Raw genomic sequence first — 70,018 nt, 5'->3', positions numbered from 1 at the left:
TCAGACATCCTGACAGGTCCTATCAGTCACGGGATGTGCCAGCTCTACAAGATCCCTCCTGGATACTCATCTGCATTGCCCTGCTGCCAGAGACTTACCATGTCGAGGGCTGTGAAGATTTCTCCATGAGCAAGCTGAGAACTGTCCTCCCACCCCACACTGCCTTTAACCTCTCTCTGCCTGGCTCCTCTCCCCTCGCTGCCTGCAGGCAGTGCCCTCAGCCCTGCTGCGCTCTGCACAGGAGCTGCTCCTGGGCACAGCTGTCTCTCTGCAGCGCTGCCCGCTTGCTATGAGCTCCCTCCATCCCAGGAGCCCAGCCCAGCTCAGCAGCAGAGGGACCAGCCCAAGATGTCTCTTCCTCTGTCCCCTCTGGGCTCCCTCCAGGTGTCCCTGGGGCTCCAGGGGAACCTGCTGTGAAACAGACTGATGTCATCACTTATGTTCCCTCCCTCAGCTGGAGAGAGACACTACTTTCCAGCTATGTCTAAAAACGCCCTTTATTTTTTTGTCCTATTTTTAGACAGGACACCTAGGCAATGACAGGCAGGGATCTCCTTTGCCACTGCTGAGGGAAGGGAGTCAGCTGAGTCAATTGAAGTATCTCATCCTGCACCTCCATTGTTAGCACTGGAAGGGGACTCAGCTCTCTGCCATGCCTACCACAAAGCCCCAGGAGGTGGGATTCCTCTTGCCTCAGTTCAGGTGGGCATTAAAGAGGCACCTGCATGTAAATTCCTTGTCTCAGCTCCCATGGTAATTAATGAGGACGTAGGTCAGGAGTGAGCTGTTCAGATGAAATACCTGATGACATTTGAGGTGCCAGAGGTTGTCCAAGCTTGTTCAAGACAACTGCACCTCTCCTTATTTATTGTTTTCTTGGCAGCCGACACTGCCATCTGACCAAATGGTGTCCTATATCACAGGGACAGCTAAGTGTCTGTGTTTTCTGTCAGCTAGGTTGACTAGATCTCCATTGACTATGATGATGATTTTCCTCCACACACTGCCTGTTATAGAAGCTCGTGATAAATCGGGAAAGCCAATTTATATTAATCATAAGAAAGTTTATTAACATGAATTTAGCAAGCGATAAATGAGCAAAAACAGCGCTGGGCGGCCGGGGAGTCACCGCTCCACCAACGGCGCGCGCCGAATCACACGGAAGACACCAATTTATTGGATAAAAACATACATATTCATTAAGATGAGTAAGGGTTGTTATAATTAGTTTCTGGGAATGGGTGTAGTTATGTTAATTATTTCCAGGAACCCTCATTATTCGTAAATTTCCTTCTGTTTGTGTTCTGATAGTTCCTCTTGTCGGTGTTTGCCGTTAGTCGGTTGTGTCGACAACTCCTTGTCTAGTTACAAGCTCAGCATATGTTATTTAAACCTACTATCTCTACCTAACAGGATGGTCATCTAGGACCACATTTTTCTTATTACACGAATCATCCCATTTATGCCCCCCCAGTCCTTTGTTCCTGCATACGTGGCCTCCAGAATCCTCTGCGTTGTTGTTAGGTGGTCGTTATCGGTCTCCTGGTGGTCGTTGGAATGAAGGTCGAAGTCTTCCTTACGTGTCCTGGAGTGGACTTAGTAATTTAGTTAGTTTGCGCAAACCAACCCCCTCCCTTGAGTTGCTTAGTCATAGGGATTCCAACAAGCATATGACAGTTTCCTTGATTAAACAGTTTTTAGGACTGCTTAGCAAGCGTATAGATAAGGCAGCAGTTGTTTCTGTATATGGCATTAGTCAGCAAGCAAGTGAGCAGATGTTTACTTATCAGGATGTTTGCGGAGCAGATGTTTACTTATCAGTATGTTTGTGGTTTCTCTTAGCTAAGTTACAGTGAAGCCCTCTACACTCACATACGATTTTATGAACAAAGTTAACCCGTTTATTACACTGCCTAAGCAAATTCCGGGCAGTTACTCTATTTGGTGTCCAGCTGGAGGCCTGTAGTGTTACGTGAGATGCCAAGGCTCTCCCACAGAGCTACACGCAGCTGGCAGGTACAGCACAGGAAAGCCATCCCCATTCAGAGCAAGTGTGTGACAGACACCCCAGACAGCATTGCAGACAGATTTGGTGCCTTTGTGCAAGAAACTGATTGCCATCACTGCAGTGTGGTAATGTCTATCTCTTCTCTATCCAGTAGATGTAGGGCAGGCCAGGAACACGAGGCACATCTCACCAGGGTCTCCGCTTATTTGTCTGAATTATCAAACTGATGGTTTTTCTCTCCACCAGCCTTTACTCACCCCCTTGATAACACAGTCAAGGAAGAGAGAAACTTTTTTCACAGTGGGACTGTCAGTAGCACCTTGTCATTCCTGGAGATCAGCTTCACCTCTGCCAAAGGCCTTCAGAGGCAGCAGAGACACCACTGAAGTAAACTGGTTTCTTTCCAGGGCTGCCTTTCCCAGCCCTGTTTCTCTCTGGCCATGGGGACAGCAGGGTTTGCTCACTCTCTTGGCATCCAATTTCAGCTTTATGTTTCCATCTGCCAACCACTCTGGCATGTCCCTGCTCTAAAGCCAAGCCTTTGAACACACGGTGGCTTGGATGCTTGGTAAAATGTTTCCCTAAGCCAAGTCAGAGCTTTGCCTGGAGGCACACCTGATGTGCTACAGCCCAGGTGTGCACTGATGTCCTCAGCCTGGGGCACAGACAAGTTGACCTGGAGCCTGTGTTTTTTGACATTGATGGAGTAACTGCCATGGTGTGACGGGACATGTCACACAGTTTGGGGTGATGCAATGGATGGGTACAGGCTTCTCAGGAGAGACAGGCTGAAAAGGTTAGTAGTGGGGTTCCCTCAAAATGAGGAAGCTACTTAGAGGTATGGAGTTCCTTTGTGGGACAGGTGACAAGTTGGGTGAGCCCTTGTGGGTGAGGATCAGAGGAGAGGCCAAGAAAGTTAAAATTGTGATGGGACATAAGGAACCCACAATCAGGGTGAAAAAGTGGGCATAGACTTCTCTAAGCACCCCAAGGAAGACTCTGGCACTTTCTGGAAGGGCAACACAGCAGGACACAAACAGTCCAGGCAGTTTCTGGAGTGTCTTGGGAGAGCTTCTTAGCACAGCTGCCAGATGGGCCAGCAAGGGTAATGCAAACCTGGATCTGATACTTGCAAGCAAGAAAGAGCTGGCCAGGGAACTGAAGGTCAGTGTAAGCCTCGGCTGTTGTGACCCTGAAATAGGGGGGTCTGAACTGCCAAGTGGTTGGGACAAAGACTGCTCGTCTAGTGTGTGACATACAGGGTCTGGTCTTCCCTACATATTCAGAGTCCAATAGGAGATGCTCAGGGTCAATACCAATTAGTTTGCTGGTATCACTTAATGTGTAAGCAGAAAAAAACAGAAAGAAGTGGAAAAAGAAGAAATTGTTTCTTACTGATATTTTTGAAAACTTTTCACTTTGACTACAATCCTTAAACCTCTTAAAGAAACCAGATAAGAACTGAGGAATTAGCACAGTTATGCCCAAGACTTGGCTTGTTGGTGATTTTGCATGTTAATGAGCCGTCTAGTGCCGAGTTCCTGAACTGCAGAGCCTGAAAAAGCTTGAACGGGCCTCTAGAGAAGGAAAAGTCAGCAGTAAACCTCCAAGTTTCTGGGGGTGTTAGTGAGCCCCACTGAGGACCATCACTGAAGAGGCCATGGAGGGAATGACCAGAAAAGGGACCACCCCTGGGAGCTGGTGAAGCAGGAAGTCAGAGGCACTGGTGACAGGTGGAAAATCAAATGTGGAGGTTGCTGTGAAAGCCCTTGATGTGTTTCATCAAGCAGGATGTTCAATTGCTGACCCCCCAGCCCCTAGGAATGGGGATCCTTTCCTTCGGATGTTCAGGGCTCTTCCTGGGGGCAGTGAGATGTGAGGGTGTGCGGTGCTGAGTGCAGGGCAGGGGTAGGACTCCTCCCAGGCTCTATGGAGGGATGGTGAGGAGGCAATAAAGTGCTGGGGCTGTAAGGAACTGGCATCCTCTCAGGGGCCTCAGTAGAAGAGACAGTAGCCATAGCCGAAATGACAAGGATTTCAGTTCTGTTGTGGGATCCCAGCCCCCACAAAGGGGCCATCCCCACAACAGGCTGCCCTACAATGCCCTAACCATATGTCTCATTCTCTGCAGATTTTAAACACCCTGCTTCCTCACCTCACTCTGAGACTATGATGTCCCAAGCTTTCCTGGTGACTTTCTGTCCTCACTGACCATTTCTTCAAACACAAAGCTCTCGTTTTCTGAGATTTTTGTCAATGCCTGTGAGTTTCCCACAACCTGTTCATCTTCTTCCAAAGCCCTGCTAGTGCTCCTCAGTCACCCAAGATGTTGCAGCCCCCAGACTCACTTCAATCCTCTATTTAGCTCCATATCCCAGCACTGAATAGCACAACCTCCTTCTTCTGCTGCCTCAAAATCAATACTCAACCTTATCTTCATTTAGCCCACACCTGGGGCTAAACAATAAGCAGTTGTTCTATCACCCAGTGTCCCCTCCCTGACCGAGAAGGGGAATTGGGAAAAGGAGGGAGATTCACGGGTTAAAATTTAAACAGTTTTAATAAAATAAAGGAACCAATATCAATGCTAATACAGAACACACAAAATTACACTTAGCCCGCAGAGTGGTGGCAAGTCGCTCCAAGGATAGCAATTGTTGAGAAGAAGGGGAAAGAGGAGGGGGGAGGTAGAAGAAAGCAGAGCAGGCCTCCAACTGGACTCTGTCCCATTGACCACCTCCAAAGAGGCTTCTTTCCTTCAGCCAGTTCACAATCCACCTCACCACCCAATCATCCAGACCACACTTCCTCAGTTTAGCTGTGAGGATGCTGTGGGAGACCGTGTCAAACGCTTTACTGAAATCGAGACAGACCACATCCACAGCTTTACCATCATCTATCCACCGGGTTACGTCCTCATAAAAGGCTATCAGGTTGCTCCAAATACAAGAACCACCTGCTAGTCAGCCAGATCAAACCCCCCCTCCATCTTATATAAAACCCACACCTCCTTTTGAAACCCAGTTAAAAAACGTGTGGTTCACTGATGCATCCTCCAAGCGGGAGGGGAACATCTGGCAGTACCGAGCGGGAGCACTACATGTTGACTCGGGAGCTTGGGTGACAACAGAAGAGGAAGGAAGTGCCCAGGTGGGGGAACTGATAGCAGTGTGGAGCGTGTTTATCAGGGAGGCAGACACAGGAGAGAGGGTGTATAATTACATGGACTCTTATGCTGTGTTCAAGGGATGTACTGAATGGCTCCCTTTCTAGGAGCAGAATGAGTGGGAAGTTAATCGAGTACCAGTGTGGTAAAGAGAAAAGCGGGAAGAGATCCTGAATATCGCCAAGCAGGGATGCTTTTTAGTGGGATGGGTTGCGGCACATCAGAGGGGAAACCCCCCAGCCCATCTTTTGAACAATCAAGTAGACTCACTGACCCGATTAGCTAAAGTGACAGTGATGAGAGAAGGAGAAAAATGGGATCGACTGTTAGAATGGTTGCACGTGAAGAGAGGCCACTCCGGGAGCAAAGATCTATTTAAGGAAGCTGGCAGCAGAGGCTGGCCTGTTACTCGGGAATCATGCAATGCTATTGTTTCTGCCTGTGGTCAGTGTAGAATCCGGTTAGAACGACATCCACTACAAGAACTCCCCCTCTATCTATGGGAGGGCGGAGGCCTTTGGGAAACATGGGAGGTAAACTATGTAGGGCCTTTCAGGAAATCAGAGGGAACACAATATGTCTTGGTTGGGGTGGAGGTGATTTTGGGCCTGACCCAAGCCACTGCAGTGTCGTGAGCCACAGGAGAAAATACAGTGAAAGGACTTCAGCTGTGGTATAGTTGCCTCCCTAAACCCCATTCTATCCAGTCTGACAATGGCAGTCACTTCACTGCCGGGGTGGTCCAGGACTGGGCCACCCAAGAAGGAATTAAATGGCTTTTCCACACCCCTTACTATCCACAATCGAATGGCACAGTAGAAAGAACCAATGGCCTGATTAAACGATACCTCAGACCACATGATGTTGGATGGCTTCTGCGGCTACCCGATGCGGTAAATAAAGTAAACAGCAGATGGGGGGTAAATGGGTGCTCAAGGCTTACAGCCTTTTGCCCAGTACCACCCTCTATTCTTCCAGGAAAGCAGGAAGGAAAAGATCCAACCAAACCTTCACATTACCCAGGGCAACAGGTCCTGGTGGAACTCCCCACCACAGGGGAAGTCCCCCTAACATTGAGAACTCCATTAAACATGTATGCAGGGATGGCCACTGATGCCCATGGCAAAGAGCACAAGATCAATACTCGGTGGATTGTTCCTTCTTTTTAACAACCGGCTCTGTATTAGGCCGAGTCCTGTTCTCTTTTCTCTTTCAGGAACTACCCAGAGGAAAAGGACCAGATGACAGAATGTTAAATGAATGCTGATACTAGACCTATTAATCACTTATGTAATCATTTGTTTATGTATCTTTATAACATTCATTTATCGTTATTGCACGAGGTGTTTTGGGGAGGGAACTTATGTATCTTGTTAATCTAATTAATCACTTATGTAGATTGTGGAGAAAACAATTTTAATGCTTAATACAAGGTTTTGTCAGAATGTGTGTGTGGGGGCAAGAACAAGAACCTTAATTCAAGGCATATGTACTTGCTGGGGATACCCCTCCAAGGGCTGGAGCAACCAGGAGCCTGCCTGCAATATATCTCCTATACCTCAAATAACCATTTTAAATTTTACAGACCCTTAAGAGGCATCAATTTGTTTTGAAAAACATAACCCAGCAGGTACATGTCCTAAGCAATTGGACCAGATATGCTTTTGGAGATTTGAATCAGCAAGTACAAGTCTCTAAAATGACCCTTCAAAACATGTTAGCACTAAACATGTTATTGTTGGAGGAGAATGTTGTGTTACGATCCACAACGCCTCTGCTTCTATAGACAAAGCCTGACAAAAGATGAAGGAGATTGCGGGCCAAACGGCTGAATTATTCGAATCAATGCAACCAAAAGACTGGTTTGATGGACTGGCTCCTGGCTCCTGGACCACATCCATATTAAAATCTCTGGGACTCACAGGGTGGGGAAAATGGTTGACACAAATTGGAATCACTTTATTGATTGGGATTGTCTTGAGGATGCTAGACATGGCTGTTGTGAGATGTATGATCACTCCATCACTGTCTTCTGTCTCATCTCTTTCCTCTCCCTCTGTCCGCTATGTAAAAATCACCACTATCGATGAAGACCTGGAGCTACCAACCAACCCAGGTGACTTAGGGGACATACAAACAAGTGTTTAAGTCATAGGGTGGTGTGATGGACAGAGTTTGTATGCCTTAAACAACTTGTTTGACAACTCTGGCTGGAGGAGGGGATGGGTGCTACAGAGGCCTGCAAGGCTGGCAAGAGATAAGGGCCTTGGGAGCAGAAGAATGCCTTTGCTGTGCCTTGATCGATGTGATTTACAGCTGTGGCTGGAGGAAGAGAGGAGTCCTGCGGAGGCAGAACGGTATCCTTTCCTTGGGGCCAGCCCCCATGTGCAACAACTTTGCAACATGAAGGCACCAACCACGGTTGCGCAGAGCGGGGTCATACAGCTGACACCGCAAGTAGGGGGGATCACGACCACCAGACACCCCTTGGGGGACCACCAACTCATTTCGAGAACAATCTAAGACTACAAAGCGCAGACGTCCCAATTAGCATGAGAAGTGAGCAGAGACGGGGAGACAAGAGGGATGTTACCACCCTCTCCTATCTCGCATGCAAATGACCTAAAGTATTTAGACCTTCTCGCTTGGGATGCTGGTGCGCGCTCCTGCCCACCACCTGGGGACCGATCCTGACCTGAGGACTGATCCTGCAACCGATTTACCGGCGGAGCAACTCTGCAAGCAACTTACCAACTCTACAGACAACTTACGTCGCCGGATCCAAGGGCGCTGATCTCTCTTTTCCTCTCTCATAGTCTATGTCTTCTCTCTCTCATTTCCCTTTTCCTTTTCTCTCTTTTCTTGATGCCTTTAGAAACACAAGACACCTACAACCATGCAACTTTCCCTGTATTAATAAATTGTTCTTAATTTCATACCAGTTATTTGGTGTCGTTTCACCTTAATTTACTCCAAGGGACTTATGAACTAGTTGCGACCAGGTCTTAACAGGGTTATGCCAGACTGGGAGCACTGGTGTTACTGGGAGCCCTGCTGTTGCTGGGAGCACTGTTGTAACTGGGCGAGATGGGAGCACTGCTGTTTCTGGGCCCATTGGTGTTACTGGGTGCACTGGAGTTACTTGGCACACTGGGGTTACTGGGAGCGCTCGTGTTACGGGGTGCACTGGTGTTACTGGGAACATTGGGGTTACTGGTAGCACTGCGAGCACCGGCTTTACTGGGTCCCCTGGATTTACTCGTCTCACTGGGCTTACACGGAGCCCTAGTGTTACTGGGTGAACTCGTGTTACTGGGAGCACTGGGGTTACTGGGAGCACTGGTATTACTGGGAGAACCAGTGTTACTGGGAGTGCTGGTGTTACTGGGCGTCCTGGTGTTACTGGGAGCCATGGTGTTACTACCACACTGGGAGCACTGGCGCTGTTATGAGCGCTGGGGTTACTGGGCACATTGGTTTCAGTGGGAGCCTTGGTGTTACTGGGAGCAGTGGGGTTACTGGGCAGTCTGTGAGCACTGGTCTTACTGGGACCCCTGGTGTTACTGTGAGCACTGGTGTAACAGGGAGCACTGGTAGCACTGGTGTTACTGGTAGCCCTGGTGTTACTGGGAATGCTAAAGTTACTGGGCATGTGGGGGTTACTTGGTGCCCGGGGGTTACTTGGTGCCCTGGGGTTGCTGGGTACCCTAAGGTTACTGGGAGCACTGGGGTTACAGAGCAGCCTGGGAGTACTGGTGTTTCTGGGATCCCTGGGTTTATTGGGCACACTGGGTGCGCTGGGCTTACTGGGAGCACAGCACACTGGTGCTACTGGGAGCCCTGGTCCTTCTGGGCACCCTGGAGTTACTGGAACTCCTGGTGTTACTGGGAGGCCTGGGGTTACTGGGCGCACTGGGGTTACTGGGGGCACTGGGGTTACAAGGAGCACTGTAGTTATAAAGGATACTGGGCGCCCTGGTGTTACTGGGAGCCGTGGGGATAAGCCAGACTGGGAGCACTGAGAGCCCTGCTGTTTCTGGGAGAATTGTTGTAACAGGGCGTGCTGGGAGCACTGGTGTTGCTGGGCCCACTGGTGTTACTGGGTGCCCTGGAGTTACTTGGCGCACTGGGTTTACGGGGAGCCCTGGTGTTACTGGGCACATCAGTGTTACTGGGAGTGCCTGGGTTACAGAGTGCACAGGGGTTACTGGGCAGACTGGGGTTACTGGGAGCCCTGAAGTTACTGCTCAGACTGAGAGCACTTGTGTTACCGGGAGCCCTGGTGTAACTGGGTGCAGAGGTGTTACTGGGAACACTGGGGTTTCTGGGCATACTGGGAGAATTGGTTTTAGTGGGAGCCCTGGTGTTACCAGGTGCACTGTGGTTACTGGGTGCCATGGTGTTACTGAGATCACTGGTGTTATTGGGAGCACTTGGGTTACTGGGAGCACTGGTGTTACTGGGTGTGCTGGTGTTGCTGGGAGCACTGGCGTTACTGGGCATCCTGGTGTTACTGGTCACACTGATGTTACAGGGATGATTGGTTTTACTGGTAGCACTGGGAGCCCTGGTGTAACTGGGAACACTGTTGTAACTGGGCGAGATGGGAGCATTGTTGTTGCTGGGCTCATTGGAGTTACTGGGTGCCCTGGAGTTACTTGGCGCACTGGGTTTACTGGGAGCCCTCGTGTTACTAGGTGCTCTGGGGTTACTGGGCATATTGGTTTTACTGGGAGTACTGGTGTTACTGGGAGCACTGGGGTTATTGGGAGCGCTGGTGTTTCTGGGTGCCCTGGAGTTATTGGGAGTAGTGGTGTTACTGGGAGCACTGGGAGCACTGGCGTTACTGGGCATCCTGGTGGTATTTGGAGCGCTGGTGTTACAGGGGGGATTGGGTTTACTAGTAGCACTGGTTTACTGGTAGGGATGGTGACTCCACCACTTCCCTGGGTAGCCCATCCCAATGCCTAATAACCCTTTCAGTGAAGAAATTTTTCCTCATGCCTAACCTGAACCTCCCGTGGTGGATCTTGAGACTATGATGTCCTCTAGTCTTGTTGGTAGTTGCCTGGGAGAAGAGGCCAACCCCCACCCTGCTAAAATCTTCTTTCAGGTAGTTGTAGAAAGTGATAAGGTCTCCCCTCAGCCTCCTTTTCTCCAGGTTAAACAATCCCAGCTTCCCCAACTGCTCCTCATAGGTCAGACCCTCCAGATCCCTCACCAGCTTTGTTGCCCTCCTCTGGACTCGCTCCAGCACCTCAATGTCTTTCTTGAAGTGAGAGGCCCAGAACTGGACACGGTACTCAAGGTGCAGCCTCACCAGTGCCGAGTACAGGGAGACAATTACTTCCCTAGTCCTGCTGGCCACACTAGTCCTGATACAAGTCCAGATGCTGTTGGCCTTCTTAGCCATCTGGGCAAACTGCTGGCTCACGTTCAGCTGGCTGTCCACCAATACCCCCAAGTCCTTTTCCACCGGGCCGCTCTCCAACCACTCTTCCTTCAGCCTGTAGCGCTGTATGGCGTTATCATGGCCAAAAAGTAGGACCCGGCACTTGGCCTTGTTGAACTTCATGCCATTGGTCTTGGCCCATCTATCTAACCTGACCAGATCCCTCTGCAGAGCCTTCCTACCCTCTGGCACATCAACACTCCCACCCAACCTGGTGTCGCCCACGAATTTACTGAGGGTGCACTCAATACCCTCATCCAGATCGTTGATAAAGATGTTAAACAGGACTGGGCCCAGTACTGAGCCCTGGGGGACACCACTAGTGACCGGACGCCAACTGGATGCGGTACCGTTCACCACCACTCTCTGGGCCTGGCCATCCATCCAGTTCTTAACCCAGCAAAGAGTGCACCTGTCCAAGCCATGGGAGAATGCTGTGGGAGACAGTATCAAAGGCTTTGCTGAAGTCCAAGGATACTACATCCACAGCCTTTCCCTCATCCACTAGACAGGTCACCTGGTCATAAAAAGAGATCAGGTTGGTCAGGCAGGACCTGCCCTTCCTAAACCCATGCTGACTGGGCCTGATCCCCTGATTGTCCTCTAGGTGCTGTGTAATTGCACTCAAGATTTTCTGTTCCATGACGTTGCCAGGCACCAAGGTCAGTCTGACAGGCCTGTAGTTCCCGGGATCCTCCTTCTGGTCCTTCTCGTGGATGGGTGTCACATTGGCCAGCCTCCAGTCATCTGGGACCTCCCCGGTTAGCCAGGACTGATAATAAAGAATGGAGAGCGGCTTAGAAACCTCTTCCGCCAGGTCCCTCAGTACCCTTGGGTGGACACTGTCCGGTCCCATAGACTTGTGAGTGTCCAAGTGGCACAACAGGTCACTAATTACTTTATCCTTCATTATAGGGGGTCTATTCTGCTCCCTGTCCCTGTCTACTGGCTCAGAGGGGCAGTTGCACTGAGGATAACCAGTCTTACTGTGAAAGACTGAGGCAAAGAAAGCATTAAGCACCTCAGCCTTTTCCTCATCCCTGATCACAATGTTCCCCCTCATCCAATAAGGAATGGAGATATTCCCTTGATCTCCTTTTGTTGTTTATGTATTTATAAAAACACTTTTTATTATCTTTTACTGCACTGGCCAGATTGAGTTCTAGTCGAGCTTTCGCCTTTCTAGTTTTCCTTCTACATCCTTGTACTCTTCCTGAGTTGCCTGCCCCTTTTTCCAAAGATCATGAACCTTCTTTTTTTCCCTAAGTTCCTGAGAAAGCTCCCTGTTCAACCAGGCTGGACTTCAGAGAATCACAGAATCACAGAATGTTAGGGATTGGAAGGGACCTCGAAAGATCATCTAGTCCAATCCCCCTGCCGGAGCAGGATTGCCTAGACCATATCACACAGGAACGCGTCCAGGCGGGTTTTGAATGTCTCCAGAGAAGGAGACTCCACACCCTCTCTGGGCAGCCTGTGCCAGTGTTCAGTCACCCTCACCGTAAAGAAGTTTTTCCTCATATTTATGCGGAACCTCCTGTGTTCCAGCTTGCACCCATTGCCCCTTGTCCTGTCAAGGGATGTCACTGAGAAGAGCCTGGCTCCATCCTCATGACACTTGCCCTTTACATATTTATAAACATTAATGAGGTCACCCCTCAGTCTCCTCTTCTCTAAGCTAAAGAAACCCAGCTCCCTCAGCCTCTCCTCATAAGGGAGATGTTCCACCCCCTTAATCATCTTTGTGGCTCTGCGCTGGACTCTCTCTAGCAGTTCCCTGTCCTTCTTGAACTGAGGGGCCCAGAACTGGACACAATATTCCAGATGCGGCCTCACCAGGGCAGAGTAGAGGGGGAGGAGAACCTCTCTCGTCCTGCTAACCACACCCCTTCTAATACACCCCAGGATGCCATTGGCCTTCTTGGCCACAAGGGCACACTGCTGGCTCATGTTCATCCTGCTGTCCACTAGGACCCCCAGGTCCCTTTCCCCTACGCTGGTCTCCAACAGCTCAGCCCCCAATTTGTACTGGTACATGGGGTTGTTCTTGCCCAGATGCAGGACTCTACACTTGCCCTTGTTATATTTCATTAAATTTCTCCCCGCCCAACTCTCCAGCCTGTCCAGGTCTCTCTGAATGGCTGCGCAGCCTTCCGGCGCGTCAGCCACTCCTCCCAGTTTTGTGTCATCAGCGAACTTGCTGACAGTGCACTCTAATCCCTCATCCAAGTCATTAATGAATATATTGAATAGAACTGGTCCCAGTACCGACCCTTGAGGGACTCCGCTAGACACAGGCCACCAACTCGACTCAGTCCCATTGACCACCACTCTCTGTCTTCTTTCCTTCAGCCAGTTCACAATCCACCTCACCACCCGATCATCCAGACCACACTTCCTCAGTTTAGCTGCGAGGATGCTGTGGGAGACCGTGTCAAACGCTTTACTGAAATCAAGAGAGACCACATCCACAGCTTTACCATCATCTATCCACCGGGTTATGTCCTCATATAAGGCTATCAAGTTGGTTAAGCATGACTTCCCCTTGGTGAAGCCATGTTGACTGCCCCTAATGACTCCAGGCATTGTAGCTCACACGCAGGGCTGCTTGGCAGGTAGCCCCCAACAGCTCTGATAATTTCCTTTGCTTCACCTTTTCTTTCCTTTTTTTCCTCTTTTCCCACTCACAATTTCTTCCCATTGACCATCTTTGTACCACCCTGTGCAAACAGCCCCCCTCTCTGTCTCCTGTCCTCCCTTGCCCTTTTTTGGGTTTTTTCGTAACCTCATTTGGGGTTTTTGGAACCTTCATTTGGAGTTTTGGTACCTTCATTTGAGGTTTCTGAGCTTGTCACCATGAGAATTCCTACCTTGGTCAGTAATATCATTAAACTAGTACCTCCTTCTATTATCTCTAGTGTCCTACAGTTCCTCATGCTGTTATCTAATCAGAGGCACCACAACTTTGGTGGGCCATCTGTACAAACACATTACAAGCTGTCAAAACAGAGCTTCACTCCAGGGGCATCTTGAGAAAGTCTCAGATTTGGCAATAGAAGCCTCATGAAGTTTTACAAGGAGAAGTTGCAAGTCCTTTTTTGGAGGTAAAATAACCGCAGATGTGAAGGCAGTCTGGGACCTGAACAGCTCAGGAGTGACCCTGAGGAGAAGGGCCTGGGCGTTACGAGGGATGCCATAGCAGTGAGTGGTGTGTGCTCAGAGTTAATAAGGCCAACAGCATACAGGGCTGCATGAGGAGGAGTGTGGCCACCCAGACAACGGAATTATCATCCCTCTTGACTCAGCACTGGTGTGGTGATATCTGGAATAGTGTGTCTGGTTGTGGGGCTCCCAGGTCTGGAGGAATGGGAGGAACCGGTAGGCTCCAGTGGAGATCAGTCAGGATGGCCATTGGGGTTTGTGTGGAGAGCCTGAGGGCCCTGGGCTTCTTGAGCCTGGTGGAGGCTCAGGGCATTACAGTAGTAGCCTGCACCACCTTGAAGGGTGGTTTCAGAGATGACGGAGCTTTTCTTAGCAGTGGGAAGAGAAGGAAACCTCTACGAAGTGCATCTTGGAAGGTTCAGACTGGAGGTGAGGGAAAAGAAATCCCACTCAAAGGGTAGCCTGGTGGTGCAAGAGGTCACCCAGAGTGAGTCTGGATCAGCACATGGCTTTGTGTTTTAAGGAACAGGCAGCAAGAATGGAGAGACACCACTGAAGGTATAGAAATGCTGGGGTGAGAGCTAGGTGGGAAAGCAAGATGGGTGTCTGCAGCCTGGAGGGAAGAGGTGCAGGCATGGGACAGTGTAGGACAGCCTGCAGGAGAGATGGCCAAGGGCTCTGGCCAGACTAAAAGGCTCCGCAGGACTGAGGGCTTTGTCCCCTTGGTCATGGCTGTTGCCTTTACCATTGAGGCTTGCCAGGAGAAATTTTCTTTTGAGGCTTTGGATATTGTTTCCCCTGCTTGAGGAGGTCAGGAGGTGTCATAGATTTTTTTCCTAAGCTTCTCACTGCTCACCTTCACATCCCACTACCCCTAGGAAGAGCCCTGAGCCATGTGTGAGGGACAGGAGCTGCCTTCCCAGGACCTGGAGGGCCAGGACTTGGCCTTTCTGCTTCATCAAACAAACCAAAGCATTTTCTCAGCATTACAGCCACCTGCACAGGGCCTTTACCTACCTGCAAGCACAGCCTCCAATTATCTGCTCTAACGAGTCCTTGGGGAGGCTTTGTCAGTAATGGCCCCCAGTGGGGCCCATTAATACTTTCAGGTACTTTGAGTTTTGCTTCTGACTTCTTGAGCAGTTTCTTCAATCTTCTCTCAGTACCTGAGGTTCAGGGACTCAGCACCCAATACACCTTGGGGCTCATTAAAATACAGAAAGCCCTATCGAACTGTTTCTCTTCCTGTAATTTTCTTCAAGTCTTCAAGACTTGTACAGCTGATTAGAGAGGCTTCATAGTGTAATTAAGGAGGAAGATTTCAAAGTGCAGCTAATAAAAATGAGGTTTTTTATTTTAAAGTGTATTTTTTATTACTTTTCATTTTAAAGTAGAGGTGATAGAAGCATTCTCCAAGTGGTATTGATCCAGAGTGTCTCCTCAGGAGGTCTGGACAGCTAGGAAAAGGGTCCCTTGAGGTCTGACACTGTATGGACAAATTTGCTCCTCATCTACCCAACCCCACCATTTCTGTCATTGGCCTCCTGGGACTTAGGTCACTGTTCCTTGCATCAGACTTCTCCACTGAAGTCTGCAGCTGGATGTTACAGGTCTTTTGCATCATTTCCCACCTTCTCTCCTTGGAGAACTGGCTGCACACAGGCACAGGTGAAATTTTCCTGTTTGTAAGGAAAGAAAACTAAATCATGAAATATTTAATAAACAATATAACAGACTCTGTACCCATATGCTGAGTACAAGCAGCCTCTAATGAGGTCATCTTGCTACAAGGGATAATCTAACGAGAAGTGTTTTAGATGGGTAGATAAAAAAAAAGATAGATAGAATCATAATGAAAGAGCTGGCTTAGGAGACAATTAGACTGTTGCAAGACAGGAGAACCTTTAACTACCTGAAACTCAAAACAGCAGCAGCTGGCAAGCTGAGAGAAATATGAAGAACGAGGAACAAATCATAGAATCAAAGAATCATGGAGTATCCCAAAGTCGTTGAACAGGACTTTCCCTTTGTGAACCCATGTTGACTGTGTCTAATGATTACATTGTCCTTTAGGTGCCTTTCAATAGCACCCAGCATCATCGAATCATAGAATAGCTCAAGCTGGAAGGGACCCATTAGGATCGAGTCCAACTCCCTGCTCCTCACAGGACTACCTAAAAATAAACCATAAGACTAAGAGCGTTGTCCAGATGCTCCTTGAACTCTGACAGGCTTGGTGCCGTGACCACTTCTCTGGGGAGCCTGTTCTAGTCACCGACCACCCTCTCAGTGATCAACCTTTTCCTAATGTCCGATCTGAAGTTCCTCTGATGCAGTCTCATTCCATTTCCTCGTGTCCTGTTGCTGGTCACCAGAGAGAGGAGATCAGCACCTCCCCCTCTGCTGCCCGCCTTGAGGAAGCTGTAGAGTGCATTGAGGTCACCCCTCAGCCTTCTCTTCTCCCAGCTGAACAAACCAAATGACCTCAGCCACTCCTCTGTAAGTCTTGCTCTCGAAGTCTTTCACCATCTTCATTGCCCTCCTCTGGACACACTCTCATAGTTTGATGTCCTTCTTCTATTGAGGTGTCCAAAACTGCACAAAGTACTTGAGGTAAAGCTGCACCAGTGCAGCGAAGAGTGGGACAATCACCTGCCTTGACCGGCTAGCTGTGCTGTGCTTGATGCACCCCTGGACACAGTTGGCCCTTTTGGCTGCCATGACACACTGTTGACTCCTGTTCAACGTGCCATCAACCGAAACCCCCAGATCTCTTTCTGTGGGGATGCTCTCCAGCCGCTCCTCTGCCATTTTTTATGTATAACCAGGATTATCCCATCCCAGGTGGAGACTCTGCCTGGTGGAGAGTCCAGTGAAAGGCCACAAAGGGCATCTCTGGTATGAGCGTACCTGGAGAGAACTGGGACCTTTCAGTCTGGGGAAGGGAAAGAACATGGTGTCTCTTTCTACGCTACCGTGGGTCTATCCACAGGCCACAGTCCTTCAGAGATGTACCTACTCTGGTGTGTTTGACTCATCACGGTCCCTGCAGGGGTGTACATGTTCTCCCATGGGCTTATCGAAAGGCAACTCCCCCCTCAGTTGATGTACCTCTGGTGTCAACTTATCCACAGGTCACCGTCCATTTGACCACAATTCACACTGGAGTTTTAGCAAGTTCCCTCACTGCCCCCAAGCCTACTCGCTGGCAGAATTAGAGTGAAAAAAAGAAGAGCCAGTGAGGAGAGGTGCCCTGTGGGACTTCATATTTACAAACAAAGAAGAGCTGGTCAGGGATGTAACAGTCAGGGGTAAGGAAGTAGAGTCTCCTATCCTGAGAGAAGGGAACAAGGCCAAGAGCAGGACTTCAGGAGAGCAGGCTTTGGCCTGCTAGGCATCCTGCTTGGAAGAATTCCATTGGATACAGACCTGCAGAGAAGAGGGGTGCAGAGATTCTTGATGGCTCAGGATCTCCTCTTCAAGCTCCAGAATGGTCAATGCCCACAGGCAAAAAAGTTGAGAAAAGGTGTCAGGAGGCTGGCACGGATGAGAAAGGAGGTCCTGACAAAAACCAAGCATGAAGAGGAAGCACAAAGAAGGTGGAAGCTGGCTGCCTGCCAGCCTCAATGGTTCTGTGCTGCTGTGATAGAGAGAGCCATTTGCATGTGTGTGTTTGTCTGTGCGTGGGAGAAATGGGAGGATGAGGGGATCCTGGGACCAGCTCCAAGAGATATGGAGGGTCTAAGACCAGCTTCTGGAGGTCTCCTTTTCTGTATAGGTCTACATTTTCCACTAATACAGCCTTGCATACAAACAGCTTAAAATCTCATTTACCCTTTCTCCGCTGACCCTGCTGTTGCTTGCTTTGTCCCCTCCTTTGGTGTTTTGGAGATTGTGTTCAGGGCAATTCCTACCTGGTTCTGCTGTGCCCTGCAACTTTTCATGCTGTTATGTCCTGAGAGACACCACAATCAGGGTGAGCCATCTGCACACAGGCATTACCAGCTGACCAAATGGAGCTTCAGTCCAGGGGGACCTTGAGAAACTCCAGGATTTGACCAACAGAAACCTCTTGAACTTTTACAAGGAGAAGTGGCCAGTCCTCATTGGGGGAAAGAATAACCATGTGCATCAGGGCAGGCTGGGACCTGAAGTGCTGAGGAGTGATCCTGAGGAGAAGAGCTGAGTACTAGGTGGGACGCCACATGAGCCAGCGGTGCATGCTCACCATGAACCAGGCCAGCTGCAGACAGGGCTGCATTAGGGTGAGCATGACCCCTCGGAGCAGGGGGATCGTTATCCCACTCAACACACACTGCTAGGGATCCCTACACAAGGGTTTGTCCCAGTGGTCAGCTCCCCAGTTTGGTGGACTGAGGCAGAGTGGTCAGAGGAGGTCTGCCAAGGTGGGGTTTGGAGCCTCAAGCACATGCCCTGTGTGGAGGGGCTGAGAGACCTGGGCTTCTTAGGCCCTTTTGCCCAGTTGCGCAGAGACTCAAGGCAGTATACGATTAGCCTGAGAGTGCTTGAGGGGTAGTTTCCAAAATGGTGGAGCTGCTCTCAAAATTGGGAACCAGCATGAGAAAGAAAAAGATGCCACAAAGTGCAGACTGGGATGTTGACAGTGGTCATGAGGAGAAAGAAATGTCACTGCAAGTGCAGTGCTGTGATACAATGGGGCACACAGAAAGAGTCTGGTTTAGGCAGAGCTTTGTATTGAAACAAACAGCCTGTGAGGATGGAGAGATATCAGTAAGGGTAGTGAGCTGCTCAGGAAAGAGCAAGCTTGGTAAGCAGGGTGGGTGTCAACAGCCTCCAGGGAAACAGGCACAGGCTGGGGAAACCATAGGACATGCTGTGCTGGAGACAGCTTGGGGCTCTGGCAAGGCTGAAAGGCCTCAGCACAGCCCAGGTCTCTGTCTCCTGGTCTATGGCTGTTCTCTCTGCACCTGATGCCTGTGAGGAGATATCTTACCATTAGAGCACCAGGACCTCATTGCCTCCTCGTGCCCACCCGTGAGCCTGGGAGGCATCACATAATGGTCCTGCTCTAGGCATTGCACTACCCCACATCACCCTGCCCCAGGAAGAGCCCTGAGCAACGTGTGAGGGACAGGATCTCCCTTTGCGGGGGGCTGGGGGTGAGGGCTTGGCCCTTTGACTTCATGTAACACATCCAGGTTTCCTCAGCATCAGAGCCACCTTTCCCTTGTCTTTGCCTACCTGTCATCACTGCCTCCAGTTTTCTGCTCTAACTGACTCCCAGAGAGGCTTTGTCAGTGATGTCCCTCAGTGGGACCCATTATCAGTCCTTGAAACTTTGGAGTTTGCATCTGACTTGGACTTGTTCAGATTTCGTCAGCTTCTATTACTGTCTCAGTTCATGGACTCAGCACTAAACCCACCAGAGGGGTCATTACAATGCTTGGGCTGGTCCCTCTGCTGCTGAGCTGGGCTGGGCTCCTGGGATGGAGGGAGCTCATGGCAAGTGGGAAGCGCTGCAGAGAGACAGCTCTGCCCAGGAGCAGCTCCTCTGCAGAGCGCAGCAGGGCTGAGGGCACTGCCTGCAGGCAGCGAGGGGAGAGGAGCCAGGCAGAGAGAGGTTAAAGCTGGTCAGGATTGGAAGGATGACTGAGAGCTCACTGAAGGAGAAATCTTTGCAACTCTTGACACAGTAAGGCTCTGGGTGCAGGGCAATGAAGCCGTAATTGCTGGAAGCATCTCCTAAAGCTGGCACAGCCACAGCTTATGGAATCTGTAAGGGGGGATGGGGGGGGAGAACGAGGTGGGGGCTCTTGGTAGGCTATCTTGAATAGCTGTGAAGCCAGGCGTGCAGCCAGAGGTGCCCAGAACTGTCCTGCAGAGCAAGGTCCCTGTACCCCAGAGGCTGTGTGCTGGGGCAGGGTCTCTGTTGCCTGCCACGGTCAGCACAGCCTGCACGGGGAGCTCTGCACGGAGCTGTGGGGAGAAGACCCTCGTAGGGTAGGAAAGGTAGGTTCTGCTTTTGAGAGGGTGCTGCGTGGGCCAGGGCTGCTCACAACTCCAGATCAGCCCTGGAACATTTCACAGGGCACTTTTCAAGAAGCAAATCAAGGCAGGGGCTACCTGGGAGCAAAGGTGCTTGCCAGGGTTGGTGCTTTCAGTTCCCACCTGTGATGGTAGGTGGAAATGGTAATGGAGCTGTCAGGTGTGCAGAAGAGAGGGAGACTCCTGCACCATTACAGTGAGTGATGAAGAGGTTTTTCAAGGAACCTGATAAAGTCACTTCACCTACCTCAGCCTACAGGAAGCCTTAACATCCCCTTTGTGGTGTCTTCAGGGTTGATCTGACCTTCTCTTTAGGACTGGCCAGCACACAGGTGCCCCTGGGCAGTGTCCAGCTGCCAGGAGGTGTCTGCAGGGCAGAGCTGAGCACACAGTGGGTAAGATGGGGTCTGTGAGCAAGGACAGGGAGGAGATGTGGGGACAGAGAAAGAGCTCCCAGCAGGGACAGCTTCAGGCAGCAGAGTGATGGGCAGGGAGTGGGCAGAAAAGGCCAACAAGCACTGGGGGAAGCTGTGTTCGGGAAGCTCTCTTGTGGTCCTTCCCTGTAGAAGTCTGCTGGGCATTGTCTGCTGGGCAATGAGCTGACTCTCCATTGAAGACATCCCATCTCCAGGACCCCTGACTGTCTGCTTTGCCTGTCCTGCTGGGCTTGCCAGCTGCCCTCCAGAAAGGCACAGCTCTCGCATAGGATCCTAGGGAGTGCTGAGCCTTTCCTTGGGGGTCAGCACTCCCCTCTCAGAGTCTTTGCTTGTCTCTGAGAGGGGCCGTGTCCTGCCCTCTCCATCACAACTACACGTCTGTGTTGGAAAAAGAAGGGTTCACAGATCTGCCCTTTGAAACAGGACTCCCCTGCTTTCATCAGAGTCCAGCTGCTTTTTTTCTAAAGAGCAATTTGTGTGTGCAGTCATCCTCGAGGTAGCGGAAGTGAAAGCCCTGGGCAGCTGTGAACAAGACTGATGGACACTGCGGCTCTCCTGACTCTGCACTGAGCCACAGAGAGCTGGGCCCTTTTGCCTGTCCTGTCTTAAGACTCCTCACACTTTCAGTCATAAAAAAATAAGGATTTCAACCCCTCAAAAGAACACTCACCAGGTGTGGTGGTGGAAAAGAAAAACAAAAAAACAAAATTATTATCAGGACATGCTAAGCCTCTCTTCTGCAGCCCATGTTTTTCAGAGTTGTGAGTGCAGATATTGAACTTTTCCTTTAAAGGTGGATTACATCTGACATCTCTTGGGAACATTGGAGCTGTCGTAAACCAGCTCCCATGTACCCACTGCAGCAGAGCAAAGCTGACTCCTTGGTAGCACAGGGTCAGAGGTCCTGCTCCTCAAAGCACACTCAGCCAGCACAAACCACAGAAAGGAAATGCCTTTCAGCTGGGGGTGATTTCTATGAAAAATGGAGTGTTTTTTTTTCCCAAAGAAATCTTCTACTCCTCAAAGCAATCGATCCTAATTTTTCCCTCTTTTCCTTCTTGGACAGTGCCTCATCCCCAGAGGGACCAAATGTCCAACAGCAGCTCCATCACCCAGTTCCTTCTCCTGGCATTTGCAGACATGAGGGAGCTGCAGCTCTTGCACTTCTGGCTCTTCCTGGGCATCTACCTGGCTGCCCTCCTGGGAAACGGCTTCATCATCACTGCCGTAGCCTATGACCACCGCCTCCACACCCCCATGTACTTCTTCCTTCTCAACCTCTCCCTCTTTGACCTGGGCTCCATCTCCACCACTCTCCCCAAATCCATGGCCAATTCCCTCTGGGGCACAAGGGCCATCTCCTATGCAGGATGTGCTGCTCAGCTCTTTCTGTTTGTCTTCTTGATCGGAGGAGAGTGTTCCCTTCTCACCATCATGGCCTATGACCGCTACATTGCCATCTGCAAACCCCTGCACTATGGGACCCTCCTGGGCAGCAGAGCTTGTGTCCACATGGCAGCAGCTGCCTGGGCCAGTGCGTTTCTCAATGCTCTGCTGCACACTGCCAATACATTTTCACTACCCTTCTGCCAAGGCAATGTCCTGGACCAGTTCTTCTGTGAAATCCCCCAGATCCTCAAGCTCTCCTGCTCAGACACCTACCTCAGGGAAATTGGGGTCCTTGTGGTTAGTGTCTCTTTAGCATTTGAGTGTTTTGTTTTCATTCTTTTCTCCTACGTACAGATCTTCAGGGCTGTGCTGAGGATCCCCTCTCAGCAGGGACGCCACAAAGCCTTTTCCACGTGCCTCCCTCACCTGGCTGTGGTCTCCCTGTTTATCAGCACAGCAATATTTGCCCACCTGAAGCCCCCTTCCATCTCTTCCCCATCCCTGGACCTGGTGGTGGCAGTTCTCTACTCTGTGGTGCCTCCAGCATTGAACCCCCTCATCTACAGCTTGAGAAACCAGGAGCTCAAGGATGCCATTATGAAAGTGATTCGACAGATGTTTTTCAACAGTCTTAAAGATACCACCTCTCTCCACAAATGACTCTCAGATTATCTGATTCCATTCCTTTCTTGATTTTTTGGGGTGACGGTATTTTATTTATTTATTTAAGTATCATTATAATTGTCATTATTGCTGCTGTTATTGTAATTCATAGTTATTATGGTCCTAGAAAATATCTGCATTTACGTCACTGTATCTGAGTCTTCTACCTACTGTGTGTCACCTGGTACCCCGGTGCCTTGGTGTGTCAACACTGGCTCAGTGGGGGCTCTCTCATAGCACCTGTGCAATAATATGTCATCTCCCCAGTGCAGTGCTTTCATGCCAGGCTCTTCTTCCAAAGAGGCCTGAGGAACTGCACCCCTGAAATTCCTCTTCCTCCATCTGTTCAGGAATAAAAAGGTCAGATCATTTTAGAGACATAGGACTGGGTTTAGGAGTCACCAGTTGGTGTCTGGTGAAAGTGAAGATGGCGAGTGCAACTGAGGGATATACCCAGGGCTTTCAGACAGGTGACACTGAAGATCCTCTTTCTGGGAGGGGAAACTAGAGCTGCCTGGAAGGCATGGTGGTTCTCCAGGGTCAGTGTGTTTCTCGGGTTGTGTTGGGATGGACGAGATCAGCAAAGATGGGGTTTGGGGCCCTAAGTACAGGTCATGTGCAGACCTCCTCTGGGCACCCTTTAGTACCTCCCCACCTGTCTAGAGCAGGAATTTTGCAGAGGGACACACTAGTCCAGGTGTGATCACATCATGGCTCACTGGAGGGAGATGAAAACTCAAGATGTCTGGGGTGTCCACGCTCCTCCTAACACAGCCCCATATGCAGTTGGCCTTGTTCATGGTGAGCTTGCACCACTGGCTCACATGGCATCCCTTGTAGCACCCAGGCCTTTCTCCTCATGGTCACAACTCAGCCAGTCAGGACCCAGACTGCCCTAATAGATGGGGTTATTATTCCTGCCTGTTGCAGCACTGGCCACTTCTCCTTGTAAAACGTTACAAGTTTCTGTTGGCCAAATCCTGGAGTTTCTCAATGTCCCCCTGAACTGAAGCTCCATTTTACAAGCTGTTAATATTTGTGTGCAGATGGCTCACTATGGTTGTGGTGAGCCATCAACACAAGATCACAGCATAAGAAACTGCAGGTCACTACAGCTAATAAAAGGAGTTGCTAGTTTTGTACTGCCCAATGTAGGAATCTGCAGGACAACCCTCTTAGAAACACTATATGAGGGCACAAAGCAAGCAAAGTTAGGGGCAGTGGGGACAGAGCAGGGTTGGACTGTTTGTAGAGGAATGTATGAGGACGATGAAAGAGAAGAACTCGGGTGGGAAAAGAAGGAGAAACAAAACCACAGGTTAAGCTCAGATAAGATGAAGCCTGCTTAGATTTAGCTGCCTTGCAGCCCTGCGTCAATGACTTCAGTAGGACAAAAAAGCCCCAGTTGACCACTCCAAACATGTCTGCTTACTTCCACGCTCATGGGGAACCTGAGTGCTCTCCCTACTGTCATCAAGGGAAGACCTGTGGTGGAAGAAAATGCACAGTCACTCATCCTGCAAGGGACCTCAAGAGGGCTCTAGGCCAAGGAAAAACACTGTCAGTGGAGAAAGGGCAATGAGGGGCGGGCTGTTTGCATGCCAGGCTGTGTTAGTGTAAGATGTACACCATTAGAGACACACAGACAGGACGGATCCCTCCAGGAGCTGGTGTTAGACCCTCCATCTAGGTCAGAACTGGCCTCAGGATTCCCTTATCCCCCCAGTTCCCCCATGCACAGACAAGCACACACACATGTGCAAATGGCTCTCTCCAGCACAGCAGCACAGAACCATTGAGGCTGGAAGGCAGCCAGCTTCCACCTTCTCTGTGCTTCCTCTTCATGCTTGTTTTTTGTCACGAGCTCCTTTCTCATCCATGCCAGCCTCCTGCAATGTTGTTTGACTTCCTGCATGTCCAGGTGTACTGTTCTGGAGCTTGAAGAGGACATCCTTGACTATCAAACAGCTCTCCCTGCTTCTCTGCAGGACCATATCCCATGGGATTCTTCCAAGCAGGTTCCTCAGCAGGCCAAAGCCTGCTCTCCTGAAGTCCTGCTCTTGGCCTTGTTCCCTTTCCTCAGGATCTGACAGTGCTTTCTCATCCCTGATGAGCTCTTCCATGTTTCTAAGTATCATGTCCTGCAGGACACACCCCCTCACTGGCTCTTCAGGCACCCTTCTCGGGAAGATGTTGCCAATGAACTCCAAAAACCTCCTGGATGGCTTTCACCTTGCTATGCTGCCCCTTCAACAGATATTGGGATAGTTTAGGTCTTCCATGAGGACCAGGGCCTGCAAACATGAAGCTTCTTCCAGTTGTCTGAAGAAGGTCTCATCTACTTCTCTCCCTGACCCAGGAGTCCGTAGCAGACATCCACTGACCATAATGTTGCCCATGTTGTTCTGTCCTCTCATGCTGGCCGTTGAGTTCAGGTGACTCATTGTCTGTCCCCAGGCAGAGCTCCACGCATTCCTGCAGCTCTTTCCCAGAAAGGACACCTTCCTCTCCAGGTCCAGACCTATGGCCTTATGAGTACCAGACCCCCAAGACCACACAGTTACTCCAGGAGGGGGTATTTGTAGTGCCCTGTAATTCCTCATGCTTTTCTCTGATGAGCGACACCCCAGTCAAGATGAGCCAGCTTCACGCAAACATTAAAAGCTGAACAAAGGGTGCTTCAGTACAGGGGGACCTTGAGAAACTCTGGGATTTGGCACATGGGTATCACTTGGAGTTTTACAAGGAGAAGTGGCCACTCCTGTACTGGTGGGAGACAGGGGGCGAATAACGCCATACATCAGAACAGGCTGAGACCTAACTGGCTGAGCAGTGACCATGAGGAGAAGGGCCTGGGCACTATGAGGGATGCCCTATGAGCCAGTAGAGTATGGACACCATGAACAAGGCCAACTGCATATGGGGCCGCATTAGGAGGAGCATGGGCCACCCAAACAACCTGAGTTATCATCCGCCTCAGCTCACCACAGGTGTGGTCCCACACACGTGGGTGTGTCCCAGTGTGCAGTTCCCCATTTTGGAGGAGTGGGGAGGAACTGAAGAGTGTTGAGTGGAGGTCTTCCAAGGCAGGGTTCAGGACCTGGTGCACATGACCTTTGTAGTGTGGCTGAGGCACCTGGAGTTCTTTGGCCCAGCGGTGTGGAGGCTCCAGGCAGTATAGGAGTAGCCTGAGAGTGCTTGAAGTCTGTTTTTAGAGATGCTTGAGCTTTTCTTTGTAGTAAGAAACAGCACAAGAAAGAAATAATGGCACAACATGCATCTGAGGAGGTCCAGACTGGACATGAGGAGAAAGAAATGTCACTCGAAGGGCAGTGCTGTGGTGTAACAAGTCACCTAGGGTCAGCCCAAGGCTTTGTGTTTCAAGGACCACCGAGGGAGGACAGAGAGATATCAGTAAAAGAAGGAAGATGGTCAGGGGAGAGCAAGGTGGGGTAGCAGAGTGGATGTCCACAGCCTGCAGGGAAAGAGACCCAGCTGATGTGACACCACAGGACAGGTCATGGTGGAGATGATAGAGGAATGTGGCAAGGCTGAAGCTGTCATCACTTTCTCTGTGGCTGTTGTCTCTGCCACTGATGCCTGTGAGGAGACACCTCATCCTTCCAGCACTGGGGCCTCATTGCCTCCTTGGCCATACACAGGAGCCTGGGAGGTGTGATACCACACTGTCCTGGTTTGGACTAGGACAGACTTTTCAGTTAAGTTTCTTCTAAGTGACTGCACTTTCTGAAGATGACTGCATGTGCTTGTTGTCGTGGATACCAGGGTCCCCACTGGGTCTCTCTGTTCCACAAGTGAAAGGGTGTAAATGTGTTGCACCTGCGGGGAGGAGCAGACAGGACAGCTGACCCAAAACTGACCAATGAAGTATTCCATCCCACCCATTTGATATTCAGTTCAGAGCCGAGGAACCATGAAGGTTGTGCTCTCTTCCCCTATGGCCAACATCTGAGGAGGACTCTGCATGCGGTTCTGCCTTCAGTCCTGAATCCGGATCCTGCCTGCCGTCACGTGTTCTTTGGGACTCCCCAGTGCCTGCATTGCAGTGTCAGCGATGATGTGATTGTCATCAGGGGAAACTCAGTAGTGGTTTTTTATGTAGTTCATTGTTTATTACACTATTTTTCATTGTTGTTGTTTATTAAAACTGTTATAACTTTCCAACCCCTAAGTCTCTCTCACTTTTCTCTTTTCCTTTTCCCTTCTGGGGAAGGAAAGGGTTAATAGAGAGCATCTGTCATCATCTTAACAGCCCACCCACCCTTAAACAATTACAGATGTAGAGAGTGATAAAATCTCCCCTCAGCCTCCTTTTCTCCAGGCTAAACAACCCCAAGTCCCTCAGTCGCTCCTCATCACACTTGTGCTCCAGATCCTTCACCAGCTTCATTGCCCTTCTCTGGACTCACTCCAGCACCTCAAGGTCTTTCTTTTAGTGAGGGGCCCAAAACTGAACACAGCATTCGAGGTGCGACCTCACCAGTGCCAAGTACAGGGGGACGGTCCCTGCCCTAGTCCTGCTGGCCACACTATTTCTGATACAAGCCAGGACACTATTGGCCTTGGTCACCTGGGCATACTGCTGCCTCATATTCAGCCAGCCATCGACCAACACCCCCAGGTCCTTTTCCGCCAGGCAACTTTCCAGCCACTCTTTCCCAAGCCTGTAGCGGTGCATGGGGTTGTTGTGCCCCAAGTTCAGGACTCGGCACTTGGCCTTGTTGAACCTCAGTACAGTTGGCCTGGGCCCATCAATCCAGCCTGTCCAGATCCCTCTGCAGAGCCTTCCTACCCTCAAGCAGATCAACACTCCTGCCCAACGTGGTGTCATCTGCCAACTTACTGAGGGTGCGCTCGATCCCCTCATCCAGATCATTGACAAAGATACTAAAGAGAACTGGCCCCAATACTGAGCCCTGGGGAACACCACTTGTGACTGGACACCAACTGGATTTAACTCCGTTCACCACAACTCTTTGGGCCTGGCCATCCAGCCAGTCTTTTCCCAGCGAAGTGTACGCCCATCCAAGCCATGAGCAGCGAATTTCTCCAGGAGAATGCTGTGGGAGACGGTGTCAAAGGCTTTACTAAAGTCCAGGTAGACAACATTCACAGCCTTTGCCTCTCCATTATCTGAAGACTTAATTCTTGAGCAGAGTGCATTGAAGATTTGAAGTCCCTCCATCTCCCCTGTGTTTCAGCATTGAAGGTTACATTAGTCCAGTCGGAGATGTTGTTTTGATTCTCTGCTATTGATTCTCTACTATTTGATTCTTTCTATTGTTGTTTTGATTTGATACTTGTGTTCAGGGATCTGATCAACACATCCATCTCCATTTCTGGAATGGTGACTGAGGTTGCTCAGGTAACCCTTGAGCTGATCCCCATCCACGGCTGGTTATCCTTCTTCACAGGAGGAGAACACAGGGGGCACCCCCTCAAAACAGGGGGCACCCCCCCATACTCATCCTCCCTGCCAGTTTCTTCAGCAGAGGCTTTATTCCTCCATTGCAGAACTCCATGTGAGCAATCTGACCCACCATATCTCATTGAATCCAAAACCCTCATGGTTGTGTGACAAGCCATGGGGCTCCAGCTCCTCCTGCCTGCCATCCACCTCCTCTGGGAAGTGCACATTTGGGCCCCAGCAGCTCAGCTGTGACACCAGGGTGGAGCACAGACTTCTCATAGGAAAACCTGAGCACTGATCCTGACCAGAAGACCATTGTGCATTGAGCTGTGCTGTACTGCACTTTCAGCCTGGCCTTCACACCTGAGCTGTGCTGCACAGACCCTTTGGCTGTGGGACAACTTCAGCAGCTCATTGTCACAATGCAGCCTGCAGGCAGCTCCCACTCTGTACCAGCTCTTACACCTCCTGTGTGGTCTTGCCTGTATCTAACAGTGCAGCAAGACGTGAGAACATCATTTCTGTTTGACTGTAGAGATGATGAATAGAGTTGTTCCCTTGTAAGCAAATCCTAGAGTAGCTTGAATGACCAAAGCAGGAGACTGTCTTAAATGGATGGGGTCTACATCGTGTGCTGCATTTTCATCACAGGCCCTGGGGTTCCAGCCATTCAACGGGACCTGAGAAGATCTGTAGGATTCTCCCCTTATACTGCTAGACCTAATGAACAGCATTTTAAAAGGTACCTTACAGAGTCTGAGTGCCTTTCTTACTGGGATCACAACAGACCAGCACCTCCTGGGGAAAAACACTCTCTCAGCACCCTTGGATGCAGCCCCTCAGGTTCCCATGGACTGGTAAGGGTGTAGTTTGCTCACGTAACCCCTGGCTTGATCCCCATCCACTGCTGCTTGTTCTCCAGAGTCCTTCTTCGAAGCAGTAAGGCCCGGGAGACCTCGCTGGTGGTAACTGAGGCTGAGAGGACGTAGAGTATCTCAGAACTACGTACACCTACTTTTACTAAATTTAGCAGTGGTCCCACATTATCTCTGTTTCTTTAACTGTTCCTGAAGTAGCAACAGCTCATCTTAGTGCCCCTGAATTCCTTTTAGACTTTCAATTGGCTTTTGCTATGAACCACTGCTGTGCTTGGAGGATGCTGTCTTTGAAGACAAGCTGTGTCCAGGTAAACTGTTAAAATGATTGTTCTGTTCCTTGACTGACTCATCAAGGGAGTGAGTAAAGATCCCTGTGTGACACGCTCTGTGTTCACGCAATGCCTGCAGCTGTTGGGTAGACAAGGGACAGATCGTGCCTCTCTGATGGCATCTGATGGCTGATGCCTCTGACTGATGGCAACAGTCAATGGCACACAGGCACCAAATCACACTCTGTGCAATGCTGTTTGGGGTGTCTAATGCACGTGCCCTGAATGGGAATTGCTTTTCTTGTAGGTGCTGTGATTTCTCTGCCACCCCTGGAACCTCACGTAGCTCAGTGGGCCTGGATTTGAACATTCTTTGAGTAGGTCTGCCCTGGATTCTGTAACACAATGTGCGGATGAACATGAGATAACTGCCAATATAGTCAGTAAAGATCTAGTAAATCCAAAAGAAGGAGAACAGGAAGAGAGATACTGAGCTCTCCCTGTGGCATATGACTCCATTCCATTGCAATATCTCTATAGGCGACCCTGAACATAATGAGTAGGGACGGGGTCAGCGGCCCTTACTTTAGGCATCAGCTGTCATTTTAGGTGGCCAAAGGAAATTCCCAAGAGCTGTCAAAAAGGTGCTCCCAGATGTTTTCCTGTCTCTCCATCAGCCTGCAAGTATCTGTGATCTGTCTCTATTACCTGCACATAACTGACCACCTCTGGCTCCTCAGATGTCACCAGACATTTGCATCTGAACAGCTCACTCCTGGCCTCCATCTCCAGTAATTACTATGGGAGCTGAGACAAGGAGCTCATATGCAGATGCCTGTTCAATGAACAGCTGAACAGAAGCAAGAGGAATCCCACCTCCAGTAGGTTTGTGGTGTGCATGGGAGGGAGCTGAGTCTCCTTACAGCCCCAGGACTAAAAACCAAGGAGAATATGCCTCGACTGACTCAGCTGAACCCCTTTCCTCAGCAGGGGTAAGGGAGATCATTCCCTGTCCCTGTCTGGGTGCCCTGTCTAATGATGGGACAATAAAAGTTTATACTTAGACCTAACTCTGTCTCTCAGCAGGGAAATGTCACTGCAGGAAAGAAGTGTCTCTCCCCAGCTGAGGGAGGGAACATCAGTGATTGCATCAGCCTGATTCACAGCAGGTTCCCCTGGAGCCCCAGGGACATCTGGAGGGAGCCCAAACGGGACAGAGGAAGAGACACCTTAGGCTGGTCCCTCTGCTGCTGAGCTGGGCTGGGCTTCTGGGATGGAGGCAGCTCATGGCAAGTGGGCAGCACTGCAGAGAGACAGCTCTGCCCAGGAGCAGCTCCTGTGCAGAGCGCAGCAGGGCTGAGGGCACTGCCTGCAGGCAGCGAGGGGAGAGGAGCCAGGCAGAGAGAGGTTAAAGGCAGTGTGGGGTGGGAGGGTGCTGAGAGCTCACTGGGGGAGAAATCTTCACAGCCCTCGACATGGTAAGTCTCTGGCTGCAGGACAATGAAGGAGCGGTTGCTGGTGGGATTACCTGAGGCTGGTGCATCCCACAGTTTACAGGATCTGTCAGGATGTCTCTCACAGTATCTCTGTTGTAGAGGAGAAGAACATGCTCCAGAGCAGGGCTTCCCTGCTGCACTGCCAGAGGGACAGAGCATGACGGCTGCCTTCTGCTGGGGACAACTGCAGGGGTGTGCAGCCAGGGGTGCCCAGGGCTGTCCTTCAGAGCAGGGTCCCTGCACCACAGGGGTCTTTGTGCCAGGGCAGGGACTGTGCTGCCTGCCAGGGTCAGCACTCAGCCTGCCCAGGGAGCTCCCTCTGGTGCTGCAGGGAGAAGCTGTGGGTGGAAGGAGTGATCCCAGGCAGGGCAGGGTCCTTCTGCTGTCGAGAGGGTGCTGTGTGGGCCAGGGCTGCTCACAGCTCCAGATCAGCACTAGGAAACTTGCAAGGGGATGTTTCAAGAGGAAGGTCAAGGCAGGGTTTGCTACAAAGATAAAAAGATTTCCTGAGTCTGTGTTTTCAGTTTGCTGCTTTGAGGGCAGGGGACAGGAGGGGGAGTGGGGGGAAAGAGAAAGAGAAATAGAAAAATGTTCTCAAGTTTGAACAAGTCATTGAGACTCCTGAGCTGTATCTTTCAGTGGTCAGCAGGTCTGCTAGGAGCCTCTTAAAGTGCCTTCAGTCACTCCTCTGCCCATGGACAGCACCAGCATCACCTTTGCTGGACCCATCAGGGTGTTCTGCCCTTCTGAACCTCCAAACAGGAACATGCACGTAGCCAGTGCCCTGCAAACAGGCAGGTTTGTGTAGGTGAGTGCACAGAGGTTGCAATGGGGTCTGTGAGTGCTGACAGGGAAACACCTCCCAGGGGGGAAATCTCCAGGCAGCAGGGATGTGATCTGGGAATGAGAGGAAACTAAAAGCAGAAATGTTGTGGGAGGGAGAATTCAGAAAACTCCCTGTGACCCCCTCCAATGCAGACCCCTTCCTCTGAGCAAGCCCCCTTGCCTCCTCTCACACCCACCAAAGCCTCTGCCCTCAGGGCCGTGGGGTCCAGGACATGAACCCCCTCCTGTGCAGCCAGAGCTCCAGCAGAGCCGTGGTGCAGCTCTCCAGCCACGTGCCCAGTTCCCTCTGCAGAGCACAGGGGCTGAGAGCAGCTGCCCGGCAATGCTGGTGTGTGGGAGGTGGCGTGCACAGCTGGGTCAGGGTACCGCTGTCCTGAGGGCCCGCCTGCCTGTGCCCTGGCCTCTCCCAGCCACACCCTCACTGTGTTTTCCCTCTTTCTCCACTTGTCTCTGTTATTGCTGTGGTTATTTCATTCTTGCTGCCAGGCTCTCTGGGGAGGTGGAGTTTCAGCTGCAGAGTCACACACTGATCTTGTGGGTCTTTTCGTGCAGGTGTGTCCATGAGAACAAGTGTCCCAGCTTTCCTCTCATCTGTGGGATCTGGTCAATATAGTCTGTGTGGCTGGGATATGATCTGGCTCCTACTGAGATGCCCTTGTTAGGACACTTGGCTGTCCCCTTGAGATGTCCTTCCAAGCTGCCCTCAAGAATGTAAACCTATCTCATAGCACCTCTGTTTTACATTAAATCTCTGAGGAGAACGCAAAGCCTCTGCAACTGAGGCAATGCTGTTGGGTTGGTGAAATAAGGCATGAGTGTCGATGGCTGGACGTGGGGTGCTGAGACCTTGAGAAATGGTGAGACATTTAGTGATCTGCAGTGGATCCCTCTGCTCTCAGCAGCTTCTGGTCATTTTTCAGGGTAACATGGGATTGTGATAACCCTCCACCTCAGAAAGCTGCAAGCCCAGAGAAAATGGGAACTTGATGGAGTGACAGACCAGCTCCCCTCACTCTGCACTAAGCCACAGGCAATCCTCTTTCCTCACAGGACTCGCTCTGTTCTCCCTGAGTGCAGCAGAAATGCTGAGGTTTTCTGACATCCAAGAATACTCACCAGGGAAGATGGAGGGGGAGCTGTAAAAAAAATAGAACTCTTAAACTGCCTTCTGCCCTCCCTGTTGGAAAGCTGCCTGGCAAAAAAGGACCTCGGGGTGTTGGTCTTGGCCAGATGAATATGAGACAGAAGTGTGCCCAGGCGGCCAAGAAGGCCAACGGCATCCTGGCTTGTAGCAGAAATAGTGTGGCCAGCAGGACGAGGCAAGGAATTGTCTCCTTGTACTCGGCGCTAGTGAGGCCGTACCTGAATACTCTGTTCACTTCTGGGCCCCTCACTACAAGAAGGACACTGAGCTGCTAGAGCAAGTCCGGAGGAGTACAACAAAGCTGGTGAAAGGTCTGGAACACAAGTCTTGGGAGGAGCAGCTGAGGGAACTGGGATTTTTAGTTTGAAGAAGAGGAGGCTAAGGGGAGACCTTATCACCCTCTACAACTACCTGGTAGGAGGTTGTGGTGAGGCGGGGGTCGGTCTCTTCTCCCGGATAACCAGCGATAGGACGAGACGAATTGGCCTCAATTTATGCCACGGGAGGTTCAGGCTGGATCTTAGGAAGAGTTTCTTCACTGAAAGAGTCATTAGGCATTGGAACAGGCTGCCCAGGGAGGTGGTGGAGTCACCATCCCTGGAGGTGTTCAAAGAAACACCTAGATGTGGCGCTTCAGGACATGGTTTAGTGGGCATGGCGGCATTGGGTCAATGGTTGGACTTGATGATTTTTAGGTCTTTTGCAACATTAATGATTCTATGATTCTATGTTCCTTAGCACTGGGGGTGCAGATGCTGACAGGCCATTAACAGCAGTTTCATAGGACAAAGTTGGCCACCAGGACAGGTCCCTGCTCCTACCCACTTCTGCAGAGCAGGGCTGATGATCGAGAGCCCATGGGCAGATGCCCTGCTCTTCATCACACACGTGGCCAGCATCAACCACGACTTCTGCCACAGAGCTGAAGGAAGGTCTACTAAAAAAACAAAGGGATGTCTGTGTGTTACAGAGTGGGGACACTGTCGGAAATTGCTTTGACTTTGTTTCGAGAAGTGTCCCCTAACTTGTCACTCTCTTTTTCTTCTATGGCAGGTCCCCATGCCCAGAGGCACCAAATATCCAACAGCAGCTCCATCACCAAGTTCCTCCTCCTGGCATTTGCAGACACGCGGGAGCTGCAGCTCTTGCACTTCTGGCTCTTCCTGGGCATCTACCTGGCTGCCCTCTTGGGCAATGGCCTCATCATCACCGCTGTAGCCTGTGGCCACCACCTCCACACCCCCATGTACTTCTTCCTCCTCAACCTCTCTGTTCTTGACCTGGGCTCCATCTCAGTCACTCTCCCCAAATCCATGTCCAATTCCCTCTGGGATACCAGGGCCATCTCCTACGCAGGATGTGCTGCACAGGTCTTTTTCTTTGTGTTTTTGATGTCAACAGAGTATTCTCTTCTCACCATCATGGCCTATGACCGCTACATTGCCATCTGCAAACCCCTGCACTATGGGACCCTCCTGGGCACCAGAGCTTGTGTCCACATGGCAGCAGCTGCCTGGGGCAGTGGGTTTCTCAATGCTCTGCTGCACACGGCCAATACATTTTCACTACCACTTTGCAAGGGCAATGCTGTGGACCAGTTCTTCTGTGAAACCCCACAGATCCTCAAGCTCTCCTGCTCAGATGCCTACCTCAGGGAGGTTGGGCTTCTTGGGGTTAGTGTCTGTTTAGGATTTGGGTGTTTTGTTTTCATTGTGCTGTCCTATGTGCAGATCTTCAGGGCTGTGCTGAGGATCCCCTCTGAGCAGGGACGGCACAAAGCCTTTTCTACGTGCCTCCCTCACCTGGCCGTGGTCTCCCTGTTTCTCAGCACTATAGTGTTTGTTTACCTGAAGCCCCCCTCCATCTCCTCCCCATCCCTGGATCTGGTGATGGCAGTTGTGTACTCGGTGATGCCTCCAACCATGAACCCCCTCATCTACAGCATGAGGAACCAAGAGTTCAAGGATGCCCTGTGGAAACTGATGACTCGATGTTTTTCTGAAGCAATAAAGCATCCATCATCTTCTGCAGAGCAGTTATAATGTAACTCATTACAGGCTCAGCTTGTCTTTTTTTTTTTTTTTTTTTGGTGGTGTTATTGTTTTTTTTCCTTGTGATGGTGTTGTCATCCCCTTTCTAATTCATTGTCTGCTTTTCTTCTGTTGCTGTGGAATTGAGGAGCTGTGCTCTCTGTGTGTTTAAACAAAATAAAAGACCTTGTAGTGTATCTTTCCTGATATCCTTTTTCCGAGGCCTATTTGGAGCTGCAGGGACAGTTCCTGTGTGCATGGGTGGAGGGCAAAAGAGTTCCGGCATGGCAGCACTGATGGTGATCACCATCATTTGATCCTCCAGAGCTCTTCTCTTTCCACTTCCACACTCTCTGATCCCTTGCGTTGGTGTAAGGACTGAGTGCTGTGGCTGAGTGCTGTGACTGAGTGCTGTGTAAGGACAGTTGTGCTGTATGGTAGTCCTGTGACCACAGGCAGGGACAGGCAATGGGCACCTTTGTGACATAGCTGGCCTCCATAACAGCCTTTCCATAAAGAAAGGTGATCTCCTCAGGGCAGTGCCTGAAGGCTTAGGTCTTCTTGCAAAGATTCTCTTAAGAATCTTTAGCTTGGAGAAGAGGAGATTGAGGGGTGACCTCATTAATGTTTATAAATATGTAAAGGGCAAGTGTCATGAGGATGGAGCCAGGCTCTTCTCAGTGACATCCCTTAACAGGACAAGGGGCAATGGGTGCAAGCTGGAACACAGGAGATTCCACATAAATATGAGGAAAAACTTCTTTACAGTGAGGGTAACTGAACACTGGCACAGGCTGCCCAGAGAGGTTGTGGAGTCTCCTTCTCTGGAGACATTCAAAACCCGCCTGGTTGCGTTCCTGTGTGATATGGTCTAGGTAATCCTGCTCCGGCAGGGGGATTGGACTAGATGATCTTTCATGGTCCCTTCCAATACCTAACATTCTGTGATTCTGTGAAGAACATGCCCAAGGAAGTGGCCCACAGACGAAAACACCAGATTGCAGCTAAATAGTGTGGGTGTGCAGGGTTTGGGCATGCAGCAGTGTCCTCGCAGCCAGACCTCCTGTGAGAGACCTGAAGGACCAGCAGAGCTGTGTCTGGTCTGTGCTGATGTTCGCTGGACACTCCAGGGCAGCTGCCCCAGGGCAATTAACATGAACTAGCCTCTCACAACCACCATTCCCAACAATGGCCTCTCACTCCAGCTTGGAGAGTTTCTTTGTCCCTCCATGGAAGGACACCAAGTGAGGAGGTCAGAAGTCCATGTTTGCATTGTACAGACAAGATGTAAACATGCACATCGTGTGTGTGAGGTGAGATGAACTCAAGTGAGCACAAACAACATCAGCTATTCCTTGGGGTTCTGTAAAGGCCTGTGGGACAGACAGTGTGTCGAGGTCACTTAACTTTGGGAGTAACATCCCATGGGAAACCACCTGACTGCAGCACTGGGATGTGTTTCTTTGAACTGAGATCCCTGTGTTCATTTCTCATGATGTGGGGCATCTCAGATGAGTGTAGGGCAGGGCGATACACTGCAGGGCTGAGGTGCCTCCCGTCCTTTGGGAGTAGCAACAAGAGACTAGAGAGACACTACCCCTGCTGCAGGGCACTGTCTCTGTGTAAAAGGGAAAGACTGTCTCTGAACATCCCTGGGTGCATAAGGAGTCCATGAGGTGAGCACACATGGGACACCTGACAGAACCTTGACATTTGTGTGTGTAACTCCAGCAACAAACCCCACTGGCCCAGTGAGATTCATCTCAGCTGCCTTGGACAGGCTCATTGCAAGTGCTCCTCTCTGCTATGTCACCCTTGCCTGAGATTCTGGATTGTGCTTTCAAAAGTGCCAGAGCAATCAGAGAGTTTCTGGAGTCCTTGGAAAAGGCAGATGTCAAACCCTTCTTTAAGAAGGGCAGGAATGAGAATTGGGAGAATTACAGGTTTGTCACCCTGCCTCCATCCCTGGGAACAGGACGGGACATGTCCTCCTGCAACCGTTTCCAGGTACCTGAAGGACAAGAAAGGGATTGCTGAAGCAAATGGGTAGGGGAAAGAAAGTCATGTTGTGTGGATAATGCAAAGCTGCGCAGAATTCTTGAGCATCCTCATCTGTTTCACCCTGCCTTGAGCAGGAGAGTGAGACAAGATCATATTCAGGGCTCTCTTCAAACCTGGGTTATTCTATGGCTTAATGAATCTTTGCCTTGGAGAGGTTGTTGGAGACACAATAGGTGGAGGAAGAAGGAAAAAAAGAAGAGTCAGAAAAGGAGATATAAGAGGTTTCAACATAAATACAACAGTTCCTGTGAAGAATGTTTCTCCACTCAAATCATTAGCAGGAAATATATTGGATCAATTTGATAAAACAAGCATACCTTTACCTGGTCAGGTCCTGGGCCATAAGGAAGGTGACGGATGGGTATGGTATTATGAGGTCAATTGTGTCTCAGAAACTCATAATCCAGTAGGAAGCTGTGGGGGACCACAAAATGGCAGATGAATGTCTCAAAGTTTGCAATTGTGTACATGGGTACATGACCTTGGTGACATTTTCTGAGGCAAGAAGTTAGTCACCGACTAGGAGTGAGTGACGTCTCCGCCCTGCAACCCTCCACCCCCTCCAGAGAGACCCATCCGGGATATCGGGGGACAGCCTGGCAATGGGCCAATCCTATGGTGCAGGAACAAGACCTGTCACGCCCTCGGGATTGTGAGTGGTGCGAACTGTGACTGGCGGCTCCACGTCAGCAGGACTCTGCAAAAGTTCTTGTGGGAATATAACGGAAGATTGGCGAGGAAGATTGTAAATACGCTCAAGTGACTTGCACCTGGGGTGCCGAAAAACACATATATCATACTAGTAACTGTTGTTTAGTCTTGTGTGCTGGACAAGTAGAACATCTGCATTCAGATAACATAGGCATGTGATAAGACTCAGGGGCACCTAATTGTTCATGGCTGAGATTCCTGCCCTGCTGTGAGGAGATCAAAGCGCAGTGGAAAACTGCCGCCTGCAAGAAACCCTTGATATACAGGTGAAAGCAGCAGGCCCGGAATCTCTCACTCTCTGACTAGCAGGAACCGAGCTCCGCGGTGCCCGTGTCCCTCCTTTCGTGCCTTTGCCCCGGGTGCTGCTCCGGAGATCCCCCAGTTTGCGAGGTAACAGGAATAAATTTGCTCTTTGCATTTTATCCGTGGTCTTGTGGCTGTTCCTGCGTCCTGCCTGTGTCGGCTCACACATTTTGGCGTAGTCGGCAGGATCCAGGAACAGCCATGCCATGGCTGAAAAAGAAGTCGGGGACTGGGGAGGCCGTGACGGTGACTCCCCACATTCCGGGATGGCCCAGTACTGAGGAATGGGCCCCCGTGGCCACTCTCCTGGCTCCGCTGGCTCCGCCAGAAGCATGGCCTGAAATAGATGACGGGGTGGCGATGACCCCCCAGGCAACTGACACAGCTGTGCGCGGGTGGCCATGGAAAACGGCATCAGATTCTTCTCGCAAATTAGCGGAGAGATTGGGATGGTTGTTAGCTCCTGGTCTTAGAGCTTTTCACCGTGAAAATGTTGCATTACGGAGTAGAGTGAGAGAATTAGAGAAGGAAGTCTGGACTTTACAGGATGCAAAGGTGATTGCGCATGAAGTAACTACTGTTCAAGCAGAGCGGTGCTATGAGTTGCAAGAAAATGTAGAGCAGTTGGTAGCGCATATTGCTAATAGACGAAGGGATAAATATGGAAATATTGAGAGTGAATCCTTGGACTCTGAGACTGAGTCTGAATTTGATCTGGACTTAAAAGGCAGGGAGGTGGTGGAAGCACGACCCCTCATACAAATGATGGGGCAGCAGGAACAAGCGGACGGGGGAGTGCAGGTCACACGTACTTACACTCCGGAAGAGTTAAGGGAATTTTTAGAGATCTGTCAGCAGAAGAGCGGGGAAGGCATACTGGCATGGATTTTGCAAGCCTGGGACAGTGAGGCTGCCTCTATTCATTTATTAGCAGGTGAAAAAGATTTATTAAGCCCTATAGCCCATGATGATCAGATACAGCGGGGATATGCTCAGTTGCAAAGTGTCAGGGGCCCTGATGGGTGAGCCATTATTGCACCTACACTGTATCAGTGTTTGTGTGCAGCAGTTTTAACAGCATATGCAGAACCTGTTGAATTAGTGTCATCCCTTGTAAGCTGGTGCACACTGGAAGAAGGTATTAATTTGGTGTGGCAGATGGGGATGGCTCATGCGTTAGTTATGGGATCTAATCCAGACAGTACACCCGTAACGAGAAGTATCAAAATGCAGTTCTTGAGAGGAGCGCCTGTCTCACTAAAGCCCCTCATTATATCATCAGTGACGAATGCTACGAGTAATACAGGCGCCCTAGCAGATACCTTAAGGGAAATTGGGGCTGTAATTTCAGGGCCATCTATTTGGGTGGTGAATAAAGGAAAGCCGGCAAAAGCAAAGGGGGTTACAGCACGGGTGACAAGAAAACAAATGTGGAGTGATCTTATACAAGACGGCATCCCACGATCAGAAATAGACGGGATCACAACATCAGAAATGTTCCGCAAATGACAAAAGTTAGCGTTTACGTGAAAAAGCCAACCACCCCAGCCCCACCACCAACTCCGTGCCCACCCTCCGCCCCTCCTGCCACCGCAATGCACGACACTACTTGGCAAATGAACAATAAAGTGGCTGTCTTGGGGCAGGGGGGGTGTTTACATGTATTAGCTCTGGTGAATACTGGAGCTGCAGTTACTGTATTGCGTAGTATTGTTAATAATAAAGATGCCACATCACAGATCTGTGGACTGGGGGGACATCTGACCCCCGCCCTCCAAGCTAAGGTGACCTTAACAATAGAAAATGCTACACCGTTTACTGCGACTGTGTTGATTGCCCCAATTAAAGAATATTTCTTGAGTATTGATATGTTGACAGGACAAACAATTGAAACTTTAAATGGTCGCTTCTGCTTTGGAACTTCGCAGGCAGGATTTGCTGTTCGGTCTATAACTGTCTTGCGTGCATTCCCAAAGTGGGATCCTGTTGTGCTGCCTGTGCCTGCCAAGGTGATAACAGTAAAAACAGTATCGTATTCTAGGGGGGGAGGAGGAAATTACCCAAACCAGATGGCACTTGGAGAATGACTGTATATTACAGAGAATTGAATAAAGTCCCCCACCCCCCCACCCCATGCAGTTACTGTACCAGACACGGTTACTCCTATAAAAAAAAAAAAAATCAGCAAAAGTTTACAACCCTGGAGAGTGGTCTATCACCACTCTATCACCTTGCTAATGCTTTCTTTTCGCTAGCCATTGCTTCGGAAAGCCAAGACCAGTTTGCCTTTACCTGGCAACAAAAACAATATACTTTCCAAGTTTTTGCCTCAGGGATACAAACACAGTCCCTCCATCTGCCACCAAATGATAGCAGCTGATGTTGCCCTATGGTCAGGTACTGTCACTGTTTATCATTATATTGATAATCTATTGATTATGGCAGAGTCACAACAAGAAATCGCAGCTCTGGAGAACGGAAAAGGCGGCACAGACTCTGAGATCGAGGATGCAAGGGCCTGAAGCCGAAGGGCCTACGTTTTGTTTTGTTTTGGTTTGGTTCGGTTTGGTTTGGTTTGTTTTTTTTTAATTGTTATTCTACTACCCTATTTAACTGCTGTAATGCAGGAGCCGGACAAGGCAGTTCAAGATAACAACAACCATTCCCTGTTTTCAGATCTGTGTTCAGAACTGACCTTCAACACATGTTTACTTCTTTCAAGCCTCAAAAGGCCCTGTGAACTGGTCTCAGCTCCTCTATCTTAGAAGCAAGCAAAAACTATTCTCAATGCAGTGTTCCCAAGCAAATCTTCTGCTCCCCAAGTAAAGCACAGCTGTTTGCAGGGTGAGTGTCTTCCACAGCAGCAGCTGCTGAATCACTGAAAGTGCATTTAAAGGACCAAGGCTGGGCAATAAAGATCAAAGAAAATACAGGGCCCTAGTACCACCATACAATTTTTGAGAATAGATTGGCATGTACTTCTCCTCTTATTTTATATCTTTTGTTGATATTGGATTCTCGAGTTCTTGTATTTCAGGCATCTTTGATGACCACCTGTACTTTATCTAGAGGAGATAGCATTGGAACGGTTTTATTGCTGTCACAAACCCAACATGGAATTGAAGTTCGATCTGAAAAAAGCACATGCCCTGGATACATTTCTGCAAGGCCAACACGTAAATACTTAGATTTTGTGTAACTAACTCATCTGCTTTTTATATTAAGGGAAGATCAACAGATGCAGATCTTTTAATGATGTGTTTCATTAGCATGCCAGTAGCTGTATTATACAATTATATTATGCTAAGTGATAGTGATATTAATGTTTTTCATTTGCTATTTTTTCCAAGTAGGTAACGACTATATGCCAATGAACATTACAACATTGTTTGACAATGGGCTATTTCCTCCTCCAACACCATAAATGCAACCTCAACATCACTGATGAACCAGCCAGCACAGAGGACAACATTCAACATCTCCAGGACTTACAGCATCCAATGGAACAATCTACTGATGGTGCCTGGCTGGCTGAGGGGTTTCATTCCCAGACAGGATGACTGGGACACTTGATTTACAGTATTATTCTATAGATATATATGTTTATTCCTTTTCCTATATGTATTTATTGCGTGCCTCTGTATATTACTCTGTTCTATACCCTGCAAGACCAAATGTGCACGTCCAGCTTTGTACTCCCCAGGAGAAGCGGTCTCTTGAGCGAGGGGGTGGAATGTGGGAATATAACGGAAGATTGGCGAGGAGGATCGTAAACACGCTCAAGTGACTTGCACCTGGGGTGCCGAAAAACACATATATCATACTAGTAACTGTTGTTTAGTCTTGTGTGCTGGACAAGTAGAGCATCTGCATTCAGATAACATAGGCCTGTGATAAGACTCGGGGCACCTAATTGTTCATACCTGAGATTCCTGCCCTGCTGTGAGGAGATCAAAGCACAGTGGAAAACTGCCGCCTGCAAGAAACCCCTATATACAGGCGAAAGCAGGAGGGCCGGACTCTCTCACTCTCTTTCTAGCAGGAACCGAGCTCCGCAGTGCCTGCATCCCCGCTTGCGTGCCTTTGCCCCGGGTGCTGCTTCGGAGATCCCCCAGTTTGCGAGGTAACGGGAATAAATTTGCTCTTTGCATTTTATCCGTGGTCTTGTGGCTGTTCCTGTGTCCTGCCTGTGTCGGCTCACACAGGGGGCAATCTCTTCAGCCTGTTCCTGACTTCAGCTTTGAAAGAAGAGCCCAATTTCCAAACACCAGCACTGAGGGAATCCCTTTTATCACAGCGATGTGACATGGAGGGCCAGATGTACCATCATGCCAGACGCATACACAAATGCCTCTTGGTCAGACAGGCTGGGTTCATGCCTTTGGGGAAGTGGAGTGGATGCAGACATTGCTGGACAAACATGGTTATCACAGATACAATGCCCAAAGCACAGGAGGTTTCAGAGATGAGTTGGAAATCACTTGTGAAGAGACATGGGCAGCTTATGGCTGCTGAGAGACAAGAGGCTGAATCTGCTTCTTCAGTGCATCCTTGAGCTCCTTGTTCCTCATGCTGTAGATGAGGGGGTTCACTGCTGGAGGCAACACTGAGTACAGAACTGCCATTAACAGATCCAGCGATGGGGAGGAGATGGAGGGGGGCTTCAGGTAGGCAAAAACAGTAGTGCTGACAAACAGGGAGACCACGGCCAGGTGAGGGAGGCATGTGGAAAAGGCTTTGTGCCGTCCCTGCTCAGAGGGGATCCTCATCATGGCCTTGAAGATCTGTACATAGGACAGCACAATGAAAACAAAACACCCAAATCCTAAACAGACACTAACCCCAAGAAGCCCAACCTCCCTGAGGTAGGCATCTGAGCAGGAGAGCTTGAGGATCTGTGGGGTTTCACAGAAGAACTGGTCCACAGCATTGCCCTTGCAAAGTGGTAGTGAAAATGTATTGGCCGTGTGCAGCAGAGCATTGAGAAACCCACTGCCCCAGGCAGCTGCTGCCATGTGGACACAAGCTCTGGTGCCCAGGAGGGTCCCGTAGTGCAGGGGTTTGTAGATGGCAATGTAGCGGTCATAGGCCATGACGGTGAGAAGAGAATACTCTGCTCCAAGCAAGGAGGAAAACAGAAAGAGCTGAGCAGCACATCCCGCATAGGAAATTACCCTGGTGTCCCAGAGGGAATTGGCCATGTCTTTGGGGAGAATGGTTGAGATGGAGCTCAGGTCGAGGAGGGAGAGGTTGAGGAGGAAGAAGTACATGGGGGTGTGGAGGCGGTGGTCACAGGCTATGGCAGTGATGATGAGGCCGTTTCCCAGGAGGGCAGCCAGATAGATGCCCAGGAAGAGCCAGAAGTGCAAGAGCTGCAGCTCCCGTGTGTCTGCGAATGCCAGGAGGAGGAACTGGGTGACAGAGCTTCCGTTGGACATCTGCTTCCTCTCAGCATGGAGCACTGTTCAGAAAGAAAAAGTCAGTGACAAGTTAGGCTGGCCTTCTCGGAGCAGTCAAAGCCCTTTCTCCGAGACCTGCACCCGCTGCTACATGCCACTCCCTTTTCCTTTTCTAGGAGACTTTCCTTCAGCTTCATGGCTGGAGCTCTGGTTAGTGCTGGCCGAGTGTGCCATGGGGAGCATGGGCTCTGCCCACTGGCTGCCAAGGAATCAGCCCTGCTCTGCAGCAGTGGGTTCATGGGAACAGTGCGGGCAGGGGCCAGTCCTGGTGTTTGACTTTGTCAGACAAAAGTGCTCTTACGCAGAAGGGCTTGTCAGCATCTGCTCTCCCAGTGCTAAGGAAGGGGGATGACAGAACGCAGTTTGAGAGGGTTTTCTGCTGCGCTCAGGGAGAACGGAGTGAGTCCTGTGAGGCAAGAGGATTGGCTGTGGCTTAGTGCAGAGTGAGAGGAGCTGGTCTGTCCCTCTGTCTTGTTCCCAGCTGCCTTGGGCTTGAGCCTTTCCTAGATCAATGGCGATTACACTCCCATGTTAGCCTGAAAAGCCACCAGACACTGCTGAGAGAAGAGGGATCCACTGCAGACCATGAAATGGCTCACTCTTTCTCAAAGTCTCAGCACTCCACTTCTAGCCAAGGATGCACATGGCTCATAATGTCCCCTGGAAACAACATCCAGCTTGGATGGACACCCCAAGGAGAGAGCCAAGAGTCCTAAACGTGGCAACTTCTTAAGGGAGAGTCTGCTCATTCCCCAGCCCCACAGACTGCATTGCAGAAAGCTTCACAGCTAAGAGGAAAGCTGGGACACCTCCTTGCTGTGGACACATCTGCATAGGAGGACCCACAAAGTCTGTGCCTGACTCTGCAGCTGAAACTCCCATCCCCAGAGAGCCTATAACAATACCAAGAGCATCTGAGCAAGGCAAGGAGAGAGACAGACGGGCACTCAGGAAAGCCTTTCCCTTACCCAGCTCTGCACACCACCTCCCAGACAACAACAATGCAGGACTGTCGACCTCAGTCCCTGGTCAGTGGGAAATGGGCACATGGCAGGAAAGATGCACTTCATCTCTCCTTTGGTCTGCTGGACATGGAGGTGGCTAATGTCCTAGACCCCTGGGCAGGGAATTCTGCTGGTTGGGACAGGAGACAAGAGGTGTGCTGCTCAGGGAAGGAGTCTGCGCTGGAGGGCATGGCCAGGAGGTGCCCATATCTCCCTCCCATGCAACAGGGTTTCCCTTAGCAATTCCCTCCCTCCCTGCACCCGTCCCTGACAGGAGTTGTTTCTCTTCCCCACCAGTGCTCACAGACCCCAGCCCAGCCCCTGTGTGCACAGCTCTGCCCTGCAGCCTCTCCACGTGTACAGGGATAAAGAACAGGTCACACAAACCCTGATGAAAGTGGAAAGGTGATGCTGGTTTTATCTGTAGGCTGGTGGGGGGTGAAGGCACTTGCTGAGGTTCGTAGTAAACTTCAGTATGATGGTTTAAGTGTCTCAGCCCCTGCTGTAACCTGCACAGCTGAGTTTCCATTCCCACCAAGCTGAACCAGCGAAAAGTGGAGGCACAGATCTAGGAAAGCACAGGCTCAAGCAGGAAACCCCTGCCCTGAACATACTCACGAAAAGTCCGCTGGGAAATGACCTGAGAATCAGCTGGAGCTGTGAGCAGTCATAACCCACAGGTCACTCTCTTAACAGCAGAAGGACTCTGCCCTGTCCTACCAGGTATCGCTCCTTCCACCCACTGCTCCCTGGGCAGGCTGAGTGCTGACCCTGGCAGGTGGCAGAGTCCCTGGCCCAGCACACAGCTGCTGGGGTGCAGGGACCCTGCTCTGAAGGACAGCCCTGGGCACCTCTAGCTGCACACTCTGACTTCCCACCCCTGCAGCTGTCCCCAGGAGAAGACACCGTCATGCCCTGTCCCTCTGGCAGTGCAGCAGGGAAGCCCTGCTCTGGAGCATGTTCTTCTCCTCTACAACAGAGATACTGTGAGAGACATCCTGACAGATCCTGTAAACTGTGGGATGCACCAGCTTCAGGTAATCCCACCAGCAACTACCCCTGCATTGTCCTGCAGCCAGAGACTTACCAGGTCGAGGGCTGTGAAGATTTCTCCCCCAGTGAGCTCTCAGCACCCTCCCACCCCACACTGCCTTTAACCTCTCTCTGCCTGGCTCCTCTCCCCTCGCTGCCTGCAGGCAGTGCCCTCAGCCCTGCTGTGCTCTGCAGAGGAGCTGCTCCTGGGCAGAGCTGTCTCTCTGCAGTGCTGCCCACTTGCCATGAGCTCCCTCCACCCCAGGAGCCCAGCCCAGCTCAGCAGCAGAGGGACCAGCCCAAGGTGTCTCTTCCTCTGTCCCCTGTGGGCTCCCTCCAGGTGTCCCTGGGGCTCCAGGGGAACCTGCTGTGACACAGGCTGAAGCAATCACTGATGTTCCCTCCCTCAGCTGGGGAGCGATATTTCTTTCCAACAGTGACATTTCTCCTATCAGGAAAAGAGTTAGCTCCAAGAACCAGCTTTTCTTGGCCCATCTTTATGCAGGACAGCCAGACCAGGACAGGTAGGGATCTCCTTTACCCCTGCTGAGGGAAGGAATTAAGCTGCATCAATTGGTGCATCTCATCCTGGGTTTGTAGTCCTGCAGCTTGAAGGGGATTCAGTTTACCCTCAGGCCTGCCATGAACTCACAGGTGGTGGGATCCCTCTTGCCTCACTTCAGGTGTGCAAAAAATAGGCACCTGCCTGTGAGTTCCTTTTCTAAGCTCCAATAATAATTAGTGGAGATGGAGGCCAGTAGTGAGCTGCTCAGGTGCAAATGTCTGGTGACATGTGAGAAGGATTGAAAGCAGCCTCATGAAGAAGCTCAACATGAGCCAGCAATGTGCACTTGCAGCCCAGAGCCAACTGTATCCTGGGCTGCATTAGAAGCAGTGATGGCAGCACATCGAGGGAGGTGATTCTGCCCCTCTACTCCTCTCTTGTGAGACCCCACCTAGAGTACTGCATCCAGCTCCGTGTACCCAACAGAAGAAGGACACGGAGCTTTTGGAACGAGTACAGAGGAGGGCCACGAAGATGATCAGAGGGCTGGAGCACCTCTCTTATGAAGAGACTCTGAGAGAGTTGGGGCTGTTCAGCCTGGAGAAGAGAAGGCTCTGGGGAGACCTTCTAGGAGCCTTCCAGTACCTGAAGGGGACCTACAGGAAAGCGGGAGAGAGACTTTTTACAAGGGCATGTAGTGATAGGACAAGGGGTAACAATTTTAAACTGAAAGAGGGTAGAGTTATATTAGATATTAGGAAGAAATTCTTTGCTGTGAGGGTAGTGAGACACTGGCATAGGTTGCCCAGATGAGCTGTGGATGCCCCTTCCTTGGAAGTGTTCAAGGCCAGGTTGGATGGGGTTTTGAGCAACCTGGTCTAGTGGAAGGTGTCCCTGCCCATGGCAGGGTGTTGGAACTAGGTGATCTGGAGAATTTTCCTACACTTGGCATTGCTCACCATCACATCCCACTGCCTCCAGGAAGAGCCCTGACCCACATGTGAGGGACAAGACCTGCCTTCCCAGGGCCTGAGGGTCAGGGCTTGGCCTTTCTGCTTCATCAAACAAACCAAGGGTTTTCTCAGCATTACAGCCACCTGCACAGGGCCTTTGCCTACCTGCAATCACAGCCTCCAATTATCTGCTCTAATGAGTCCTTGGGGAGGCTTTGTCAGTAATGGCCCCCAGTGGGGCCCATTAATACTTCCAGGTACTTTGAGTTTTGCTTCTGACTTCTTGAGCAGTTTTTTCAATCTTCTCTCAGTACCTGAGGTTCAGGGAGGCAGCATCCAATACACCTTGTGGCTCGTTAAAATACAGAAAGCCCTAACAAGCCATGTCTCTTCCTCTAATTTTCTTCAAGTCTTCAACACTTGTACAGCTAATTAGAGAGGTTTCATAGTGTAGTTAAGGAGGAATATTTCAAAGTGCATCTAATAAAAATGATTTATTTTATTTTAAAGGATATTTTTTATTATTTTTCAGTTTAAAGAAGAGTTGATAGAAGCATTCTCCTAGCAGCTTGGAAGAGAGTCCCTTGAGGTCTGACACTGTGTGGACAACTTTGCTCCTCACTTCCCCAACCCCACCATTTCTGTCATTGGTCACCTGGGACTTAGGTCACTGTTCCTTACATCAGACTTCACTGGAGTCTGCAGCTGGATGTTACAGCTCCATTGCACCACCTCCCACTTGCTCTCCTTGGAGAACTGGCCGCACAAAGGCACAGAAGAATTTTTCTTATTTGCAAGGAAAAATCCTAAAGCATGATAAAATTTCATAAACAATAAAAGAGACTCTGTAACCATATGCTGAGTACAAGCTGCCTTTAATGAGGTCACCTTTCTAAAAAGGATAATCTTAGGAGAAATATTTTAGGGAGGTAGTTAACAAAGGATAGATATAAACATAAGGAGACAATTAGACTGTTGAAAGACAGGAAATCTCTTAACTAGCTGAACCTCAAAACAGCAGCAGCTGGCAAGTTGAGAGGAACCTGAAGGAACAACTCATAGAATCATGGAATCATAGTAGATCTGAAATTGGTTAAACAGGACTCTTTGAATCCATGTTGACTGTGCCTGATGATTACATTGTCCTTTAAGTGCATTTCAATAGCACCCAGGATCATCAAAACATAGAATATCTCAAGTTGGAAGGGACCCATAAGGATCATCGAGGCTAATACCCTGCTCCTCAAAGGACTACCTAAAACTAAACCATATGACTAAGAGCATCGTCCAGATGGTCCTTGAACTCTGACAGGCTTGGTGCCATGACCACTTCTGTGGGGAGCCAGTTCCAGTGACCGACCACCTTCTCAGTGAAGAACCTTTTCCTAATGTCCAATCTGAAGTTCATTTGATGCAGCCTCATTCCATTTCCTTGTGTCCCATTCCTAGTAGCCAGAGAGAGATCAGCACCTCCCCCTCCACTGCACCCTTTGAGGAATTTATAGACTGCATTGAGGTCACCCCTCAGCCTTCACTTCTCCAAGCTGAAGAAAAACAGTGACCTCAGCCACTCCTCTTAAGTCTTGTTCTCGAGGCCTCTCATCATGTTGGTCACCCTCCTCAGGACACATTCTCATAGTCTGATGTCCTCCTTTTATTGAGGTGTCAAAAACTGCACACAGTACTCGAGGTGGGGCTGCGCCAGTGCAGCGTGGAGTTGGACAATCACCTTCCACGACTGAATAGCTGTGCTGTGCTTGATGCACCCCAGGACATGGTTGGCCCTTTTGGCTGCCAGGGAAAACTCTTAGCTTGTATTCAACTTGCCATCAACCCAAACCTCCAGATCTCTTTCTGCAGGGCTGCTCTCCTGCCTCTTGTCCCACAGTTTGTACGTATAACCAGGATTACCTCATCCCAGGTGGAGAAACTGGCACTTGCTCACATTACATTCCATTACAGTTGGTGTTTGCCCATCTCTCCAGTGTGTCCACACCTCTCTGTATGGCCTCTCTACACTCAAGGGAGTCCACAGCTCCTCCTAGTTTAGTATTGTCAGCAAACTTAATGTACGTTTGATTCCTGCATCCAGATCATTTATAAAACTGTAAAGAGCACATGCCCTAAAACTGAGCCCTGGGGAACCCCACTGGTGACTGGCCGCCAGCCTGATATAACCCCGGTTACAACAACCCTTTGGACCCAACCTGTCAGCCAGTTGCTCCCCCAGCGTATGACGGAGTTGTCTGGCTGTGGGCTGGAGAGTTTATCCAGAAGGATACTGTGAGAGACAGTATCAAAAGCTTTCCTAAAATCCCCAAACACCACATCTACGGGCTTCCCTTGCTCAACTAAAAGGGTGACCCTGTCATAAAAGGAAATTAAGTTGCTTAAGCAGGACTTTCCCCTCATGAAACCATGCTGCCTATGATGAATGACTGTGTCCCGTTCTGGGCTCCCCAGTACAAGAGAGAGATGGAGCAACAGGAGATAGTCCAGCGAAGGGTCACAAAGGGCATCTCTCATATGAGGGTAGCTTGAGAGAAGTGGGACGGTTCGACGTGGGGAAGAGAAGACACTTTGTGCCTGTATCTACTCCAGTGTAGGTATATCCACAGGCCACAGTCCTTCAGAGCTGTACCTGCTCCGGTGTGGGTGACTCGTCACAGTCCCTACAGGGGTGTACATGTTCTGGCTTGGGCTTATTGAAAGGCAACTGCCCCCTCAGATGATGTACCTCCAGTGTGAACTTATCCACAGGTCACCATCCATTTGACTCCAATTCACACAGGAGTGTTAGTGAGTTCCCTCACTGCCCCCAAGCCTACTCGCTGGCAGGATTAGAGTGAAAAGAAGAAGAGCCAGTGAGGTGAGGTGCCCTGTGGGACTTCAGACTTACAAACAAGGAATGGTCAGGGATGTAACACTCAGGGGGGTAGAGCGTAGGACCCTGAGAGGAGGGAACAAGGCCAAGAGTAGGACTTCAGGAGAGCAGGCTTTAGCCTTCTATGCAACCTGCTTTGAATAATCCCCCATGGGATATGGCCCTGCAGGGGAGACGGGTGCAGAGAGCTGATGGCTAAGGATCTCCTCTTCAAGCTCCAGAACGGTCCACCCTGAAATGCAGAAAGTCCAGAGAAGGTGACAGGAGGCTGGCATGGATGAGAAAGGAGCTACTGACAAGAAACAAGCATGAGAAGGAAGCACAGAGAAGGTGGAAGGTGGCTGCCTGCCAGCCTCAATGGTTCTGTGCTGCTGTGCTGGCAAGAGCCATTTGTGTGTGTGTTTGTCTGTGCATGGGAGAAACGGGGGGATGAGGGGATCCTGGGACCAGCTCCAAGAGATACGGAGGGTCTAAGACCAGCTTCTGGAGCTCTGTGTGTCTTTAGAGGTCTACATTTTCCACTAATACAGCCTTGCATACAAACATCCAACTCTCATTTACCCTTTCTCCGCTGACCCTGGTGTTGCTTGCTTTGTCCCCTCCTTTGGTGTTTTGGAGATTGTGTTCAGGGCAATTGCTACCTGGGTCTGCAGTGCCTTGCAACTCCTCATGCTGTTATCTCATGAGAGACACCACAATCAGGGTGAGCCATCTGCACACAGGCATTGCCAGTTGACCAAATGGAGCTTCAGTCCAGGGGAACCTTGAGAAACTCCAGGATTTGACCAACAGAAACCTCTTGAACTTTTACAAGAAGTGGCCAGTCCTCATTGGGGGAAAGAATAACCTTGTACATCAAGGCAGGCTGGAACCTGAAGTGCTGAGGAGTGATCCTGAGGAGAAGGAGCTGAGTACTAGGTTGGACGGCATCTGAGCCAGTGGTGCATGCTCACCATGAACCAGGCCAGCTGCAGAAGGGGCTGCATTAGGGTGAGCATGACCCCTCAGAGCAGGGGAATTATTATCCCCCTCAACACAGCACTGCCAGGGATCCCTACACAAGGGTTTGTCCCGGTGATCAGCTCCCCATTTTGGAGGCCTGATGAGGACCTGGAGAGTGGGCAGAGGAGGTCTAGCAAGGTGGGGATTGGAGCTGCAAGAATATGCCCTGTGTGGAGGGGCTGAGAGACCTGGGCTTTAGCCCTTTTACCCATTGGTGCAGAGGCTCAAGGCAGTACAGGATTAGCCTGAGAGTGCTTGAGGGGTTTTTTCCAACATGGTGGAGCTTTCCTGAAAGTTTGGAACCAGCACGAGAAAGAAAAAAATGCCACAAAGTGCAGCTTGGGAGGTTGAGAGTGGTCATGAGGAGAAAGAAATATCACTGCAAGTGCAGTGCTGTGATACAACGGGGCACACAGAAAGAGTCTGGTTTAGGCAGAGCTTTTAGGCTTCCTTCTTGTGCCTGAGTTTATCCAGGAGCTCCTTGTTCATCCGTGCAGGCCTCCTGGCGTGTTTGCCTGCCTTCCTCTGTGTAGGGATGCATCGCTCCCAGAGCACTGGGAGCACTGGTGCTACGGCGAACACTGGGAGCACTGATGTTCTTTGGCCCACTGGTGTTACTGGGTACGTTGGAGTTACTTGGTGCACTGGTGTTACTGGGAGCCCTCATAATACGGGGCAGACTGGTATTACTGGGTGCCCTGGGATTACGCCAGACTGGAAGCACTGGTGTTACTAGGAGCGCTGGCGTTACTGGGCACATTGGTTTTACTGGGAGTCCTGGTGTTACTGGGAGCACTGGGGTTACTGGGCAACACGGTCTTACTAAACACCCTGGTGTTACTGGGAGCACTGGTGATATTGGGTGCACTGGGGTTTCTGGGGGTGCTGTTGTTACTAGGTGCGCTGGTGTTACTGGGAACACTGGGAGCCCTGTGAGTACTGGGGTTACTTGGAACACTGGTGTTACTGGGAGTACAGGGAGCACCGGGGTTATATGGAGCATTGGCGATCCCCCGGGGCACTCAGGCCACCACCGTGGGGGTCCGGCCCCAGAGCATTCAGGCTACCACCTTAGGGGTCCAGCCACAGAGTGGCCCCACCCTCAGGGTTCAGCCATGGACCCGCAGGCTTTCAGGCCAGCACCCTAGGGGTCTATCCAGGGACCGACGGGCACTCAGGCCACCACCGTGTGGGACCCCGGGGGCAATAAGGCCACCACCATGGGGGTCCAGCCATGGAGTGGCCCCACCGTGGGGATCTAGTCACAGACCTGCGGGCAATCAGGCCACCACCGTGGGGGATCCCCGGAGCATTCAGGTCACAACGTGTGGGTCAAGCCACCCACCTGCAGGCACTCAGGCCACCACCATGGGGAACCCCCATGGCACTCAGGCCACCACCTTGGGGGTCCAGCCACGGGCTCCTGGGAACTCAGGCCACTACCGTGGGGGACCCCTGGGGCCCTCAGGCCTCTACTGTGTGTGTGCAGACATGAAGTGGCCCCACCCTTGGGGTCCAGCCACAGACCTGCAGGCAGTCAGGCCAGCACCATTGAGGACCCCTGGCCACTCAAGCCACCACCGTAGGGGTCGAGCCACGTAGTGGCCCCACCCTCGGGGTCCAACCACGGACACGCGGGCACTCAGGCCACCACCATGGGGGTCCAGGCACGGACCCATGGGCACTCAGGCCACCACTGTGGGGGTCCAGCAACTGAGTTGCCCCACCATGGGGGTCCATCCTCGGACCAGCGGGCACTCAGACTTCCATCGTGGGGGACCCCCGGAGCATTCAGACCACCATTACTGGGGACCCCCTAGAACTCTGGCCACAACTGTGGGGGTCCAGCCACAGACCCACGGGCAATCAGGACACCACATGCAGCACTACAGGCTGGGGGAAGAGTGGTTAGAGAGCGGCCCGGTAGAAAGAGACCTAGGGGTGCTGATCGACAGACAGCTAAACGTGAGCCAGCAGTGTGCCCAGGTGGTCAAGAAGGCCAATGGCATCCTGGCCTCTATTAGGAATAGTGTAGCCAGCCGGTCTGGGGAAGTGATCGTCCCTCTGTACTTGGCACTGGTGAGGCCGCACCTTGAATCCTGTGTCCAGTTGTGGGCCCCGCACTTCAAGAAGGATGTTGAGGTGTTGGAGTGAGTCCAGAGGAGGGCGACCAAGCTGGTGAAGGGTCTGGAGGGTCTGACCTACAAGGAATGGCTGAGGGAGCTGGGGGTGTTTAGCCTGGAGAAGAGGAGGCTCAGAGGTGACCTTATTGCAGTCTACAACTACCTGAAGGGAAGTTGTAGTGAAGTGGGAGTCGGCCTCTTCTCCCGGGCAACTAGTGATAGGACAAGAGGACACAGCCTCAAGCTTGGCCAGGGGAGGTTCAGGTTGGACATTAGGAAGAATTTCTTCTCAGAAAGGGTCGTTAGATATTGGAAGGGGCTGCCCAGGGAGGTGGTGGAGTCACCATCTCTGAATGTGTTTAAGAAAAGACTGGACATGGCACTTAGTGCCATGGTCTAGTTGACAGGGTGGTGTCAGGGCAACGGTTGGACTCGATGATCCCAGAGGGCTCTTCCAACCTTCTTGATTCTGTGCTTCTGTGATTCTGTAGGCGTGCTGGGAGCACTGGTGTTGCTTGGCCCACTGGTGTTACCGGGAGCCCTGGTGTTACTGGGCGCACTGAGGTAGTTCAAGGCTGCCACCCAGCTTTGCATCGTCCATAAAGCAGCTGAAAGTGTGCTCTGTCACATCATACAGGGGGATAAAAAAGATGTTCAACAGTGATGGCTCAAGTGCTGGAAACTGAGGGATTCCACTAGTAACTGGCTGCAAGAAGGACTTTGTATCGCTGATGACATAGTCCAGCCACCTTCCCACGCAGAGTTCACTTCTTCAGACCAGAAGCACCACTGTGCCTATAAGGACACCATGGGACACCGTGTCTAAGGCCTTGCAAAACTCCATGCACACAACATGACTTTGGTTCCCCTGCCCATTTTGGTTCAGCAATCCCTTTCTTGTCCTTCAAGTACCTGGAAATGGCTGTAGGAGGACATGTCCCATCCCCTTCCCAGGGTTGAAGGCAGTCTGACAGACCTGTAATTTCCCCAATTCTCATTCCTGCCCTTCTTGAAGATGGATTTGACGTCTGCCTTTCCAGGGACCCCAGAACCTCTCTCATTGCTCTGGCACTTTTGAGAGCACAATCCAGAATCACAGGCAAGGGTGACATAGCAGACAGGAGCACTTGCAATGCCCCTGTCCAAGGCAGCTGAGATGAATCTCACTGGGCCAGTGGGGTTTGTTGCTGGAGTCACACACAGAAATGTCAGGGTTCTCTCAGGCATCCACATCTGAGCCGGCCTCATGGACACCTTATGCACCCAGGGATGTTCAGAGACAGAGTCTGTCCCTTTTACACAAGGCGGCAGGAGTCATAGTGTCTCCCTGGCCTCCTGCTGCCACTCCCAGAGGATGGGAGACACCACAGCCCTGTGCTGTATTGCCCTGCTCTACACTCATCAGAGATGCCCACCATCATGAGGAAAGGACACAGGGATCTCAGTTCAAGTAAGCACATCCCAGTGCTGCATTCAGGCAGTCTCCCATGGGATGTTACTCCCAATGTGAAGTCACCTCCACATACTTTCTGTCCCACCGGGCTTCACGGAACTCCAAGAAAGAGCTGTTTGTGTTTATTAGGGTTCATCTCAACTCATGCACATGATGTGCATGCTTACATCTCATCTGTATACTGCAAACATGGACTTTGGACATCCTTACTTGATGTCCTTCCATGGAGGGACAAAGAAACTCTCCAAGCTGGGGTGAGATGCCACTGCTGGGAATGGTGGTTGTGAGGGGCCAGTCCATGATTATTGCCCTGGGGAAGCTTCCTTGGGGTGTCCAGTGCACACCGGCACAGAGCAGACACTGCTCTGCTGGTCCTTCAGGTCTCTAGTAGGAGGCCAGGCTGTGTAAGGACACTGCTGCATGCCCCAACCCTGCACACCCACACTGTTTTGGTATACACTGGTGTTTTCATCTGTGTGCCACTTTCTTGGACATGTTCTTCAGAGAATCTTTGGAAGAAGAACTAAGTTTTCAGGCACTGTACTGAGGAGATCACCTTTCTTTATAGAAAGGCTGTTATGGAGGCCATCTATGTCTCAGAGGTGCCCATTGCCTGTCCCTGCCTGTGGTCACAGGACTACCATGCAGCACAACTGTGACCAAGCTGCCACAGCACTCAGGCCTTTACACCAACACAAGGGATCAGAGAGTGTGGAAGTGGAAAGAGAACAGCTCTGGAATATCAAATGCTGATGATCCCTGGCAGTGCTGCCATGCCAGGACTCTTTTCCCCTCCACCCATGCACACAGGAACTGTCCCTGCAGCTCCAAAAAGGCTTTGGAGGAAGGATCTCAGGAAAGAAACGATCACTACATGTCCCTTTATTTTGTTTAAACACACAGAGAGCACGGCTCCTCATTTCCACAGCCACAAAAGAAAAGCAGACAGTGAAATAGAAAGGGGATGACAACATTATCACAAGTAAAAAACTACCACCACCATGAAAAAAACAAAAAAGACAGTCTGGACCTGTAATGAGTTACATTATAATTTCTTTGCAGAAGATGAAGGGCATTTTAATGCTTCAGAAAAACACCCAGTCATCAGTTTCCACAGGGCATCCTTGATTTCCTTGTTCCTCATGCTGTAGATGAGGGGGTTCACTGCTGGAGGCACCACTGAGTACAGAACTGCAACCACCAGATCCAGGGATCGGGAGGAGATGGAGGGGGGCTTCAGGTAGGCAAACGTGCCAGTGCTGATAAACAGGGAGACCACGGCCAGGTGAGGGAGGCACGTGGAAAAGGCTTTGTGCCGTCCCTGCTGAGAAGGGATCCTCAGCACGGCCCTGAAGATCTGCACATAGGACAGCACAATGAAAACAAAACACATTAAAGCTAAACAGACACTAACCACAAGAAGCGCAACCTCCCTGAGGTAGGCATCTGAGCAGGAGAGCTTGAGGATGTGGGGGATTTCACAGAAGAACTGGTCCAGGGCATTGCCATGGCAGAGGGGTAGTGAAAATGTATTGGCCGTGTGCAGCACAGCATTGAGAAACGCAGTTCCCCAGGCAGCTGCTGCCATGTGGACACAAGCTCTGCTGCCCAGGAGGGTCCCATAGTGCAGGGGTTTGCAAATGGCAACATAGCGGTCATAGGCCATGACAGTGAGAAGGGAATACTCGGCTGTCATCAAAAAGAAAATGAAAAAAACCTGTGCAGTACATCCTGTATAGGAGATGGCCCTGCTGTCCCACAGGGAATTGGCCATGGATTTGGGGACAGTGGTAGAGATGGAGCCCAGGTCAAGGAGAGAGAGGTTGAGGAGGAAGAAGTACATGGGAGTGTGGAGGCGGTGGTTGCAGGCTACAGCGGTGATGATGAGTCCATTTCCCAGGAGGGCAGCCAGGTAGATGCCCAGGAAGAGCCAGAAGTGCAAGAGCTGTAGCTCCTGCGTGTCTGAAAATACCAGGAGGAGGAACTTGGTGATGGAGCTGCTGTTGGACATTTGCTGCCTCTGGGCATGGGGACCTGCCGTAGGAGAAAAAGAGAGTGACAACTTAGGGGAGAAATCTCTAAGCAAAATCAAAGCCATTTCCCACAGTTTCCCCCCATGTAACACACACAGACATTCTTTTGATTTTCTAGGAGACCTTCCTTCAGCTCCGTGGCTGGAGTCGTGGTTGGTGCTGGCCGCGTGTGCGAAGAAGAGCAGGGCAGTTGCCCATGGGCTCTCAATCATCAGCCCTGCTCTGCAGAAGTGGGTAGGGGCAGGGAACAGTCCTCGTGGTCGATTTTGTCCTATGAAACTGCTGTTAATGGCCTGTCAGCATCTGCACCCCCAGAGCTAAGGAACAGGGAGAGCAGAAGGCAGTTTGAGAGTTCTAGGTTCATTTACAGCTCCCCCTCGATCTCACTTGAGGGGTATTCTTGGATGTCAGAAACCCTCAGCATTTCTGCTGCAGTCAGGGAGAACAGAGCGAGTCCTGCGAGGCAAGAGGATTGCCTGTGGCTTAGTGCAGAGTGAGGGGAGATGGTCTGTCTCTCCATCAAGTTCCCAGTTTCTCTGGGCTTGCACCTTTCTCACATGGAGGGTTATCACACTCCCATATTATCCTGAAAAATAACCAGACGCTGCTGAGAGCAGAGGGATCCACTGCAGACCACTAAATGTCTCACCCTTTCTCAAGGTCTCAGCACCCCACTTCCAGCCCACGACACTCATGCCTTATTTCACCAACCCAACAGCATTGCCTCAGTTGCAGAGGCTTTGCATTCTCCATGGGGCTTTAAGATAAAACAGAGGTGCTGTGAGATAGGTTTGCATCCTTGAGGGCAGCTCACAGCTTGGAAGGACATCTCAAGGGGACAGCCAAGTGTCCTAACAAGGGCATCTCAGTAGGAGTCAGCTCATATCCCAGCCCCACACACTGTATTGACCAGATCCCACAAGTGAGATGAAAGCTGGGACACTTGTTCCCATGGACACACCTGCACGAAAGGACCCACAAGATCAGGGTGTGACTCTGCAGCTGAACCTCCACCTTCCCAGAGAGCCTGGCAGCAAGAATGAAACAACCATAGCAATAACAGAGACAAGTGGAGAAACAAGGGAAAATCCAGTGAGGGTGTGGCTGGGAGAGGCCAGGGCAGAGGCAGCCGGGCCCTCAGGACAGCGGTACCCTGACCCAGCTGTGCACGCCACCTCCCACACACCAGCATTGCCGGGCAGCTGCTCTCAGCCCCTGTGCTCTGCAGAGGGAACTGGGCACGTGGCTGGAGAGCTGCACCACGGCTCTGCTGGAGCTCTGGCTGCACAGGAGGGGGTTCATGTCCTGGACCCCACAGCCTTGAGGAAACAGGCTTTGGTGGGTGGGAGAGGAGGCAAGGGGGCTTGCTCAGAGGAAGGGGTCTGCATTGGAGGGGGTCACACGGAGCTTTCTGAATTCTCCCTCCCACAACATTTCTGGCTTTAATTTCCTCTCATTCCCAGATCATATCTCTGCTGCCTGGAGATTTTCCTCCTAGGAGGTGTTTCCCTCTCAGTTCTCACGGACCCCATTGCAGCCTCTGTGCACTCACCTACACAAACCTGCCTGTTTGCAGGGCACTGGCTGCGTGCATGTTCCTGTTTGGAGGTTCAGAAGGGCAGAACACCCTGATGGGTCCAGCAAAGGTGATGCTGGTGCTGTCCATGGGCAGAGGAGTGGCTGAAGGCACATTAGGAGGCTCCTAGCAGACCTACTGACCACTCAAAGATACAGCTCAGGATTCTCAATGACTTGTTCAAACTTGAGAACATTTTTCTAATTCTCTTTCCTTTCCCTCCACACCCCCTCCTGTCCCCTGCCCTGAAGCAGGAAACTGAAGACTCATTAAATCTCTTTACCTTTATAGCAAACCCTGCCTTGACCTTCCTCTTGAAACATCCCCTTGCAAGTTTCCTAGTGCTGATCTGGAGCTGTGAGCAGCCCTGGCCCACACAGCACCCTCTCGACAGCAGAAGGACCCTGCCCTGCCTGGGCTCACTCCTTCCACCCACAGCTTCTCCCTGCAGCACCACAGGGAGCTCCCTGGGCAGGCTGAGTGCTGACCCTGGCAGGCAGCAGAGTCCCTACCCCAGCACAAAGACCTCTGGGGTGCAGGGACCCTGCTCTCAAGGACAGCCCTGGGCACCCCTGGCTGCACACCCCTGCAGTTGTCCCCAGCAGAAGGCAGCCGTCATGCTCTATCCCTCTGGCAGTGCAGCAGGGAAGCCCTGCTCTGGAGCATGTTCTTCTCCTCTACCACAGAGATACTGTGAGAGACATCCTGACAGCTCCTGTAAACTGTGGGATGCACCAGCTTCAGGTAATCCCACCAGCAACTGCCCCTGCATTGTCCTGCAGCCAGAGACTTACCATGTCGAGGGCTGTGAAGATTTCTCCCCCAGTGAGCTCTCAGCACCCTCCCACCCCACACTGCCTTTAACCTCTCTCTGCCTGGCTCCTCTCCCCTCGCTGCCTGCAGGCAGTGCCCTCAGCCCTGCTGCGCTCTGCAGAGGAGCTGCTCCTGGGCAGAGCTGTCTCTCTGCAGCGCTGCCCACTTGCCATCAGCTCCCTCCACCCCAGGAGCCCAGCCCAGCTCAGCAGCAGAGGGACCAGCCCAAGGTGTCTCTTCCTCTGTCCCCTCTGGGCTCCCTCCAGGTGTCCCTGGGGCTCCAGGGGAACCTGCTATGAAACAGGCTGAAGTAATCACTGATGTTTCATGTGGCAGCTGGGGAGAGACACTTCTTTCCAGCAGTGTCATTTCTCCTCTGAGAGACAGAGTGAGGTCTAAGACTGACATTTCCTTGTCCCATCATTAGACAGGAAAACTGGACCGTGACCAGGAGGGATCTCCTTTGCCCCTGCTGAGGGAAGGGATGCAGATGAGTCAATAGAAGCATCTCCTTTGTGGGTTTCTATTCCTGAGGCTAGAAGGGGACTCAGCCCCCTCCCATGCACACCACAAACCCACAGGAGGTGGGATTCCTCTTGCCTCAGGTGGTCAGGTGGGCACAAAATAGGCACCTGTATGTGAGCTCCTTGTCTCAGCCCCCATGGTGATTAATGGAGATGGAGGGAAGGACTGGGCTGTTCTGACACCAGCCTGGTGACATTGAAGGTGTCAGGGGTGGTTGAAGATGTGCAGGTAACTGCAAGCTCTAACAGAGCAGTTCATAGAGACAGGCCAACATCAGAGGGAGTCTTCTTAGAGGCTGCTGGGTATTTTCTTTGGCCACCTGAAATGACAGCTGATGCCCAAATTAAGGGCAACTGAACATGTTCCCACTCATTACGGTCAGGGCAGCCTACAGAATTATTCTTCTGAACAACTGGAGTCATGTGCCACAGGGAGAGCTCAGGCTCTCTCTTTCTCTTCTCCACCAGCTGTATTTACTAGGTCTCTCCAGACTGCACTGGCAGTTGTTTCATGTTCAGCCCCACATTGCCTATCAGAATTCAGGGCAGCTACTCAAGTTAGTGTTCACATCCAGGCCCACAGAGTTACATGAGATGCCAGGGCTTGCAGGGACAGCAGAGGACTTACAAGAAAGCAATTCCTGTTCAGGGGGTGCAGGACAGACACCCCAGACAGCATCACAGAGAGCGTGATTTGGTGCCTGTGTGACATTGACTGATGCGATCAGTCAGAGGTATCAGTCATCAGGTGCCATCAGAGAGGCACAGTCTTTCGCTTCTTCTACCCAAGAGCTGCAGGCATTGCATGGACACAAAACATAGCACGCTGGGTTCTTTCTCACACCCTTGATGATACAGTCAAGGAACACACTAATCATTTTCACAGTTTGTCTGGATACATCTTGCCTTCAAGGACAGCATAATCCAAGCACAGCAATGGTTCATATCAAAACTCAATTGAAACTGAAAAAGGCATTCAAGGGCACCAAGAGGAGGTTTTCCTACTTCAGGAACAGTTAAAGAAGAAACAGAGCTAATGTGGGACCTCTGCTGAATGCAGCAGGAGTAGGTGCAGATAGATCTGAGATATTCTATGTCCTCTTTGCCTCAATTACCACCAGCAAGGTCTCCCAGGCCTTTGAGCTTTGAGGCAGGACTCTGCAGGAGAACAACCAGCAGTGGATGGGGATCAAGACAAGGATCACTTGGGCAAACTACATCCTTACCATTCCATGGGACCAGAGGTGCTGCATCTATGTGTGCCTAGAGAGTTTTTTACCAGGAGGTGCAGGTCTGTTACGATCCCAGTAAGAAAGGGACTCAGCCTCTGTGAGGTATCCTTTAAAATGCTGTTAGGGCTAAGATTATAAGGGGAGAATAGTATAGATAATCTTTCTTCTTGTTAGGTGGCGGGATGCCTGGGTCATGTAGCATTGAAAGGGGCTCCACCCATACGCATCTTGTCATGCAGACTCTGTCCATAGGAGTGAGTCTCCCAGTTTAATCATTCAAGCGCTTATTGTATTTCCTTACAAGGTCACAACTCTATTCATCTTCTCTTGACTCAAACAGAAATGGTGTTCTCATGAGAACTTCTTGCTGCACTGTTAGACAGAGATAAGGTCACACAAGTGGCGGAATGGTCAGTACCGAGGGGGAGCTGCCTGCAGGATCCACGGTGCAACGAGATGCTGAGATTGTCTCGCGGCCAAGGGATCTGTGCAGTGCATCACTAACTGCTCGATGTGCAATGGTCTTCTGGTGAGGAGCAGTGCTCAGGTTTCCCTGGGAGAAGTCTGTCCTGCATCCTGGTGCAACAGCTAAGGTGCTGAGGCCCAAATGTGCATGGCCAGGAGGATCTGGAGCACAGGCAGGAGGAGCTGAAGCCCCATGACTTGTCACAGGACTGTGATGTTTTTGGGTTCAATGAGTTGTGGTGGGAGAGCTTGCTGAGCTGGGGTGTTGCAACGGAAGATACAGGCTCTGCTGGAGGGACTGACAGGGAGGATGATGACCAGGGGGACGCCCTCTGTGTGAAGGAGCAGCTTCGATATATGGAGCTCCTCAGCGAGACGGGCAACAGGTTTTGTTGGCTTTTGTGTGTGAGGATGAGAGGAGAAGTCAGTACAGGTGACATTGTCTTGGCAGTTATAAACTACTTGATGAGGGTGAGGAAGCAGAAGAAGTCTTCTCTGAGCAACCTGAGGAAGTCTCAGGTCAATGAGCAGGTTCATACTGGGGACAGTAACTGCCCCGGCATTCGCTGGCCAGGCAAGATAAACAGGGTGCCAACAGTCTGGAGGATCTTGGGACAACTTGTTAAGACAGCTGCCAGGTGGGTCAGCAAGGGTCATACTCACCTGGCTCTGGTCCTGGCCAACAAGGAAGACTTGGTCAGGACAAGGACAGGACTTGGTCAGTCACTTGACCATCAGTGTCTGCCTCAGCTGTTGTGACCAGGAAATAGTGGGGTCCAAGTTGCCAAAGAGGAGTGAGGAAGACCAGTAGTGGAACACAGATGGGTGGACTCCAGACAAGACCTTGACATACTTGGGAGACTGATATTGGTGGTGCCATGGGAAGCAGCTCTGAAGGGTGAAGGAGCTCAGGAAATCTGATAGGCCTTACAGGGCATCCTCCTCCAAGGACAAGAATGATCTATGTGAATAGCCATGGAGGGAAGCAACCATCTCCGAGGCTGCTGGTATAAACTGACTGAGTTCCCTGGCAAAAAGGCAGCACACAGGAGGTGGAAGCAGGGGAAGCTGCAAAGAGGAATTTAGAAACCTTGTCCATGGATGCAGGGATGATGCCAAAGGCAAAGCTCCCATTGACTTGATACTTGCAGGGGAGGGTAAGGGTAGCCTCATGAGCTGATACTACTTCATTAAGAGTAAAAGAATGGAGAAGTATAATGTGTGCCTGTTGCTGAGCTTAATTAGAGCAGGAGCAGACAGGGCTGAGGTACTTAATGGCTTCTTTGGCTCTGTCTTCTCCCAGGCCTTTGTGACTGGAGGTGGGACCCTGAAGGAGAACAACCAGCAGTGAATGGTTAAATTTTATGCCACTGATCACCACTGTCTGGGCCTGACCCTTCAGCCAGTTTTCAGTCCACCTCACTTTCTTCTTATACAGCCCAGACTTTAACAGCTTCTCTGTGAGGATATTGTGGAAGATGATAGTGTCAAAAGATTTTCTGAAATCCAGGTAGACAATAGCCACTCTTCTCTCCTCATGTACCAAGCCAGGCATGTAATTGGAGAAGGTTATCAGGTCAGATAAAAATGACTTCCCCTTAGTGAAGCCATGCTGACTGCTCCTGATGACATTATAGTCCTTCATGCACCTGGACATGGTTTACAGGATTAGCTGCTCCTTCACCTCAAGGAGAGCCTGAGGTGAGGCTGACCAACTTGTCATTCCCTGAGTCCTCCTTTTGTCCCTTCTTGAAGATAGAGTCACATTTGTTTTCCTCGGGTGTGACGTGGGCCTCTTGATAGCACTGTGCTCTGGGCCTCATTTGGGGACTGGCGCTTGGAGGCCCACAGTGATATGCTGTCGTACATCTAACATCTTCATTCAGTTACCCACACAGAGGTGGGCACTGCCTCCAAGACACCCTGAGGTATCTGAAGAACCTCTGCGGGACTGAGAAAAGTGACCCAGGAGCTACAGGAGCACCTCTGGAGGAGGAGCTGGTGGACAGGCAGGGAAGCCCAGGGCATCTCAGTTAACACAACTGATCTCCTTCTCTTGACTAGAAAGGGAAGCCTGGGCAATTGAACCCAAGGTGTCCAACATTAGAGGAGGTAACTCTCACCCCTGCCTTCACCTACACTGGAGACACACGTACTTCATGTTTATTCACTACAATGAATAAAAAATGAGTGGGTGCTGATGCTGCAGAGTGTGCTTGATAAAGTTTTTGTACACCAAAAATGTTGGGATTAGTGCAGATTTGGCTGTGCAAAATACAGCATTTCATTCACTTGGTCTATTTTCTTCGCTCTGTGGATTGAGGGAGCTCGTGACTTTTCCTTGTGACTCACTCTGTGCAAAGAGCAAATATGGACAGAGTCCGGGGCAGTGAGTGTTTGGGGGGATCTTGGCATCTGTGCTTGACACAGAAGGTGTTTTCCATTGGTCTAAGGTTATCTGATGTGGAAAGTGGACTTCAGTGGAGGTAACATGGACTCAGTATACAGCAGAGGAATGAATTTTATTTTCTATTGAACTATGCCTCCCTTTGTTTTTGTTTGTTAACAATTAAGAAACATCCTTCAGTGTCTGTGTGCAGCTCTTTCTCCGAGTGAAACAGGTCGGAGTTGGTGCCAATGGGCTGAAACTTGTAGCTACAGTCTGTAGTGGAGGAAGGTCAGATCTGAACAAGGCTGCTTTAAGTGCCAGGTGTTTGATGAGGGAAATGGAGGGGTTGGGGGTAGGGACAAAGATGAATTGATTGTTGGACATAAGGGGTCTTGATTTTCATATATATTGAGACTGCATTACGAGATGCTCAGGATCAATATCAGTTGGAGATTGCTGATACCAACTAATGTGTAAACAGGAAAAAAGAAAACAGGAAAAAATTCTTTTCTTGTATTTGTTTAGTAATAAAATATTTTCACTTTGACTACACTCCTGAAATCTCTCTAGTTAACCACATCACAATTGAAGACTTAAAGGAAAATTATTGCCAGAGGCTTGGCTTGTTATGGTGTTTTGAATGTTAATGAGCGCTCTGGTGCTGAATTCCTGAACTGAAGATCATGAGAGAGAGAACAAGCCTCTGGAGAAGTAAAATTCAGCAGCAAACCTCCAAGGTTCTGAGGATGTCAGCAAACCCCACTGAGGACCATCACTGAGAAGAGACCATGGAGGGACTGACCAGACAAGGAGACTGTTCCTGGGGGTTGGTGAAGTAGGAAGTCAGAGGCACTGGTGACAGGTGGAAAATGCAGTGTGGAGTGCGGCTGTGAGATCCCTTAATGTGTTTTGCCAAGCAGGACAGCCGAGCCCTGGCCCCCATCCCCTGGGAATCCCCTCTAATTCAAGCCTTCTTCCTGCCTTTAACACAATGACTGCTACACACACACCAGTCTCTCCCTCCACTCCCATGTGTATCACAAGCCCTTCCCCTTTCCCCAGCAGTTAAGGAACCTCACTCCAGGAGTTTCGTGCAATATCGAGGCTAAGGAATGTTTTCTGAGGCCCATCCAAGTGTCAAGAGTGAAGGAGGGGAAGAGAGCAAGTGCAGCTCATGGGGCTTGACCGAGCATGGCCTCCCCCAGCACTGGGCGTTTGCATCTCCTAGCCTGAGGCAAGCACACAAGATGGCATCATCTGCATGTTCCCTGATATGCGCAAGGGCCTTCAACCCTGACATACTCCCACAACACACTTATTCCTCCTGGATGGCAAGAGAACACCATGGCTGAGTCAAGACCTGCTGGTCAAAGGTCAAGAAGGAAACACACAGGCAGTGGAAGCAGGGACAGGTATCCTGGGAAGAGGTACAGGGTCGCTGCCTGGTTGTGTTGGGAAAGGGATCAAGAAGGCCAAGGTGTGGCTGCAGCTGACCTTGGCAAGGGACACAAAGAATAATAAGAAGGGCTTCTATAGGTTTGTCAGCCAGAAAAGGAAGGTCAAAGAAAGTGTACCCCCCATGATGAGCAAGACTGGCAAACTGGTAACAGACGAGGAGAAGGCTGAGCTACTCAAAAATATTTTTTCCTCAGTCTTCCCTGGCAACCTCTCTTCCCACACCTCTCGAGTGGATGGACCACAAGACAGGGACTGGGGGAGCAAAGTCCCTCCCACTGTAAGAGAAGATGAGGTCCGTGACCACCTGAGGAACCTGAACTTACAAGTCTAGGGGACCTGAGGAGATGCATGCCAGAGTCCTGAGAGAACTTGCTGATGTATTTGCCAAGCCACTCTCCATGATTTGGAAAAGTCATGGCAGTCAGGTGAAGCCCCTGGTGACTGGAAAAAGGGAAACACTGCACCCATCTTTAAAAAGGGTAGGAAGGAGGACCCTGGGACCTACCGACCTGTCAGCCTCACCTCTGTGCCTGGGAAGATCATGGAACAGATCCTCCTAGAAGCTATGGTAAGGTACATGGGGGACAGGGAGGTGAGTCAAGGCAGCCAGCATGGCTTCACCAAGGGCAAGTCCTGCCTGACCAACCTAGTGGCCTTCTATGATGGAGTGACTACATCAGTGGACAAGGGAAGAGCTACAGATGTCGTCTTTCTGGAATTCTCTAAGACCTTTGACAAGGTCCCTCACAACATCCTTCTCTCTAACTTGGCGAGGTATGGATTTGATGGGTGGACTGTTTGGTGGATGAGGAATTGGCTGGGTGGTCGTATCCAGAGGGTAGCAGTCAACAGCTCAATGTCCAGATGGAGATCAGTGACAAGTGGTGTCCTGATTGATACCTTCATCAATGACACAGACAGTGGGATCAAGTACGCCTTCAGCACATTTGCAGATGATGCCAAGCTGAGTGGTGCAGTTGACATGCGTGAGGGATGGGATGCCATCCAGAGGGACTTGGACAAGCTTGAGAAGTGGATGCATGTGAACCTCATGAGGTTCAACAAGGCCAAGTGCAAGGTCCTGCATGTGGGTCAGGGAAACCTCCTGTATCAATACAGGCTGGGGGATGACAGGATTGAGAGCAGCCCTGAGGAGAAGGACTTGGGGGTACTGGTGGACATGAGCCGCAACTCAGCTACCTGCTGGTCTTTGTAGTGCTAATTATCTGCAAGCAAGGTGTGATTTATTGTCCTCCCCCACATCTACTCTAAGATAAGCACATTGCCTAACTCACTTCCTTGCTCCTTTAATTTATCCCTAAGAATTCGACACAATAAGCCTGGTTATTTTCACAGTATGTTCTGGTATGTCCATATTTTTTTCCTTGCAGATACTGATATTTAGCACTTTCCATTTGGGTGACGCCACCTTGGGTGATCTCTGACTTAGTGGAGCTTCACTCACCCCTTACCCCAGGCACACACTCTCCCCATAGAACCCCAAGGCTCTCCAGGAAGCTCCAGATTACCTTCCTGGAGAATTTCTTCCGCACTGGCATATCTGAGAAAGCCCTGGGTATGCACCTCACAGAGCATTCACCATCTCCACAGTCACCACACACCCCTGAGTGAGTCCAAAATCCAACCCTTAGTCACTTAACAGCTACCAACAGAACCAGGAGCTTTTCTCTTCCAATTATAAGGAGAAATAAGCCTTTTTGGGGTGAAATTCCTTGTTGTTGACATCAGCTTTGGAAGAAGAGCCTAAATATCAGTAATTGGGGCTGATCCCATTTTATTTCAGAGATGCAATGAGAGTGTCAACTCTGTCCCAGTGAAAGACACACTTTTATATCAGCTCCAGGTTAGTCACAGGCAGGTTGAATTCCCAAGAAGAGTAAGATGGATTCAGATATTTATGTAGGAAAATAATAAAGATGAATAAGACAGACAGAAAATGATAAAAAAAATATAAAATGGCAAACAAAGGACAGGCCTGCAATGGAGCACCATGGGAGTCATTCCTGAAGAGTGAGGGAAAATTTACCTGTATTGAGAACCATCCCTGAAATAACTTTCCTGATGGACTCCTTGAGGTCCTGGTTCCTCATGCTGTAGATGAGGGGGTTCACAGCTGGAGGCACCACCGAATACAGAACTGCCACCACCAGATCCAGGCTTGGGGAAGAGATGGAGGGAGGCTTCAAGTAGGTAAACATGCCAGTGCTAATAAACAGGGAGACCACGGCCAGGTGAGGGAGGCACGTGGAAAAGGCTTTGTGCTGACCCTGCTCAGAGAGGATCCTCAGCACAGCCCTAAAGATCTGCACATAGGACAGCACAATGAAAACAAAACACCACCAAAATACAAAAGCACTAAACATGACAAGGCCAGCTTCCCTGATGTAGGAGTGTGAGCAGGAGAGCTTGAGGATGTGGGGGACTTCACAGAAGAACTGATCCACAGCATTACCTTGGCAAAGAGGTATGGAAAATGTATTTACAGTGTGCAGGAGAGCATTGAGAAACCCACTGCCCCAGGCAACTGCTGCCATGTGGACACAAGCTCTGCTGCTCAGGAGGGTCCCGTAGTGCAGGGGTTTGCAGATGGCAACATAGCGGTCGTAGGACATGACAGTGAGAAGAAAATACTCTGATGAAATGAAAAATAGAAACAGAAAGACTTGTGTAGCACATCCAGCATAGGAGATAGCCGTGGTGTCCCAGAGGGAACTGGCCATGGCTTTGGGGACAGTGGTGGAGATGGAGCCCAGGTCGAGGAGGGAGAGGTTGAGGAGGAAGAAGTACATGGGGGTGTGGAGGTGGTGGTCACAGGCTATGGCAGTGACGATGAGGCCATTTCCCAGGAGGGCAGCCAGGTAGATGCCCAGGAAGAGCCAGAAGTGCAAGAGCTGCAGCTCCCGTGTGTCTGCAAATGGCAGGAGGAGGAACTTGGTGATGGAGCTGCTGTTGGACATTTGGTGCCTCTGGGCATGGGGATCTGTTCAAGGAGTTAAAGGAAGTGAGAAGTTAAGACAGACTTCTTTGAGATAAATCTATTTAATTTCTTACTGAACACCCTCAAGCCACCTTTCACTTTTCATGAAGACCTTCAGTGAGCTCTGGCTGCTGCTGGCTGAGTGTGGCCCAGGGAGCAGGAGGCTCTGCTGTGGGCTCTGCAGGAGTCGGTCCTGCCCTATAGAAATTGGTAAATAGGAACATGAGGTGATCTCAGATTAAATCACTCATGATATCAAAAACTTTGCAGCATTGTCCCTTCCAATTCACCCGACTGCAGAACAGACCTGTGGGGATTTTTGTTTTCTGTTCTAGTTGCCCCACTACACCTGGGGAGTGTTTTTAAGGCAGAAATCTTTGACATTTCCACTGCACTGCAAGTGAAGTCTTGTGGGTTCTGAGAGGCAAAGGGACTGTCTCTTAGTGCAGAGTGAGGACAGACGATCTGTCCATCAGCCTTGGTCTCAGCTGCCCTGTGCCGGCACGTCCTTGAGCTGGAGAATGATAGCACTCAGGTGTTCCCCACAAAAGAAACAGGACACTGCTGGGGGGAGAGGAATCCAGTTTCCAAGTGCCAATCTCCAAATCCCTCACGCCATCTCATTGTACCTGAGGAGGATCTCATCTCTGTCCTCCAACTAGGCAAGCAGAGGTCTCATTACAGCTTCCTGCATGCAGCTGCCCAGCGGCATTCCCATGGCCTTAGCACTGAGATGTCTTCTCCATGGGGCTCCTGCATAACACAGAGTTGCCATGGGAGAGCTTTGCCCTACTGGAGGGCAGCCTGCAGCCCAGCAGGACCTCCCAAGGAAACACTCAGCTGTCCTAGATTTGTTACATGTTGAAAGCAGGGTGAGATCACTGCCAGCCACACACACTGCAGCACCCAGAGCCCCAGAGATTAGCAGGGTGGGAGCTGGATGCTTTTCCTCCATGGACATACGTGCATGACAGTACACGCAGCCCTGGTGCCTCAGCTGCACTTGAATCCTCACCCCCCACAACACCAGTGAGTGTAACAGCAAGAACAAGGGCAGCAGGGAGATGAGGAGAACATGTCAAATTACCTCTTCCAAGGGAGGCAGGAGAGGGGCACACAGTCAGACGCTTGAGTTTTTCTCCTCTTTGGCGGTCAGGCTGCTGGGAAGGCAACTCGTGATCAAGATCCCATGACATTAAGGGCAGAGGCTGTGCTGTGTGAGTGAGAAGATGAGGGGGTTGCTCCAGGGAAAGCATCTGCACTGCAGGGGATGGCTGGGAGATGCCAGAATCCCTCCTCCCATGGCACGTTCGGGAGCAGTTCTCCCTTCCTGCCCATGTCTCTGCTGCTTGGAGACTGTCTTGGCCAGGAACTGTTTTTCTGTCCCCATCTCTCCTCCCTCGTCATGCTCACAGATCTCATCCCACCTGCTGTGTGCTCAGCTCTGCCCTGCAGACCCCTCCTGGCAGCAGAGCACTGCCCAGGGACATCTCTGTGTGTGCAGGGGCTAAGGAGCAGCTCAGACAAGTCTCTATGAGAACTGGGGTCTCAGTGCCTTCTACAAAGAAAAGAAATCAATTCCCATCTCCCACTGCCCACCCAGCCAAGCAAAAGGACAAACTTCACAGCACAGATTTCTACCCTTTCAGGTGATTCCCTACCTTCACTTTCATTGTTAAAATGATCCTCTGCAAATGTCCTCAGGGTGGTGTAGAAGTCTGAGCAGCCATGACCCACGCTGCACCCTCTGGACAGAAGAAGGACCCTGCCCTGACAGGGATCCCTCCTTCCACCCACAGCTTCCCCCCACAGTGCCATAGGGAGTTCCCTGGGCAGGCTGAGTGCTGACCCTGGCAGGAGGCAGAGTCCCTGTCACAGAACACAGCCCTTGGGGCTGCAGGGACCCTACTCTGAAGGACAGCCCTGGGAACCCCTGGCTGCACACCCACCTTTGCACCGTGGACCAGTCCCTGGCAGAAAGCAGCTGTCGTCCCCTGTCATTCTAAAGGTGCAGCAGGGAAGTCCTGCTCTGGAGCACATCCTCCTCCTCTACGCTAGGGAAATTGTGAGAGTCCTCCTGAAAGATCATATATGCTGCGGGATGTGCCAGCTCTTGGATATCTCTCCAGGAACACCAGCTACATTGTCCTGCACTCAGAGACTTACCAACTAGAGGGCTATGAAGATCTCTCCCCACCGTGAGCTCTCAGCACCCTCCCACCCCACACTGCCTTTCACCTCTCTGCCTCATTCCTGTCTTCTTTCTGTCTGCAGGCAGTGCCCTCAGCCCTGCTGCGCTCTGCAGAGGAGCTGCTCCTGGGCAGAGCTGTCTCTCTGCAGCGCTGCCCACTTACTATTATCTCCCTCCATCCCAGGAGCCCAGCCCAGCTCAGCAGCAGAGGGACCAGCCCAAGGTGTCACTGCTTCATCCCGCTCTGGGCTCCCTCCATGTGTCCCTGGGGCTCCAGGGGAGCCTGCTGTGAAACAGGCTGAAGCAATCACTGATGTTCCCTCTTCAGCTCGGAAGAAATGCTTCTTTCTAGCTGTGTCATTTCTCCTATCAGGAAAAGTCTTGTGCATGAGAATCCCCTTTATTTTGTCCCATCATTGCACAGGACAACCAGGAAGGTGATAAGGAAAGA

General features: G+C 50.8%; 5 protein-coding genes across 5 annotated transcripts; 2 read left to right on the top strand and 3 right to left on the bottom strand.

Annotated features, from left to right (window-relative positions):
- Nucleotides 1–21,341: 21,341 nt before the first annotated feature.
- On the top strand, nt 21,342–22,301 carry LOC137677018 (olfactory receptor 14C36-like). Its single transcript, XM_068424210.1, has one exon. It carries the CDS (start codon nt 21,342–21,344, stop codon nt 22,299–22,301), a length of 960 nt encoding a protein of 319 aa, XP_068280311.1.
- An 11,062-nt stretch (nt 22,302–33,363) lies between these two features.
- Nucleotides 33,364–34,410, top strand: LOC137677002 (olfactory receptor 14C36-like). The gene has a single exon (XM_068424194.1). The coding sequence runs from the start codon at nt 33,415–33,417 to the stop codon at nt 34,408–34,410; it is 996 nt and encodes a 331-aa protein (XP_068280295.1). The 5' UTR covers nt 33,364–33,414.
- Nucleotides 34,411–41,975: 7,565 nt separating this feature from the next.
- Nucleotides 41,976–42,911, bottom strand: LOC137677001 (olfactory receptor 14J1-like). Its single transcript, XM_068424193.1, has one exon. It carries the CDS (start codon nt 42,909–42,911, stop codon nt 41,976–41,978), a length of 936 nt encoding a protein of 311 aa, XP_068280294.1.
- Nucleotides 42,912–54,933: 12,022 nt separating this feature from the next.
- On the bottom strand, nt 54,934–55,986 carry LOC137677000 (olfactory receptor 14A16-like). Its single transcript, XM_068424192.1, has one exon. It carries the CDS (start codon nt 55,984–55,986, stop codon nt 54,934–54,936), a length of 1,053 nt encoding a protein of 350 aa, XP_068280293.1.
- A 10,410-nt stretch (nt 55,987–66,396) lies between these two features.
- Nucleotides 66,397–67,428, bottom strand: LOC137677021 (olfactory receptor 14A16-like). The gene has a single exon (XM_068424213.1). It carries the CDS (start codon nt 67,354–67,356, stop codon nt 66,397–66,399), a length of 960 nt encoding a protein of 319 aa, XP_068280314.1. The 5' UTR covers nt 67,357–67,428.
- Nucleotides 67,429–70,018: the final 2,590 nt, after the last annotated feature.

Source organism: Nyctibius grandis, assembly GCF_013368605.1.
Source record: "Nyctibius grandis isolate bNycGra1 chromosome 34 unlocalized genomic scaffold, bNycGra1.pri SUPER_34_unloc_1, whole genome shotgun sequence".
NCBI classification, from domain to species: domain Eukaryota; kingdom Metazoa; phylum Chordata; class Aves; order Nyctibiiformes; family Nyctibiidae; genus Nyctibius; species Nyctibius grandis.
This window is presented reverse-complemented; position numbering and strand designations above follow the sequence as displayed.

Bases quoted from the DNA above. Each gene is read 5' to 3' on its own strand.
- LOC137677018 (XM_068424210.1), top strand. From the start codon at position 21,342: ATGTCCAACAGCAGCTCCATCACCCAGTTCCTTCTCCTGGCATTTGCA.
- LOC137677002 (XM_068424194.1), top strand. From the start codon at position 33,415: ATGGCAGGTCCCCATGCCCAGAGGCACCAAATATCCAACAGCAGCTCC.
- LOC137677001 (XM_068424193.1), bottom strand. From the start codon at position 42,911: ATGTCCAACGGAAGCTCTGTCACCCAGTTCCTCCTCCTGGCATTCGCA.
- LOC137677000 (XM_068424192.1), bottom strand. From the start codon at position 55,986: ATGGCTTTGATTTTGCTTAGAGATTTCTCCCCTAAGTTGTCACTCTCT.
- LOC137677021 (XM_068424213.1), bottom strand. From the start codon at position 67,356: ATGTCCAACAGCAGCTCCATCACCAAGTTCCTCCTCCTGCCATTTGCA.